Below are 72089 nucleotides of genomic sequence, written 5' to 3' on the forward strand. Positions count from 1 at the left end.
TGCTGCAGCCCCTTCAGGCTGCAGTGCCCTGGGACAGAATGGGCTTTCCCAGAGGCAGCATCCCTGCTCAGGCTGGATTTTTGGCTTTGTAATCAGCCCTAAATGGGATTTATAAATAGAAGGCTTAACTGAGATGTTTAAAGTTAAATAAAAGCAAATCAGGCCTGCAAAATATAGTCAGCATTGCCTCTGTCTTCCAAGCTGGGGTCATCTTATCTTCAGGGCATCAGGCAAGTAGCCAGAGCTACAGACTGTGCCAGGTACACGCTGGCCTTTTAAAGGATTGTTTTAAACTCATTAATGACATAATAATTCCACGAGTCAAAATGGTCCTTCCAAGTACCTAGACTTGCTAATTGCTGTCCTGTGGTCACAGAACGGGATGCTGTGGCCTTTGTAGGCAAAATCATTAAAATAGTTCTTCAAAGATAATGTGTGTGTGAGGGAAGCACTGTTTTTCTTCATGTTCTTATTGTTGAGAAAGGCCAAGCTGAGTGCTCTCTAACAGAGGCAGTATGGTTGGGATACTTCTCTGAATGGCAGAATCAGCAAGGATGACTAATTGTCTAATTCACCAGCTGCCTAATATACAATCATTCTTTACAACACAATTTTCTATAGTACTTAGATTATATTTCAATTTTCTTCTCATGAATACAGTTGTGCGTAACAAAATATTTCCCTGTAGTCAGGATCCATTATTAATTACACTGTTACGAACTTGCTTATTGATTCATTCATTATTTGCCAAGTATTTTTCATATCCTACAGAGATAGGTAGAAAAAGCCCAAGGCACTCATTAAGAGCAGGTGAAAAATGTAAGCAGGAAATCAGGGATGAGCAGTGGCTGGTGGGTATTGCTAAATGAAGCCTTTTAGAACAGAGAAGCTCACAGCTCAATAGGCTTGTATTGAAAAGCAGTCCCAATTACAGAGGCACCAGCTCAGAAATCAAGGACTTCAAAATAGAGCTTGGCTCTTTGATTTCATTTTCCAAAGCTAAAATTAGTATTTAATTGCATAACCCAAACACCGACTGTATTTTGTAGCATATATCCAGAAAAATCTTTCTTTTGACCATTAAAAATATAGAACTAGTTTGATTTGATATAAATTTACTCATTAAATGCTTTGATACAGTATTTCAACCTAAACTTCATGTCAGCAAGACCACTATATACCCCAGCCTATGTTGTTAGGAGAAGATGAGAATATTCAAATGCAGTCAGTTATAAATACTACTCTGTTCTATCATTAAGAATTTTTATGTTCTTCAGTTGGACATGTAGGGACCTTCCTATTAACACAAGAGCACAAGGAGTTCCCACTGAAAGCCAGGGCTTCCCCATTGTTACTGCCCAAACTCTACTACAAGCACAACACTGTGGGGAAGCTATACACAGACTGCCTTTACACAGCAACCTGCAACTTTGGGCTCAGGCTGCTGCCTTTCCTGAGAAGTTGGGCTTGATTCCTCCTCAGTGTGACTGAATGCAAAGGAGTTCAGACTGATACACTGACCACAAAGGTGTATCAGTGAGCTGGGAGAGGATGAGAGCTCAGCTCCGCTCAGCTCTCATCAGTTACCCCTCCCAGTAACATTAACTTCTGTAATGCCCACAGATAAACACCGGAGGAAGCAGACTCCCTGGCCCACGAAGGATAGCAAAACAGCTCTCTATCATCTGTCCCTGTGGGGTGTTGTTGCCTGTTGAGGTCCATGCTTTGTTGGGGTGGCTTTTGTGCAAGCTCACCTCTTTTGCTGCCACTGAGCCCTGCTCCTGTTTGTCCCTCTCCATGTGTCACTCCCATGGCAGGGGCAGCCTTGGCTTTTCCTGTGCTGTAAGATTCCATTTCAGTCCTACTGCTGAGGAACCCTCAGCTGCCAAGGCCAGAGAACCATTTCCAGTCTTAAGATCTATTTTCTGAATGCACTTGGTTTTCTAAAGAATGCACACTGTAAATACATGAAAACAGATATATATTTCTTCCCTTGAAGAGGTAAGATATATAGTGTTCCCTCTACATAACCTTTATTTTTGTGGTAGGTCCATTATTTGGTGCTTCTCAAAGACACCCAGGCAACACATTCAGGCAAGATGCAGTAATCTGGACCATCACAGCCAGCCATGCAGGTATAGACATACAGGGGAAGTTCTGTGCAAAATCTTTAAACTTTTTATTCTGACTCCTCTTCAGTTCATCATGGTGTTCTTAATTACTGTTATCACTTATAGCGTGAAGATGTAAACGCTTGTTTGTTCACAGCTTTATATACAACATCACAGAGAGGGCTGTTAGGTGGGTGACACAGAACAAAAAAAGAAGAGTAAAACCAGAGGAAATGTTTAGTGAATTAAAGTATGAAAAGGAAATCTATTTACACGCATTAATCTATACATCATATTCTGTACATTTTGTAAAAAATAATCACATTCATTTACATCATCTTTAATTGTTACTACACTCAACAGATTAAAAGTTATAACGACAACAAAAGAGAATTCCAAAGCAATATCCATATTAATGCTACAGGGAGGGGGGGAAAGCTGCAGGTTATGAGAAACTTACTATGGTGCTTTGGCGAATAAAGAATTTGGGGACATTTCAGCCACTGTTTTTGCTGACAGTGGAAATGGTATGAACATACTGTCATCATTGGGCAGAACCAGGTTAAATGCAGAATGGTTAAATCCTATCAAAGAATGCTTTTTTAAGTAGCTGACACACTGGTTTACTGATATGTGCTGATATACTCTTATAATATTAATGTCAGAATTTATTGTTTTGATGCTTTTCATTTGAGCAACAGAATAGTACTGTATACTACCTGCTGCTGTTTGGCTATGTCAAGGCGGTAGTACTGACGGCCCACAGCTTATTTAGGCACTCGTGGTAATGTGAAGGAACTTTTGCTTGTAGAAGTATTTCCTGTATTACATGGCTCCAGTGCACTCCAGCGTGGTATGCACTGAGTAGCTGCTACAATACATGTTAAACACAACCCTTCATGGAAACCAGCACTGCTGTTTTTCTGTAGATGAAACTATTCTAAATTTAGATGAGGCAAAGAAGGGAAACAGGAAAAAACATTTGAGGAAATGCCTTGGATTCAGAATTTTAGAGATGTTTAGTTTCTCAGGAAATTAAGATGGTTTCAAGTGTGATTCAAGAGATTTCTAGTATTCACAAGCACTTTGTTTTAGTGTATGACCCATCTATGAAAGGCAAAAAGGCAAACACCTGAAAAAACAACTGCTGAAAGCTGGACCTAGGCAAATCACTACAGGTCATAAGGCCATTGGGTTTATCATGGAGGGCAATCAACCACAGGGACATCTCACCGAATGGAGTAGGTAGGGATCATTCATTGCCTTCATATGAACGTTTATGGGAGGATAAGTTTTGTCAATCAGCTTACGTGGCTTAGAAGAGCAAAGTTAGTTACCATCTGATAGCAACACAACTGAACAGACTCTTCTGGAGAGGCCTAACTGTAGACATAGGGTGAGAAATCTTTAAGTTCTGTTCAATTCAGTTTTATTCTATTCTACTCCACTCCACCCTACCCTACCCTCAGCTCAATTTATAGTAAACACAGGAAAAAAATGTGATTCAGTTCATGTGCTGTAGATGCACACCAGAACATGGGATGAATCACCTACAACTAGCGCCTACTTCTTTATGACCAATATGGAAGGCACTTAAAATGAGTCTTTAGCTCAGAAACAGACATTAGGCTTTTAAGGGCATAAATAAGGGTAAATAAATTTTACTTGTATTTATCAAGCACCTACCTAAAATCATCATCTCTAAAGAGGAAATTTAAGTTAATTTTATATATTTAGGCTCTGATCACCATGAGCAACTAGGCAGTAAGCTGTCCATGTGTCCCTTGGCCACTAACAGCAGGTAATGTGATAAAAATCACTCAAAATGAATGGTGTTGCCTGCCTGGCTCCAAGGCAGTAAAGCACAACCACTAAGTACAGTACAAGAGAGAATCTTGTCACCGTTCTTGTTTAGTTAACCCAGCAGCACACATGACGTGCTATTGGCTTTTCAGTGGGAATATAATCCAGCAGGGTTCCTGCTCTGGAGCTTTTATGACTCGGTTTGGATCCTGATGCAACCAAAGTGAGAAAGGCAGTAAAAGAATGAAGAGAAGTAGAACTAAATCACAAGGCCCTACAGGCAGAGTATACACCTTCACTACTTCATCCACCTCCTCCCCTGATGCTACTAAGACTGAATATGAACTATGTTCAGGGATGAGAGAGTGAAATGTTTTCTTGTGTTGTCCTTTTTACTCTGAAGAGTCACCAGCAGGACCATCTGACTCCACAGTGCTGTGTAAAATCTAATGCAAGACAAAGCTATTTCAGTGCATCGTAGAGATGTGAAACACCGAACAAATGATAGATTCACCAAACTGATTTTCAGTTTTTGCACACATTTTAGTGTAATGTGGACTTTGTGTGAGAAGGCAGGTGGAAGTCAAGTTCCACGATGACGGGATGATGCTTGAAATTTGCATGAAGTTATTTGGATATGGGAATTCTCTGGAAGTAGAAAGAAGTGAGAACATTGCCCTCTGGTCTTTACAGACATGCAAATTGTTGCATAAAGCACAATGAAAGTCGGTGTCACACAACACTGGTGAGTGCTGCCCATGGGGCAGTCTTGGGGCGTTCCTGTCTTTGATCTGACAGAACTGTGTATTGCTCCAGTGTAATCCCATTACAACACATGATGTTTGACCAATAAATAGCTAAATCAAATCAGAACAAGAGGTGCACAGGCACTCTGATAACTGCCAACTGTACTCCCGCTAATATTTTCAGGAGTGTACATGAATGCCTGCCAAGACATTCCCTTGCCACTATTCTTCCCTTTCCTTGGCTGTATTACTGACCTTGGATTCTGCTGGCTTCATATGATCTATCATCTGAGGTTTCAGGGCAATTGCTGTTATCAATCAACAGTGCTCATGCTAAACTTGTCATTTAGTGTGGACATGGTTAAACAGAACATGAAAAGTAAACATCATTTCTTTCTTTTAAAACTGCAAATGTTCTGTGTGTATTTATAAGATCTTGTCAGTTCCTTGTCTTTTTTTTTCACAAAGTGGCTGCATAGGAGGCTTGGTGTAGCTGAGAATCCCTTCTATTTATGCCTTTTATGGTCATTTTTAGGCATTGTGTTTATTTTTTTGGAGTCATGGCCGCAATAGAATTTAACATCAGCTCAGATAGATACAGAATAGAATCAAACTAAGAGAATTTACATTATTCCTTAAATGGAGGTTCTAATGTTACTGCAATACCTCTTGTTTCAGCTGCCAAGTATGTAGTTCTAGAGACATAATTCAATGAAAATATTAAATAAAAATGATACTTTCAATGGGTAACACTCTCCAAGGCTGTTCATCTTATGATAGACGGCTCTAGCAATAAAACACCTCTTCACAAAACTGTTTAATAAAAGATCAACACAAATCTCTTTGATTTTAAACAGAAAAGTACGACTGGTGATTAGAACAGCACTACTGGCAAATGCTGATGTTTTAATCAGAATGATTACAACAGCCTTGGACTGCAAAGGCAATCCTATGTTCAGCACCAGAACGTAAAAAACATGCAGTTTCAAAGGGGACAACAGGATAGGAATCAAACTGTAGAAATTAACCTCTGCAATTCTTAGCTATGCAATTAAGCTAATAAGCCTTACTTCTTTTTTTTCCACTCTCTGTAAAGTTAATGATTTCCCAGATTAGCACACTAAGCTCCCAGTGTGGTTAATTATAGCCTCACATTTCTTTATTTTTCTTTTGTTTTCCATAATTAGGAAAGAATTTTCTAATCCTTAAGGAAAGTAGTATTACCTTAAGTATAAATATAGTTTAAGAAACTTTCCTGCTTCCGATCATAACCTTTTCAACAGGTACCAAAGCAACCTACATTGAATAGGATCCCACACTTCTGTTTCACAAGCAGGCTGGAGGCAAAAGGGACCTTCACAGTAAATGAGTTTTTGAATAGTTATGGCTAATACGTGGCAAGAGAACATAAAAACTAGTATGAATGTCATGGATAAAAAGAACATAAACCATCCATGGGGCAGGTATCTTTGTTATTACCTGGCTGACTGCACAAATCAATTTTCCAAGTATCAACATATAGAAAAGCAAAGCAATAAACTGTACATTATAAAAAATACCACATTAAGCTGCATATTACAAATGTATCCCACAGTTTTTGCATGTTTTGGGAACCCAGGTCATTTATATCATGGTGGTCTCTGTCTGCATGAATGACTGAGCCCTTGAATTCCGATGGAGCTGAGAAACACTTTCTGACCCATTTCGAGAAATGGAGCTGTGTAGTCTGTAGTCTCTGCCTGCTGTCTGCTTCCAGCACAAACTCCGCCATTTTCTTTTTAGCTCTCCTTGTACCTGTGTTAAAAAGAAAATGCACAAAAGAAAGGGTAGTTAAGTACTGGAATAGGTTCCCCAGGGAGGTGGTTGAGTCACCATCCCTGGATGTGTTTAAGAGCTGTTTGGATGTGGTGCTCAGATGTATGATTTAGCAGAGTGCTGTTAGAGTTAGGGTACTATGGTTAGGCTGCGGTTGGACTTGATGATCTTTGAGGTCTTTTCCAGCCTGAGTAATTCTATGATTCTATGAAAATGAAAACATTCTTCTTACTTGAGGAACTTTTCCACATTTACTGGCTACTAAATGGGGGCTTCTGGGAACAACTTCTAACCAGTTTTTACAATACTTAGGTGAAAACTGCATCTACATTGTTTGGGAAGAGAAACCCCATGGCTACCTTTAAATTCAGATTTGTATCACTTATGTTGCCACAAGTGGCTTTGAAATAGTTGCTAGCTATTAGTCACTTGTACTTAAAACATCAAATGAAATGATTAGCCTCAAATCAATCATCCTATGAATATCAAAGACCAGAACAGCAGTAGATTAGAATGTCAGTTCCCAGTGTAAGCAGGTGTCTTCTTCAGACAGATTCCTCCTGACACACACTGAATGCCCTTAACTCTCCACCCAAATACACTGATTTCTCCTGCTGCACAGAAATGTGTATATTTTATAAGCAGGAATTCAAATGTTTTCTAAAACAGCTACATGTAACATAGAGTGGAATTGCAGAGACACTTATTTATACACACACTGAAAACAACATCCTCAATATAAAAATGAGACTTACCTCACTGTTCAGAAAACAGTACAGGACTGCAACAATCAATCCCTAGAAACAGAAAATAATATTCATTACTTGGTATGCAGCACTAATCTAAGTCAATAAAACTTGAATAAAAAGTTGAAGAGTTACCTGAAAAGATCCCAAACACAACTCAAAGATTATTTTGTAATTGTTGGAACTGCGGTCAGGAAACAGAGCAAACACTGTGTAGTGAACTCCAAATAATGGAATAAGCAACAACGTGGATTTTGCAAGTCTCCTGGGTAGATGAAGCAGAAAAAGCCAGAGTTTAACGGTAAGCTCCTGCTTTACTAAGGTAAGAATCTAATGCAATTTCATTTAGATAATCCTTACATGACTTGCGTTTTATCAACAGCTAAAGGAGACATTTACTAAAAACTGTTTTCCTTTCAGGCTTGCTGTAAGATTATCCACACAGTAACCTTTACAGATTAATGTGTGCAGATTAGAGATTGCTGATCTCGTGCTCTTCCAAAATCTGGTGAAGGCTCCAGGGTCTCTCTAAATCAAAACACCCTTTTTCCATTGACGTCTGGACAGCAGTAGGGTTTAGGACCTGTCCTCTGCTGTGCTTCTTTGACACACAGCAAGTTCCCAGCCTGTCTCACAAGAGGCTATTAGGCCACTCAAGACATTTTTTTTCATGCATGAATCACCAAATCACTTAGGTTAGGCCTAACCATACTGCCCTAACAGCCCTTCACTAAATCATGTCCCTGAGCACCACCATGAAGCACTGAGAGTGGACAGGCATCCTTCCTTACTGCAAAATTTCAGACAGTTCTGTGGAAAGGTGGATGCTCTGTCCTAATTTAGTATTTTCTGGTTCATTTATTTTAAATTGGCACCTGTAAGGTTGCTCATACAATTCATACACAAAGTAGGCAAGGAAATGCAATCCAGAATAATCTCGGCTGTGAGATTTGAATCAGAATTTTCAGATTTACCTCCCAAATAATGATAATGTGAAGTAAATACCCATGAAAAAATTTTAATGTTATAAATTCCGAAATGTAATTTATCATGAGACACCACTGAAGTTAAGAATGTGAACTTTTCATTATTAAGCAGGACAGTTTTGACAAACTGCCTGTGAAACCAGCGAAATGATGAATTGCTAATTATCCCTTATCTGTCACTCGTTTCACTCTAATGACATCAGCTTTATGTATTATGGAGGACCAGTCATGCGTGATTATGGATGTCTCGTATCAGATAAAATTCAAGAAGTTTTAATGTTGAGTACCATAATTCATCAATCTCTGGGTGAACCTAACTGGATTCAAGAATGAAAGGAAGCTGCTGTGATTTCCCCCACTTTATTAGAATGGTCAAGGTATTACAAGCAGTTTTATTTTTTCTGTGTCAGTCCTCATGGCCATCCTTCACTTATCGTGTCCCAGAGGCTACATCTGTTTATGCGGAAATAATCAGTTCTGACAGCAAAATTTCTCGAGAATAGTAAAAAAGCCTCATACGTAAAAGTGATATCAGTAAGTGGTAGCAACAGGGTTTCTCTGGCAGAAGAAATTCATTTACAACTGAAGGAGATGATGATGGCAGTAAATTTCCTGGTTTCCCAAGTGAAGTGGAAAACTGATTTTATTTCAACTTAACCTTTCCTACTGCAAAAGTAAAATGAGCATCAAAAAGGATGGAACCAGGTACAGACAAATGGGACACAGGAAGAGAAGGAAAGTGATGATTTGAAATGGGTAGTGTTTGTTTTATACTGTCACTCGATTCATGTAGCAATATTTCGTCTAGCTGATACTTTCTGTTTTAGTGAAGGAAAGACACAGGAAAAATAGCCTTACACTGCACTGTATTTTAGAAAGCACATTTGCATTTTGAAATATGAGCCTTCCAAACCTTTAATTTGCTCTGTTGAAACAGTATTTCTTGAGAAGGTTAATCTGCTTGCTCTGGTTAATCTGCTAAAGAATACCCCAACCAAACTTACTCAGGCAATCAATTGGTAAAAGCAAAGAATTCACATGGGTGAGCAGTGAAGGACAAGGCTGCTGTTACAGAACTAATGCTGCAGTCAACTATGGAAAATGATGGGACAGACAGGAAGGAAATGCTTTGCTTTTACAAAATACATAAGTACCACAGGGAAACAAAGTTTTCTCTCACAAGAAAGAAAGAAACTTGAGTAGATTTCCTGCCATATATACCTGTGTATGTCAATGTGCTAGATAATACTGTGGTGACTATAATTTCATCTAGGTTGATTTAGTTCTCTCACGCATTCAATTAATTCAATAACACAAAAACAAAAAGGAACTGAGTAGGTCTATGAAGCACATTCTGTTTCCTATTAATAACTTATGGGAACAAATTCCTTCCAACTTCCTCTGAAAATATATTTTAATATTAAAACAAGAAGTGTTTCGTAAATGAAAAAAAAAAATTTAAATAGGTTGAAGCCATACATTTTGATATTTGGATAATGTTTGTGTTGAAATGAAATACCTATACATTAAAAGAAAAATACTATTTCTTGTATTTTTTTGTGTAAGCATATCCTTTCACAGAATTAAACTCAAGTTGAAGAGAAGCTTGTTGGTCTTTAGGAAACTGCCTGTTTTTTACTGAGTACAGTGTTTGAAAAAAAAATGTTACTCTCTACTTAAACATAATGTTACAACCTTTATTAAATCACACCTAAAATGTGGAGCTTTTGAATTAAACATAATTATATTGTCACAGCAACTGCTAGTAGCAGGTTTCAGCCCAGTAAATCTTACAAGGATTAGTTTAATTCTACATAGAATGCCTAAAAATATGACTCACTTGTACTGTGACTGGTCATTTCCTCCCACATCTGGTGATCTTAACTTCTGGAGTAGGATTCTTATAATACTGATGAAAAGTATAAAATTCACCTACAAAGAAAACAGATACAATGATGATTTCAGACTTCTCCATTCAAGATGCAGCACCAAGAAATGCTTATCAAATCAGAGTTATCAATCAACTCAGCAGTCAGCACTGTGTACCTCCTGCTAGAACTCATTTAGCTCTACGCAGTTAAATCTATTGTCTGTTTGTTATGTCCAGTGCACCTCTACATGGCTACTAGTCTTTGTCTGGAAAAGCCAGGTATGTTCAGACCTTGATCAGTCTATAACATCCAAGATTAACACTCAGAAGGACTGAAAATCTCACTCACGTCACTTCTTCATTGGCTTCTGGCATCTTGCATTCCCTAACTGTTCTATTCCTGGATATTCTGGTACATTAGGAAACACAGGCTTTTAATGAAGTAAACACATATTTTTCAGGCAGATTATGAGTTGAAAGTTTGACTTGGTTACTTATGTAAAATTAATAGGTATCAGGCAGTATTCTTGCTGATTAAATCTGTGGAATTAAATACCACAATACAGTGTACAGACTGAAGGATACATATTAAGTACAGATATGTGCACTGGAACCATTATTTGTGAACAAGGAGAGACCCTCAAGTTCCTTATATGTTTGCTATCCACAAAACAGGGGAAAATAGAAAAACTATCTACTCTAATTTGCACAAAAGCAGAATTACTTCTTTTTCCTGACAGACCTCACTAATTTCCACCACAAAAGAATAAACTGTCATCCTTTGGTTCCTGAGGCATGAAATCATCTGCAAAACTTTAAAAAGGTGACTCACATTCTTGACTGTCATACACATATTGCCTTTAAGTCTGTGTTTTCAATGTGTTACTTTCACTCTGTAAGAACAGTCTTGGATTAATGAAAAACATGCATTCTTGTTTGGAGTTTGAATCATTCCTTGACACTGCTGAGCTTGTAAACCCATTCAGAGGGGACTAAGTGTCCTCCGGAGATCCCTGCCAGCCTTAACCATTTTGAGATTCTACAAAAACCCTTTGAGAATGATGTCTTTCAATAGGATATAATATGTATAATGTTGAATGAATATCTAAGAACAAATAAAATGAGAATGTAATGTGATTGCAGACAAACTGTAAGACAAAGGCAACTGATGCCTCTTTACTGGAGTAATAGCAAGATGCTGCTGACCCTATCAGTCTACACACATTACCTGAGTGATCATTTAAACTGCCTTCATGTTGCTTCTTTCTGCTGTTTATTTTGCTACACTATTTGCTATATGAGATAACATGATGAACATTTTTCATCTGTTCTGTAGTTAAAAGTACAGATTCCACCGGAAAACCCCTCTTTCTCAAATGAAAGGAGTTCAATACAGTGGAAGGACGAAGAAGGCAGTTGTGGAAGCAGTTTACCAAATGCATGTCACTCCAAATTAACTGTCTGGAATAGGAATCTCTAATTAAACAACTCTGAGATGCATACAGCATACAGGACTATGGCAATCTGCCAGTTAACTTTTTCAAAGCCAAAACTGTCAGGAGGTGATAGCAGAAAAGGCTTCTAACATACTGCATTAATTGCAGCTATTCCCACTTAGAGAAGTTACTTCATAACTTGCTTTCACAAAACAATTTAGTGCTGGATAATAAGCATATAGTTAATATAACCTTCTGAACACTGAAATGTGTTTTGATGTAGCACAGAAATCAATGGAAAACAGTGAAGATTTTCAGTATAACCTGTCATCTGTGCTTTTCCTCCATGCCATCAAAAAAGACAGTCCACGACAGTCCCGCTGTACCATACCAGTAACTTAACCAGTAAAAAAACAACATGGCTGCTCCTTTGCCTTCGTCATCCTGGTCCACATGTTATATGTGTATAATAAATGTAAAATGGACTTTTACTGACTAACCAGTACTTCATTTTCTCCCAGCGCATTTCCTACTCATCTGGAATTCAAGTCTGCCAATGAACAACTGGATATCTTTTGTCTCCTCACCTAGAACTTCTATGGAGAAGTACTGCTTTATGGCACATAAAGTCTCAGCTCAGATAGATAGCTGTATAAATAGGACCTCCACAGGCTCCATAGGACCTCCATATGTTTTTCATCTTTCTGAAAACACCAAGTGGTTTGTTTTGCTTTCATCTTTCAGTATATTTTGTATACTCCAGACCATCTCCTGAGGTTGGATTCGATGATCTTTGAGGTCTTTTCCAACCTGAGTAATTCTATGATTCTATGATCTCCCATTCTCCAACTCCTTTGAGGTACCTATATCCTCTTCCCGTTGTAACTCTGCTGCACATCTATTTCTGTGTATACTAAAACATTTCTTGGAGCCCTTGCTTCATGCCATTTCACACTATGCTGCTTACTCTTTAGACACTATAGAAATGATAGGAAGTTTTCTCAAAATTAAAGTAAAGCCCAAATGTCAATTGTGGGCTAATTTGGGCTTCTGAAATTTTGTATAATCTAACAATGCCCTAACGTCAAATGTTACAACTAAAGCACGTGTATCTGAAATGAATTAATTTGCACCGTGTCTATTTTCAGAAATTGACATAAACAATAGATTATTATGCACAAATTTAATTACACAGCCATCACAATGAACAGGAATTTTATTATGCTACTCCAGTAATTCTAATGAGCTCCACATAAAGCCCCATGAAGCATACTCAAACAGTATTCTTTTGCATTAGGCTACCAATTAAGGAAAGATATACACGGCTATATTTTTTTTATGGCTGCAATAATATTAGATTCTCAGTTGCAGAGCTATCCATTTACAGGCAAAATCAAATCTGCAATTCATTGAAAAGTATAATTAGATTTTTGTTTCCCCCAGGCTCATAAGGAGGAGCAATGTTAAAGAAAGAACAAAACACAAATAAAAGCAACTGTTCATTTAATAGGAGGCAGATAAACTTTGAAGGCAACAAATCTTAATGGCCTTGGTATCTTACATTATAACATGTCTCCGATAGTGAATTTCTTCTCATTAAAACAGAATTCTTGCTCGTCTGTAACTAGCAGTAAAGAGTAATAGCTATATGCACTGCACAAGGCTGGACTGATATATAATTCATGCTTCAAAGTTTACTTACTATAATAGAAATTAAAATTGGTATTCGTATAACCCACCAAGGACCACCATGCTCATTTGTATCCCAGCAACTATAAAAAAAAGAGGGAAAATTGTGTTGACACTAATAACATCTGGCAAGCAAGATCTATGAAGTGAAGTATTTGCTATACAAAAGTCCAAGAACATTAAAATCACAAAGAATTTGGAATTTAATCTTTTTCTGCTTTTTATTTTTGTTTCCCTGCTTTCAATACAGATATTCAAATCAGCTGTAATACTAGGCACCAGACCATAACATTAGAAATTATGGAAGATGTTGACCTTTATGAAAACCAAGTTAGTTTCACTTTGTGACAGGACACTTTTCCAGCAGGCACTTAACAACAGCCTCTAGGTAGCAGGAAGATCTAACACAACTGACAAATACAGTTTAAATGACATAATTTCTCTGTGGGATATTTACGTTATGGATGGCTAGAACTGGTTTAGGAAAATATGAGACTGAACCTGAAACTTTGTCTGAAAAACTGAAAATTTAATTTTTACTGTCAGCAATTCTGATATAAGTACTTTGAGGATGAATGCTCTGAAAGAGTAATTTTAAGCAACAGCAATAACCTACAAACTTCCTCTGAGACAGTAATGATGAAGGAGAAAGGAGCTACCCTTCAGTTTACAAGCTGTAGGTCTTGCAAAGAAAACAGAATTTATTTGTGACATGGTTTTTCAGTTTAAAAGCAGTACTAAACAAAAAATATCAGCCAGATCCAAAAAAAGTGGAGTGTGATAACTGTTTGTCTCACTAGCTAGGAACGATCCCCCATTCCTTAGGGCCAGTGGAAGCAACTCCAATTTTCCTAAAAATATTTGAATCTCATCTTCCCTTTCCATGCCAAGAATCAGGCCCAGCTCTAGTTAGTCACATTGCTTCTCTTCTGGGAATATAATTTAGATATACCAAAAGAATTCTAGATTTCATTCTATTGTTTTGCTAGTTGGTAAATTCACCTTCAGCTATCTAGATAAACGGTTTTTATAGACTGTAGCAATTATCAGCCCTATTTCGTCTTACGCTTTCTGTATTTCCCTCCATCCAGTAAAGTGAATTGGTGAAAAAACTAACTAAAATTCTTATTTAAAAAGCATAGGCTGGGGGCAAAGTGGCTGGCAAGCTTCATGGAGAAAAAGGATTTGGGATCGTTAACTGACAGACAGTTGAACATAAGCTGTCAGTGTGACCAGTTGGCCAAGGCGGCTGGACTCTATCAGAAACACTGTAGTCAGCAGGAACAGGGAAGTGATCTCTCCTCTGTACTCAGCACTGGTGAGGCCACATCTTCAGTACTGTGTTCAGTTTTGGACATTTCACTACAAGAAAGGCATTCAGGCTCTGGTGCATGTCCAAAGGATGTCAACAAAGCTGGTGAGGGGTCTGGAACACAAGTCTCTTGAAAAACATCTAAGGGACTAAGATTTTTTATTCTGAAGAAAAGAAGGCTCAAGAGAGACCATTTCTCCTTCTACAACTACCTGAAAGGAGGTTGTAGAGAGGTGAAAGTCAGTCTCTTCTCCTGTGTTACTAGCAATTGGACAACAGGAAATGGCTTTAATTTGTGCCAGAAAACGTTCAGGTTGGAATAATTTCTTGTCAGATGCGGTGAAGTATTGGAACAAGCTGCCAAAGGAGGTGGTGGAGTCACTGTCCCTGGAGGTGTCAATAAAGGTGCAGATGTCACACTGAGTGACATGGTTTAGTAGTACGGTGGTGATGGGTTGATGGTTGGAATAGATGATCTTAGTTGCTTTTCCAACCTTAATGAGTCCAGGATTCTATGAAATTAGGATGTCTAGTTCTGCACAGCTGCACAGAATCCAAGGACTACCACCGCTATTTTAAGTATGATTTTGACTTTCAAATCAGATAGCTCTACATGTAGGTCTCAAAGGATAACATCAGTTATAACCTCTCTCTAACCACTCCTGCACTTTGCATTTCAAAGTAAATAGGAAGCGTAAGATGAATGCTGAACATCCATCCCTTTACTGAAATTTTGTCTCCTTCAGAAAAGCAAACTACTTTTGTATTAACACCACTGCATACAAAACATGACTAGTACTGGCACAGTTGCAGGCCTTAAGCTTTCTCTCCCCAGCATACTTACCCAGTGTCCTCTAAAATAATCCGTGTCACTGTCCATGTAATAATGAATATGGTAGGAATTCCTGAAATTGAAGCAATGGGAGCAATCATAAGAAAGTTCAGACTAGTAGCAACCATTTATTTCCCAAATATCAAGCATATAATAAACAATTTAGTAAGGGTGTGAGACCCATCAGATGAGCTAGGATATAAGCAATGTGTTACAAAGTCTGCAGAAAAGTGGTTATATTTCTCATATAGTTTTAATTCATTGCTAATACAAAAGCACAAGCCTTTTTTATGTGTCTTTCAAGCTGTCAGAGGGATCTGTAGGGACACAGATACAACTTAAGCATTTCCAATGTATTTGCAAGGACTATAATACAAAACCGAAGAGTTAAGTCATTTCATAAGGATCCAATCCCATATACTGCCTTGTTGTAACTTCCAAGCAATACCTAGTGTTTTACGATCGCTTACTACTGGAAGCTTTATCCTACTCTGTCCCTACCTCACTGCACTGTCTGTAATTTAAAGGGACAAGTCTGTTTACAAACAGATGGAAAATACTATTGGGCATTTGAAAAATGCAAATAGCAAAGCACAGCCTGTGGCTGTGCAGCTAAACTTTCTCTCTCCTCCCAAATTAGGACAGAACCACAACATCCTGTCCCTTCATCAACACCTGGGCATTGTCAGGAGTGCAGTCTGGAAGAAGTCAGAGCCAACCAAGAATATGTTACCAGTTAGGGTTGTGTAGGATGGATGAGGATAGAGGCTTTGTGATTATTCCCCCCACCCTCCCAGAATGGCTGAACCTATGCTGGAGCTGATGAGGGGAACTAAAGTTTCCAGAGTCATGCACATGCATCTATCATCCAACAGAAACTGTACAATTACATCCATTTGAGATACTGAACCTAATACACAGATGAAAATACTTTATTTTATTGGACAGCGTTTACGTTCTTACCCCATCCAATCAGCAGATAGACTGGGAAGTGTCTGTTGGGGGAGAATATTAACACAAGGAGGATGTGGAGGTAAAGTCCTTCAACTAATAGCCAGTAAAAGTTCGCCATAACACCATACTGGAAAAACACCAAAATAGCTTTGCAGCCCACCTGAAATGTGAGAACAGGGGTCAGAGTTGTTGCAGGAAAGATGCTGTTTTATTCTGCTATTATATATTATGAATCTCTCTCCAGAAGAAGCAGTTTACATATGCTACCCCCAGATTCAGTAGATTTTTTTTTTTTTGCCTCTATCATAATCATAGCAAATAAACTCAGAAATTTTTAAAATGCCATAATACAAATACTGCAAAAGAAGGTGGTTATCAATAAATGCATAAATTTTCAGTACTTAATGAATGGCTATTAGATTGAGTGATTGTCTACTAGGTCGCTAATAAATAAGTTAAAATTTCATCTGTCTTCCTAACACAGTAAAAGTTAATAATGAAATTGCTTTATGAGTTTTTAAAGGCTAAGCTCGAAATGGAGTGAAAATTATAAATTTATACGCTGAATCTTCTAAGCAGACATGGAAGAAAAAGCTGAATGGACTTATAAAAAATGTTTTCCCTTTAGAAAATGTTATTGTTTCTTAATTAACAAGACACATAAAATGAAGTCCCAGTATACTCATAGTCTGTGTGCTAATCTTCAGCATTCATTTTCAGAGGTCTGCACTGCTGATGTTTCACGGTGTTGGCTGCTACCACTTTAGCCCTTCTCAGCAGGAATCAAGGATGTGTGAATTGAACATCCAAATACTCCTGCTGAGACTGAGCTGAGAAATGGGATGAATGCAACAGACTAAACAAAATGGACTAAACAAAGCTTACAGCTTCTATCTACTTCCGTCCCCCCCCCCCCACTTCTTTAAATACTCTTTATACATCCACTGCTTTTGTTAAAATTCCAAGTATATCAAATCCCTAGTCAGGTAATACACTTATTCATTGGTTGATACCTCTGTCTACACAAGTGTCTGTTATGTGAAATACCCTAAGTTAACCTAGACTCCAGCAGCTGGTCCAGAACTTTTTAGTATCAATCAGCCCCACATGATTTCCTGGATAACTCAATGCATTCTAATTAACACTACCTGCCTGACACATTCAGAAATCTAAATAGAAGCACAAAGTTGAATTAATTTCACTTAACTCTAGATGCATAAGAGTAAGGTTTCTGATGTAAGACAGACACCATTTGATACTTCAGCTCATGAAGAGACATAGGCATGTCCAGAGAAAGCCTTGGATCAGAGATAAGCATCTCATTGAGGAAGCCCTGAGAAGCCCTGAGAAACAGCTTAATTTAGTCATCTTGTTTGGTAGAATTAATCTGACCTCTGGACTTTATATCCATGGAAAGGATATCCACTGCAGAGCAGGAATGGGTCAGAACATTTAACATGGAGAATGTTAAATATTTCAAAATGCAAGCAAAAAATTTGCTTTGATGTTTATGGCTGCTCACAACCAAATTGGCAGTAAATGTCTAAATATTTTCTCTCCTTGCAATTCCAATCCATATTTACCACACACACTCCATGCAATTATGTTCTTATGTACCAGAAACCTACAAGAAAATATTTTCCCTCCCTGCTGCAGCTAATCCTGTACTGGACATCTTTTCAGATACTGAAGGGTGAAGGCATCTATCAATAAAGAGTAAGCCAAAATTATAGATCACAGAATGATAGAAAAACCTGATTTGGAAGGGATTCCCAAGGATCACTGATTCCAGCTCCTGCCTCCACACAGGAACCACACAAAATTCAAACCACATGTCTAAGAGCATTCTCCAAATGCCCCCTGAAGTATGTATCAGTGTTATTCAGATCCAGTTAACTCTGTCCCACCCAGACTTAGCGCACTTGCCAATAATTCAGGTAATAATGCGTCTGTGATATTCAGAAGATTAGACAATAAAAACAACTCCTGCAAGTATCTACATCCCTGACTCATTTCATTCCTGGACCTCTGAAAGAGCTGCTGGAACACTTCCAGAGAAGGTACCTTTTACCTTTCTCAGCTGATGGCACTCCTGTTTGCCTTAAAACCTCCCTGGATTAATTCAGTGGCTTTATTTAGCTATAGGAGGCTGTGTTTTATTTTGGCAGATGACCTGCTGTCTGTCTGTACGTGGACAAACAAAGCAACAACAACTTCTCTTTCTTCTGCTTCTTTTACTTCTGTCTACTTCTAACAGATCACTTGGCCAGTCATTGTATTCTCTATAGACCTGCTTACACTGTCAGCTTGGTATTCCTAAATATTTACAAGCATCAGGAGGACAATTTAGTGACACAAGAGTATTATGACAGAGAGTAAATGAGGTTTATTACCCATGAGGTTTGGTCCTCTGGACAGTGAGCTGTGTTGGAGCTGGAATAGAGAATATCATCCTTGACTAAAACAGAGATTGCTCTTAGAATGAAGGAGAGGAACAGGTTCAGATGGATGTAGTTCCGAGTACAGTGAAGTTTTCTAAGGAGAGATTTAAAAACAGTCATTTTAGATTTCAAGACAGAATGCCTCTTGCACACTTCTACTAATCTCTGGTTGTTTCTTAGTCACAGGAACATTAAGTAAGAGCCTACTCTTTCCTCCTCCATCATATTGTCAGTGCTTCCTCATGTTCCTTTAACATCACCTCAATATCGTAATCATTACATGCAGTCCAAGATATATAAATAAATGATCTCTAAATCATTTTCAGCACTGCAGACGAAAAGATCCCAATGGTTTTTCCCCACTTTAACATAAGTTGACAGTAAACACCAATCATCAATTCATTCTCTTTTTGTGGTTTTGTTTGTTTGTTTTATTATTAATCTGTATTTAGTATTAATCTGCATAAATTGCAAATACGCTCATCAATTTTTTCCTGGTTTTATACTTAATTTCTTTAATTCCTGCATTTCTCTATAATAATGGCTTTTTTTCTTACAATGTATGTCAATGCCAGAACAATTCAAAATGCATGCAAAGCATTAAATTGCCGATCCTTTCTGTCCAGTGGGACGTAAAAATTATCTTCTTTAGTCATGTTTAGCATTCTTCAGCAGCCATGTGAAAGACTCACAAACAAATGACAAATTAAATATTCCAATTAACTGAATAAGTGTTCAGGAGAAGTTAGTTTTAATTTGAATGCTTTTCAGTTAAGACACATTTTTTCCAAGATAATCCCATATAACAGAAATTTGTTTTAGCAAATCCCCAGAAACCAAGCAAGTGAGAGGTGATTTTTTTTGGTCAAAATCAGAACTGTGAACTGTATCTGGATAATAGCCAGAAGCCGGGACATTTTAGCAAGCTGAGCAATGAAAGAATGAAGATGAAATAGGATGTTACAGCTAGACCTGTGGTATGCAATGCCAGCTTCTAAGTGGCCTTCATGTTTTTATTTTTGAAGAACATTTCTACAGAACACCAAATAAGATGTTCTGAAATGACTAACACGAGCACAGTTAGAGAAAGCATTGGGAAATAAATGACAAATCCATCTCGCTAGCCTGCAGTTTGGCAAAGGACATAATACCAGGCTGAACTTAGAGCAGTTGTTAAAAAAAACACTGATTACTGTGGCTGTACTTGTCCTTCGCTGAAAATGGTTCCGAGAAAGGCTGAAATACTACTACTAACATTTTGGACAGCAACAGACTTTTCTATGGAACTCAATACATGTGAAATACATACAAGATGGCAGTGGAAGAAAATATTTTTCATGACTAACTTAGATTACTACCTTTCATCCCCTTCAGTATATGAAATTATAACGTTACATCTCCAAAAGGCTGTCAAATCAATCTTTCAGAGGGGGTGGTCAAACAATCTTTTTTATTTAGGGCTAGGTACAATGATTCAGAGGAACAGAAATGGTGTTTTTTAACAGCAAAACAAAAGCTGCTGTCCTATTCAGTGTGACTCATGATAGAAAACTATATTGAATCTTGACAGACAGATGATACACATAAAAACACATCTTATTAAAAAAAAAAGATTCAGATTCATCTTTTTCTTCTTGGTAAGATACACATATTACAGCCAATTAGAGAATCTGACCTTTTTTTGGTTTTGCTATACAGGAGTTACCTTGAAGGAAGTATTCTAAGAGCTGCATAGTAAGTAAATTGAATCTAAGTGTTATACAAAAAGATGCTGTTCTACAATTCATTTTCACTCTGAGTTGAGAAAAAAACCCAAACATGATTTAAAATATCTGAAAAATATTATTTCTTTCAAATCAGTTTTCATTTTTCTAAAACTTTGTGATATGCTAAAAGTCAGACATTTAAAATGAGAAAAACACTGTAAGTAGGGTAAAGGTACTTCTTACTAAATCAGAATTATTACTTTTAATGTTTAAACATTACACTCTATTCTGAGATGAGAAGATCATCTAGAGATAAAATCCTTTTGTTTTGTAATGCTTCCAAACCTGTCCTTTGCATATATTAACAATGAGAGCCTACCCAATGGTTTTATAAAATCAAGTAAGGTGGGAATCATTTTTGGAACTGCACAGAACTGGAACTGCATGGAAACTTTCATGAAAAATCACCTTCTACTCATCCAATGGTTCTGCCTTTTTTGTGCTGATATTTTAAACTGGAAAGGCTTGAGGCTGTATCTGTTCTGACTGATATAACATACAATGACTTAAACAACAGTACCTGAAAAAGAATTTCCACTTCTTTTTCATGTCCATGTTTTCTTTCATAAAGTAATACTGAGTATATTCACGATTGAATGCAGTATAATTTGGAGCATACCAGTCCAGCAAGGCACAGTTTTCATAATGTCTGGCTTTAGAAATACCCAAGTTTAAGTCCTAATCCTGCTGGATGAAGTCAGAGTTTTCACAACTCTACTGCTTTAGTGACTTCAGTGATTTTTAACTACCTCCTCAACTACCCAATCTCCTTTAGTCAGTATGATTTAAAAAGTTGTTTAATGTCCTTTTAAAATACAACAAAGACAGTTTACTGATTACATGCAAACACGAATGTATTTCAGGGGTGAGTGAACTACCTTCACAAATACTATATTGAAATTGCCTATAAAGAACCACTGTCCCTTTCAGGGCAAAGTATACTTGGCTGCCCAATTGTCTGGGGTTAAGACCAGCATCCTACTTATTTTCGAGGACAATTTGATGCATTGATTTTTAAAATGAAATAAAAAGTACTTTATAGATTCATTCCTAAATGATTATTCTTTACATAGATTGCAATGTCTATACATTTATAACGTGCTTTGAATTTCTTTTTAATGACTGGTGCTGGCAAAAATCCTGTTAGTATTACTTTACTGTCAGCTGTTTGAGAACAATGTAAAAATGATACTTCTCTTTTTTTTTTAAAGCTGGGCAACAAGTAGTAAGGCAATGAGTAAAACTGTTTTATTATTGTGCATATTTACTAGTGAAAAATACATACCTGAAAAGGCAAAGAATTATACTTCCTGTTGTGAGAGCAATCAGAGATACGCTGTGACCAAGGGTATAAATTGCCTTCACTCTTACATAGAAGTTGACCTGCACAAAAACATACATATGCTGAAACCACTTACTGATTATTTGAATTGACTGAAGTGATATAATTTCCATTAAATAGCTCTCAAGACTAAATAAATAGCATTATTTTTCATGCTTTGCTCTATAGAATGCGTTAAGAATGTGTTACACCTTTATTCCAACGTATTTTTGCAATGCAGTGTATCGAACCAATAGACATCAGTAGAAAATTCAGCCTAAGTAATTCAGTCACACAGACTGCAGTTTTAACTGATTATTCCATGTCAATGAGGTAAAAAAAAATGTATCTGGTTAAAAACTTTGACAACTGAAATGGAAGAATGAGATGCAGTTTGAAAGAATCGATTATCACTGAAAGAGGCAATCTCTCAGTCCTTCTGCTCTAGCACACTTAGTTATGCATTTATACATGAACTTAATTTTAAGGACATTTGAGTCCCATTCATTTTAAGGGCATGTTTATATTCCATTCATTTCCTAATCTGTATGTTCAAATACTTGTCACCCAAACAGCCCTTTCCCATTCCTTATTTTGTAAACTTAGTTGCTGAAACTTGGAAAGGAATTATATCAGTAGAGGAGAAGCAGACTGAAGTGTGCAGTCTGATTATCAACTACAGTTATATGTAAATTTGTTGGCTATGTATTACATTAAAACCCATTCTGAATGACGACGATAATGCTAACTGCTCTCATAATTAAACTGCTTGTTCATTTGTGCCTACAGCAAAGTGATTACATGGACATTATCTTCCATGAAGCTAGATAAAATACTAAAATTATAGAATTTTCCGCTATGTGAAATAGAAGTTTTTAACAGTGATATGGAATACATTAAATAAAGAAGAATTTCTATACGTACTGCACATATTTATAGCACTCAGATCTTATAACTGCATTTGTAAAAGCAGCAAAAAAGCAATACCTTTAAGTAAACTGTTAGAAAAGGGAAAAGTAACTCACTTAAAACACTGCACTTCTATTCAATCTGCCCTGCCCTGCAAAATCACTGTAAAAGGATGCTCCAATAAATATCAATTTGGCAGCCTCGTGACCTATCATCAGCATTAAAGGAGGTGAAGAATTTTATTCCCTGACCTTGTGCACCTCAAGTGTTGCAAAAACACACTGCAAAGCCTGGAAACAATGCGCAGCACTTCCACAATATGTTGCTCTACTTGTTATCATCTTGTTGGCATTTGCAGGCCCCATTAAAATGCTTTTCTGCAGAACATACAAACAGAAATCTGGAGGGTCTCTAAATCAAAACTTCTTAACATCCACTGTGTAAATACTGTAAATCTGAAGGAGATAAATGTCACTTGCAAAAGAAGTTGCAATGACAGCAAATCTGCGTTGTTTAAATAATGAGTGGAAGTTTTCATGTTCAGTTTCTCAGAAAAAAAATGATCAGCAGAGATGCCCTTTAAATAGCAACACTGATGCTCAACTAAACAGAAGTCATCACAGTGCACAAGAGCAGCAATGACGACTCTGCTAGTAATGATAAAAACCATACGCATAAAACCCGGTAAGTGTAGGGGGACAACACAGGGAATATATTACAATACTCTCATCTTCTTGTCTTGGGAAGCACAAAGTAACTTAACAAAATCCTGCTATGTTAAAGCAACCATCATCCCTTTGTAACTTGTATTTGTTGGTACTCTTCAAAGGGTAATCACATAAACCAGGACTTCTGATGCAAAGTGTGTCCTTTACAACCCCTGGTAGAAATGATGTCTTCCCTCTCACTTGGGTTTCTCATTGTGCTAGAAAACCTTAAAAAGCTGTATGGCCCCTTTATGCTGCAAAATGGCACAAGTGTTTTATGAGATGGTTATCCAGTCCCCAAAGACAGTCTTCTGCCAAGCAGCAGAAATAACTCCAAGACGTGTGTAAGTCTGGCACATATAAGCTCATGCATTTGCTGTTAAACAGATGACCACATTGATCAAACTGTAGGCATCTAGAAGTACCACAGTCTCTGCACTCCAGACAGTTCCCTCTGTCTAGGTGAATCACCTCCTTTCTGCATCCAAAAATTCTCATGCTGACATTTTTATTAGGCTTTGAAATACTTTTTCTCAGAATCCTGTAAACAACTGCACACATATGATACATGGGAAGTATTAGAAAGCTGACAGTAATAGAAATATTGCTATTTTGGAGTAAGAATCCATAAAGATATTTGAATTACTGAAATACATTTGCTTACACTAAAGACACTAGCAATATTGTTTATGTAGTTCGGTTGCTAGTGACTACTTATCCCACATTTACACGGCAGATCAGAATCCAGTAGCTACAAGAAGTAATTCCAGCGTGCACATTTCCTTTCTACAATGCAGTAGCTCTTCCTCAATGTTTGGCACTTTTAAGAACTCGTTAATCTGTTATTTGGCTTTTACCTGACACTGAACTTAGCTTCACAAAAACGAATCATAATGTCCTTTATCATTACTTCTGCCAAAGGTTTCCCACATTGTCTGCAGGGAGTGGATTTCAAATTCCATGAGTATGTGCCTTTATTCTTCTGAGTGACTAATCCAAGATGTGTAACACACACAAATGCAATCATTGCTACATGACTATCACATATATCAAAATAAATTCAGGTAAACTATATTAGTACCTTCAAGTTTAATGTTTTAAATCAATCAGTCAAAAGTGTGCTTTTTACTGATCAGTACAGAATACCTCAATTAATATCAGTTAATATCCTCTCCTTTCCAATACATAACAGAAAACCAAACGAAGAATAATAACATTCTAGCTACAAAATACATAAGCAGTAAGAAACTTGCTATTAAATCACTTTCTTTGTTGGCCAGACTATCTAAAGTGCAGCTACAAACTCATTACACTGCAGTGAGCGTGCCAAATTTAGCACCAGCTCATTTCGGATCAGTACATGAGATAAGAACAGCTTTGTTGGCAATCATGGATGATAATTTACCAAGTGAGACCGGATGAAGATATTGTCTCATCTGCCACCATCCCATGTTTAGTATTTGACTTTATCAACATGCTTACCCAGCTTTTCTGACTCTCATGGCAACATATCAGCTCCCCTTCTGCATCCTGAGATACTGATTGCAGGAAAAAGAACTGCAGTCAAAAGAGTCATTCAGTTCATCCCTAGCTAGAAATCACTTTCTGGTCAACACAATGGCATTGACATAATTAACAAATTATAACTATTACCCTAAATGCAGAGAACTACTCCTATTTGAGAAGCCCCATGGCACCAAAGACAACTGCATGGCAGATACGCCATAGGATCTCTTTGCTGTAATGGCAGTGATGCCAAGTTATGCTAGATATCTATGTTTATGCAATCATATCAGTGCCATTTGCGCATACTAGTGATTAGTCATATACATCTCAAACATATATCTTTCTTCAGGAATTTTGGCTTGCAAGCTGAATTTCACCTTTCCAGTTTTTAAAACATGTGGTAAGTAAGTTTATGTAAATGACTTGAGGAATTCAATGTGGTTAACTGTGCTGGTGTGGAGAAGATCTTAAGACCCAAGAAATTTGTTCTAGCTCCAGCTCTGACATTCTGAACTCACGTCCAATCAGGTAAGAAAACCTACTCTGTAATGTGAAAGTTTTCACATTTGACTTCTATTCTGAATGGAGAAGAAGAAATCTCTTATTTTTTTATCACTTCTGATGCAATTACTTGCAATTCAACAAGTCCATTGCTTATAAAACAGTACAGTCATCATCTAATTCTCATCAATGTATTTTTAGGATGTTCCTATTCCTTTAAAAGGTCCAAATACACCAGATCTACAGAAAGACTGTATCTTCTCCTTAATTTTTGTCTTGACATGGAAGTATTTGTTTAGGAAATACGTAAATTGTTTGGTGCCAAGTATATAACATGTATAACTATGTTTAGACTGCACTGCCTTTGCTCATTTTTTCCCTATCTTTGCCCATCTTCATTTCAGAATGACTTGCTCTGGTCTTACATTTTTCCCCTCATTCCTACCCTCGACACAGAACAAGCTGCATTTACATAAATAAAGAACAGAGAATCAACTGATTTACAGACTCTAATGACCCACGGTCACTGTACTCATTAGATGGCATGCACCAATAAGATCATAAGAATGATTCTGGACCAGAATTCATTATTGGGAAATTGCAGCCAGCCAGTGTTCCCACAGCAAAAATTCAACTCTGCTTATATGTTCTGCATTGCTTCATACCAAGAACAACTTGAACTCAATATATATTTTCCTTTCTCTTCTTGAAATCACAAGGGATTCCATTACACAGAGTAACAACTTTGAAATTTATCTGCTTGATGAAATTCAACTGCCATTTTATTTATTTATTTGTTTATTTTTAATGGAATATATTTTTGCAGAGCTGTATAAAGTTGATGTTAGGACAAGTAATTTTACTTTCCTGTAAATGTTTTTAATGTCCAGGAATACAGAGTTCCTGTTTTCTTCCTCAGAATAAGTCAGAAGCAAGTGCAGGACGCAAGACAGTACAGTAAAGCAAGAGATGCACTAAGCCTTTGAATTTTGCAAGGTTGAGTACATCCAAGAAAGTAACAAAAGCAGCAGCATCATTCACCTTGTCCTATAAGAAAAATCTGAAATAATTTATAAGGATAATGAATTAAAAAGACCTAGTTTATCTTCATTAAATACAAAGGAAATCAAGAAAGTCCAGAGCAGACGAAGATTGTGGGAGTCAACAGCTGGGCAATATTCCTGTCTCAGGTTTTTCTCCACTGACTTTGTTAGCTTTCCATCAGGCAATAAAAGCATTACACATCCTTGGGTTTTACTTCCATTAGGATTTTTTTTTTCTTCCAAACTTGTTTTAAAGGCCAGCGTTTTAAGCATAGCACTTTTTTCTTGCTTTTGTTTGGAATTTTTTCAACTGAGGTCCAACTCCCACAGGATTTCAGATACCACAGTTCTGTTTTATCAGTAATAATACCATGAAGAAAACAACTCCAATGCATTTTTTAAAAAAAATAAATTTCAAATAGCTACTAGTGATTAGGAGAAATGAATAAGGCTTCCTTTAGCTTAATGCATGTAATAATGGTATATAATCCTTCTAAAAGGTAGGAAGCTCAACAGAATTAGTCATTCTCTCTCTCTCAAGGGAATCAATGGAAGAGAAGAGGCTCTTCTATGCTATGATTCATGGGCTTCATTGTGCTTGTGATGATTCAGAGAAATTAGGATAAGATGATTTGCAGCCATGCTCCAAAGACTACATCTCCTTTGATACTACAGAAGGCAAGGGTTGTCTGCATATATGCAGGTGAGTACATTGCACAGTATAGTCAGATAAAGTTTGTCTGAATTTTGATTGTTAAGTCACATAAAAATGTGTTGCTTTGCTTGCTATTAAAAAATCTGTTTGGCGGTATGTCCATGTGTTACCAGCTGTCATATTATTGATTACTAATCACAGCACTGTCATGATGCCAGCATATAACAGAATGAGCATGTATCTCAAAGTTGCTAACTATTAATGAAACAAAAATGCCACTGTTTGGTACAAAGAAATTGCATAGAATGAGGGAGGAAGCATTTCTGAATGGAAACTGAATGAATCACAGAATATCTTGAATTGGAAAGAACCTTTAAATATCAGCTAGCCCAACACCCTTGCAATGAACAGAGGCTTCTACAACTAGATTAGGGTGCTAAGAGCCTGGACCAAATGAGGTCTCACCAGCACAGAGTAGAGGGGCAAGATCACCACTCCTGCCCTGCTGGCTACTCTTCTTTTGATGCAGCCCAGGATACAGTTGGCTTTCTAGGCTGTGATGGCACATTGGTGGCCCATGTCTATTTATTTGTAATGTTTTAAGGCAAATATTCAAATAGCAACCAATAACCAAGTCAACTGGTGGTTACATACTACAAACATCAGTGGGTTATGACTTGCACACTGTTTTGTAGGCTTTAAAGACCTAGTTCTATTTATGGCTAATTCCAATGGGTTTTTAATGATATGAAAACACTACACACATGAAAAAGAAATCTGATTACCACAAGTTTGTGTAATTAGTGTTATACTCAATAGACTTTTTCATAAGATCTATTCTTATGTACAGTTTTGTTTCTTAGAACAGTCACCTTTTTCTACTACCATTTTCTCTATGGATAGTTTCATGTTTCTTCTACTGAGTTTAGGAGAGTGAAGTCTTTTGTTCACTCACAGAGCAGGAAGGGCAGAGAAGCTTCCTAGGAAAGGTGACAGTTACCCAGGGGATCTTTCAACCTCAGTCTTGGTTTGGAAGGACCTCTAGGGGTAGCAGGGTAATCCTGTGCTCAAGAACAGACTGAACTGATTCTTTGTCCAAAGGAGTATCACTCTACTGACCTGTTATTATCCTCAGTGTAAAAGAAAAATAAACACCACTTTATTTATTTAACCAAAACATACAACTGATTACTTTTAAAGTATGATCATCACAGATGACTATTTTGTTTATTCTATTATATTTCTGGAATGCTACGTGTAAGCTTTGTATTGACAGGTGTGAGTTTTTACAATTATATTAAAATATAAGCTGTTAAATTTTTAAAACACATGTTTCAGAATACATTCTGTGGTGTCTAAATACTGATATGAAAGAACATATCAGAAAACTTTAAACTGCACCACAAATATAAAGCTGTTTGTGCCTAGCAACTTGGCAGTTTGTGCTCTCAGCAACAAGGCTGAGAGCATTAGAAATACTGAAACCAGCAAATGTAGATGGAAATGTAATACATGTAATGCATGTAATACATGCAATCCCAGCTCCTTCTTTCTACAACATTAACTTCAACAACATGGCAGCTATTTCTAAAGTCTTCTAAAAACTTGCTTACAGGAGCATAAATACAAACTGGAATAAATACACTGAGTATATGATGTGGACAATCCAGTTATTTCTTAAGAGACATTTCTTCCTATTTTTGGATGGCACAGCACAGAACTGGATTTACAAAAATGTATATCTGATAAATCATGTATTCCTTGGTATTTTCTAATCTTTAAATAACAGATTAATGTTAACCCTTTTCCAACATGGTTCTCTTTCAGTTCGCCTTAACCTGTGGACAATCTATATGTAATAGAAGAAATTCCCACTGTGGTCCCAGAAGAGAGTACATTAGCTTATTCTCATGCCCCATCCTTCTCACTTGAGCATGACAGGAGTTTTGTATTCACTTTCAGAAATACTGGTCTGTAATCACATATTGTGAAAAAGTAATGAGAAATGTAGAATGTAACATAAAAATAGCATGACTCACAGGCACACAAAAAAGCACTGTCAGACAGCAACTGTGCATTACATTTTCTTGAAAGGGACACATTCAATTTAAGCTCAGGACAAACAATCCATTAGTCCAAGGCAATGGTCCACTTCACAGATACTAGTAACGCACCTGTTTTCTACAGGCAACTATGAACATTCATAACAGCGTCTGTCTGAGTCAGTCCAGACTTTGCTGCTTTGACTCCAGCTGTTTTGGGATGTATAGCCAGAGTAGCATACTCAGGGTGTTATCTGTGACTGAAGCCTAAGAATGGATGCTTCAAGAAACTTGCCAAAAGGAGGATAATTCTTTCACAGATGGTGCTTCCACTTAGGCATGTGCTGCAATAATTTCATCATGTGTAATAGCACTTAGAATTATCCTCTCCATGAATCTGTCTTTGTATTACTCAAGTGGTTGAATCATATAGCCTGTGATATAATAAATACCAGGTCAATTCAAGCTAAGATTAGATAATATTGTATTAGCTGACCTGTAGCGGTCTCTCTCTCTCTTTTTTTTTTAAATAAAGTGGCCACATTTCAGTCCTTTACATTCATGAGGCAGCTTGACTTGCGTTATTAATGCTGATAAAGAGCATAATACCCTCTGAGGACATCCTGGACTCGTGTATCTAACAAAAAGGTCAGAATTGTTCACATGAAAGAAAAGGTTGCAGAGAAGTTTGTGTTGGGTTAACACACCTTAATTTGTTTTTTCCTGTATGGTCAAATCGAGTTATCCATTTTGCCACTGTGTTGCCACAATCTCAACCAAAATATACAAGAAAAAAGAAGATGCTTATTTGAATGAAGAAGATGAATCTAAAAGTTGAATTTTCTCATAGAAAAGGGATGGGAAGTATGTAATAAAGGTTTAAATACACAATTTGATGTGATGAAAACATAATTGTTTGTTCAGAGTCATAGTCATGAAAGTGGCTACCTATAAATGCAGACCCATTAGAGACAATATATGTAGGCCTATAATGGAAACTAATTCAGTAGGGAAGATTCAGGCATTGATCAGTAACAAAGACAGTTTCTACCTCCTCTGCAAACAGTTTTTCAGAGAAAGAATATGGAAAAATATTTAAGACTTACCATAGGAAAAGTATTTTGTCACTTTTCCTAAAATATTATTTCTGCATTTACTGTAACTCTGAAAGTAACCCCATACAATGCCTGAAATTGTCACTTGTAATTTTTATGTCCAAAATATTTTGTTATTTGAAGAGCCACTAGTTCATTTTTAACTCTTTCTGTTGAAAATCTGGGTCACATACCATTGAAATATACTGATTAATACCAAGGAAATGCTTTTTGCTTAAAGATGCCACCACAAGATAAGATTTGGATTCAAGAAATCATCTCATTTCTGTGTAACAGTCGGCATTTAAATGCCTCCTGAAATCTCAATAGAGTGATATTTTCATCTTCTATAATTTCTCCCATGAAGAGATGCATTTAAACACTTCCTTTCCTATTTTCAGATTTTATTCTGTTAATCCAACCCTTTCTTAATTACAAAGAAAAACAACAAGAACAAAAAATAAAGCCCCAAACCAAACAAACTGCATGCTCTTATTAAATTTAAGTATTTTCACGGGATCAGTTTGTCATCCGATATGTCTGCACTCTTGTGTTGGCTTTTTTTTCTTTTTAACTTGTCAGTTTTAAGGCTAGAAAAGAATCATTGTAATGACTCACTGAATTAACCAGTTATGACCTCTAGGCAAAGAATATTGTCTGAGCAATGGCAGTGATACATGAAAAAAGAGGACAGTGGCTGTTAGGCCATATTGCTTGAAACGCAATCAGTGCTTGCACTTCTACTTTCCCTCCCTGCAACATGCTATGCATTTATGTTGTATACTGTGTATGGTAGATACCTAGAATATTCTCTCAGTTGTTCTTCTGTTAATCATTTTCTCCTACATTCCCTCCACATCTCTTCAGAGTTTTATCTTCCCTGGTTTCTTATTCATTCTTTATCATGCTTATTCAAATGTCACTATTACTACCCACTTCCAGTCTCTCTAGCTTCATTCCTGTAAGTGCAGTCGACTTGCATTTCAAATTGCTCCTTTAAATTAGTAATAATGACTTCAAACAAGATCTGCTTTTCTATTTATACTACTACTTCTGCTAATTAAGTACATATCACTCCTTGAAATTTTGTCATTTGCTCATTTGATTTTTTTTAAGTGTTGACCTATTTTGACTCCTTGTGACAAAGTCCAGGTTGATGACAGTGTTTTAAAAGGCTGCTTTAGCAGTAACGTGGGATTGTTCCCAAGCAGTGAGATTGTACCAATGTTTTGAAACATGTCTGCAGAAAGGATAGGAAGGTAATATATTCTAAAAAACTCTTCATTGCTCTTGCTCAACTACAGACAAGGCTTTAAAATACAGAGAGAAATGGCAAGAACCATGTCTTAGCTAGAAAGCTTGCACATCTCAGCAAATCAGCTGGCATAGGCCTGCCAGAGCTGTTCCATATACATATTACAATTCAGGAAAACCCAAACAGTTAAGAATGTTTATCCATGAGCTTACTTCATGCACTCACAATAACAAAACTACTGACACTGCGATCTCAAAATCATTTTTCATAAACAACATCTTGCACTGCTAGAATCAGCAGAAACACTGGTAGAAAATAGGCAAAACACCACGGAAAGAGTATTTCTCTAAATAAGAAAGAACAAGAAATAGTTTCTACAAACTGAACAAATTCATTTTTCCATCTGTACTGTGTTTATGATGTCTTGATAGCTTTTTGAATCATATCTAATTGTTAATCCAATTTTATGTCTAATATAAATCTGCAGTAATTCCAGTGACCTATGTTAATTCTATTTTACTCATGATAACTTATCAGCAATCAAATGGAGCATATAATAACAGATTTATTACATTATTAGGATTTATAATAACAGAAACATTTGGAAATAATACCATGCAAAACAAGTGCACAGGCTCAGTCAGTATTAGAAACGTGGATGCATTATTGCACTTAACAACTGATCATAGCCTTACATTTCAAACAATTACAAGATTGTACATTTCTGTTTTTGTCTCATATGACATTTGCAATCTAAGCACATGACAAGCACTGCTTCCAAAAATGTCTACAGTTTGTTACTAATTCTGACAGAATAAAATAGGATTATTTAGAAGCACATTATGTCTCATAGCTATTTTGAACATCAGCATTTAAATGAGTAGAAAGAACATTCTCCCTACCTTATAATCGTCCTCATAGTCATTATATCCACATGTACTTAAGATGTCAGGAAAAATATCTGACCATCCATTACTGGTACAATTTTTGCTAATATTTCCTGTAAAGCAAAATTTGAGAGTTTAAATCAGGATTCAAAAGGCTGCTCAACAATGAATGTTTAGCCAATCTAATTATGTTATCCTCTGGAAATATGCTGTTAATATACCCTATTTCCTAACTCTCCTGTTAAAGAAACTCATCTGTTTCCTCTCATATGCTCTTCATTAACTTTACTTTGGCTTGTACTACTGCTCCGAGTAGCCTTTACACTAAAGAAATATTCCAAGTTGTGCCAGTAGGCTATTCCTGTTACATCTGTGAAAGCCTGAAATATTTTCTTGTACTGGCTGATGTAATCTAGAAAGAGGCTTTCAGTTCACTTTATGAAGAGGATAACTTGTAGATAAGCTAATCTGACAGAAAAGTAATTTAAGTGAGAGTTATTCTAACCTGTTATTTGACTTTTTCCAAGAAGGTGATACTAAATGATCTCCTGAAGAGTTATTAAAGCTCATAGATATGACGGTGGTGAATTACTGCTGCAGCAAACATCAGTAGAGTTTGCAATGCATTTTAAAGGTTGAACTCTGTAAAAGGTTGAAGAATAATGACATCAAAACATCTTATCCTTTGAACCAGTCACTGATGTTCTTACGGAAGGTACAGAAAATGAGCAAGTATGGCTGGAAAGGAATTCTGAACAGTTTCAGAAAAGATTTTTTTTTTACTGGAAATGAGAAAAGAAGTTGACTTCTTTCCCATGTGAAGTTATAATGAGATTTGAGGGCAACCTATAATACTACTCCATAATCTAATTAATATGAACTTATATTCATCCAATATGGAACAGCTTCAGAAATAGAAATCTGAATAGTCTGATGTATTAGAATAAACAAAAGTCATTAGAATTATAATCTGCTCTTAGAATGTTAAATTATGAGCAACTGCCCTTCATCTTTCTTACAGCAATTTAAAGATTCATGATGCTTGTATTTCTAACAACATATTGTTATGGTTTGGAGTTTATTACTGGTCTTAAACTAACTTGAAGATGCCTGTTTTCCATCACCCAGGGGTAAATTAATGTGTCACAGACCATCTTAGATCAAGAATAACTAAACATGTTTGTATACATTCCAAACTGAAACTTTTCTGATTTTTATCTTGTTCCTCAGTTACTTCTTTGTATAATGCCTTCAGCTGAAAATTGTACATATGCTACAAAGGGTTGACTGACAAACCACAAAACCTCTCTAGCTTATAACCAGACCTCAACATCAAACCACAGCATCTTCCTGAACTACAGGACCACTTCAGCAGTTTGGCACAGACACAATATTTTTTAAGGAAAACATAACCTATTAATACATTCTAAAGTGCCTTCACTTTATAAGTATATCAAGATCATCTGATTAGGCAGAGCAGACAAATATGTTAAAAGAAGCATGAATTGTGTCACAGATAGGTTTGCAATAAAAATGGTTCTATGTAGTCAAGATGCTAAATTTTCTTCTATTCTATGGAAAGTTAGACAGTGTTCCATAGAAAGTGTTGGGTATTTCTACACCATGCTTCCATGCAACTAATATTTCAGATTTTTCTGATTTGAAAGATGTAACTTAATTTGACCTGTGTTTTAATATTAAACATCACTGAATAACTGCATGACATCCATACTTACATTGCTACGTATTACAGAAGCATTATAGCATAATACAACTGTTTTTAAAATAAAAAGTCATTTAATATGAAGTAGAGAATTAATTATGTGGAATGCTTACACTATAATCTTGATCATTGCAGAATAAATTAACATCCAGTTCTAAAGCTTTAAAGATGAGATCACAGAATCACAGAATTGTAGGGGCTGCGCTTCTGGATATCATCTAGTACAAACCCCTCCGATAAAGCAAGTTCCTTATAGTAGGTCACACAGACTGGTTCTGAATATCACCAGAAAGGAGATTCCACAGCCTCTATTATCTGCCTGTTCCAGTGCTCTGTAACCCCCAAAGTAAATATTACTGTAGAAAACTTCGAATTCCTTTTAACACCCCCCAAAAATAAAAATATACATCACACTAACATGGCTAAATAAAGTTAGATTTCTCATTATAAGACATTTTGATAATTTCCTGCCAAAAAGAATCACTTAAATTTGAAATGTGCTGTGTATGAATTAAATAAATGATATATTGTTGAACAAAAATTATAATCATGCTGGAATACTTGAGGTCTCACTTGAACCAGCCCTGGAAATGCTCATTTTAGTTATCTGTTTTTCACTGTAAAAAGACTTAATTGTCAGCTTTAAGAACAAAGATATTTTAGTCAGTTATTTTCCAGTTATTCTTTATGTAGAAAGTTCTATTTTTATAAAGGTCTCCATAGAGATCTCACAGTCAGAATTGCTATATCAGGTTTTGCATCTTTCACCACTTTTTCATGACAAAGATTTCTCACCTGAACAACAGGGATAAGAATCTTCCTGCTGCATTTTGAGATACATACGTGAAAAGCTTTGTATGCACCATCTATTTTAAAACCCCACTGAAAAGGTAAAGAGCAAAATTAAACTGCAGTAACATATATCAACAGGATGGTGCAAAAGATGGTAGAGTTAGAATAGGGCTGTTTAGTCTGGGAAAGAGGAGGCTGAGGGGAGACCTTATTGCTCTCTTCCAGTATATGAAAGGTGATTAGAGTGCGAGTGGGGTTGGTCTCCTCTCACTGGTGACAGGTGACAGGATGCGAGGAAATGGCTTCAAGTTACACAAGGGCAAGTTTAGGTAGGATATCAGGAAAAACTTCTTTACAGAAAGGGTAGTTAAGCACTGGAATAGGCTCCCCAGGGAGGTGGTTGAGTCACCATCCCTGAATGTGCTTAAAAACTGATTGGATGTGGTGCTCAGGGACATGATTTATCAGTGGGTTGTTAGAGTTAGGGTAGTATGGTTAGGTTGCAATTGGATTTGTACTTCGTCTTTTCCAACCTGAGCAATTCTGTGATTCTCTGAATAGGTCTTAGAAATCTTAGACACTAAGGAGTTCATTTCAAGTTCCATTAAAAAACAGCAAAAAAGGTTCATAATAATTCCCTTAAATTTTAATAGCAATAATTTTTTGCTATTATGTGTTAATGTTGGCTTGTAACTCTTGTGAAGGCAAGGCAGAGTGCCTCTCCTAAGCACAGAAGGAAGAACCTGTAAGTAATCTGATGGCAGCTGCTAAAGATGTCAGTCCAGTTTAGCTGCATTAATTATTAATACAGACAAACCCAGAAGAGTAAGCAATGTCTACAGCTTTAATGAGCTGCGCTGTATCAGAACTTATGTATGGTTAGTACTTAAATCAAAGAATAGCAGATGGACCACAAAGACAATTATTTGGTCCTTCCATGATGTATCTGTTGAAGCTCTGTTGAAAATCTGGTATTTCAGCTCCTAAAAAAAATTAAAACCTTAAGCTCCAAATCAACATTTTTAATGCATTGTTTTATCAAATGCTAAAAAGAAATATACACTTTAAAATGAAATACCTGGTTTTCCAGAAAAAAGGCTAAATATTTTTGGGCAAGGGACAGTGACAGTCTCTCCAATCCTTGCAGGACGCCAACAGGTGATGTTATCCCAAACTCCAACACATCCTGAAACAAAAACAGTAAGAGACATGAAAGCTCAGCGTGGTTTTTACCACCCACTATCTTTACCTTATTAATGAGTATCAACAACTCAGTGGAAGCTTTGGGTGAGCACTTCAAGACAGATTAAACTCTAAAGAAAGATACAGAGATTACATTTTCTTTGAAAATATTTGGGGAATCACAAGAGTCTAATGATTAATCAGCTTCTTTTAAGTCAGTCAATATACTTGTTTGCAAAACATCTCATCAAAACCATATCATGCTAAGGAATGATAAAGAATGTAATAAGTAACTTCTGCATATTAACATAATCTAGAAGCAATTCCAAAATCTTGAGAATTTCTTAAATCACAATTAAACAAAACTTTTAATGTGCAGTAACTGGCAAACTGAACATCACAAAGAAATATTTAAGTAATTCATTGGACTAAGCAACGTTAATATGATGGAAGTATGACTGGAGAATTCTTCTAACAATAGGAATGTGCTTAACAAAATCTTTTCTCCTGAAGTAATAGAGATTCAAACAAAGAATGTTTCTCTATGCTGATTTCAGAAGGGGGTCATAAAACTTCATAGGAACATGTGATGGTAATACTAGTAACAACTTGTTACTGGTAAATAGCATTTATTAAGGCTTTGCCCATGCTGATGTCTGCATAAATGATCTCCAGAGGAATCACTTGCTCATGGAGACCAAGTCTTTCTTCATTCCTTTTAGAACCATACAGCTTCAAATGAATTCAGAAAGATGATGTCAAAAGCAAGAGGTTAATGAGGAATATTTCACAAAGTTTACTGTGTGGGTAGGTTACATGTAGTGCCTTATCCTCCACTGCCTTTTATTCTGCATCAACATTTCTATGCCAAAAGGTATGCAACAAATTTATTATGTTCTCCATATTACATAACTTCCCATATTCGCTTCATTTAATAGGGTGCATAAGACAACATAAAGCAAGGACCTGGTCAAGAAACCCAAATAAATTTCCATCATAGGCTAGACCCTCTCCTACATCCCGCCATATCACCACCAACTACTTTATTTGTAATAAGGAACCTACTTTTTTTTTTTCTTTTCTTTTCTGTTTTATAATGCTTGCCATAGCAAGTCCCTTTATGCACTACATCACTTAGTCTCTAATGGCAGCTGATGGGCAGGGAAAAAAAGGGCAAAGAAATTATTTCCTGATTATTCCATCTCCCATCTTCTGTACTATCTTATAGATAATTTACCCACTGCTACAAATTGTTTGTGGGCATCTTTACAACATGTTTCTTTTCTTGTGCTGCAAGGTGGCACTGAGTATCCAGGATGTCCTCCAGAAGTACATCCACTGTACTTGGGGCACATCTGACCTGTAAGTATTCTTTATTGGCCTTTAAGACTTCAAGCACCTCATCTCCACAGAATGCACTGCTCACTTTATAAATTCATATTTTTGAAATTTTTGAATATTTGAGCAGACTCCCAATAATGTTCACCCTCAAAACATTCCTCTATTCCCAAGGGAGTCTGAAGTTGCTAATTGCAACTGAAGTTGCAGAATCTAGACAGTAGGTACTTGCATACTAATCAACCCCACTCTCGTTTGCTTAATGCTGATAAAGCTTGGCTTGTCAAGTTTTCCAATTACTCTGAAGGGGACTATTTACTTTGGTTCATTTAATAACTCTTGACTCATAGATCAATATATCTGACTTCCTTCAGCTTTACCTTATGGTAAGGGAGACTGAGTTAGGACTAGGACCTATGAAAGTTGCACTCTTAACAGCTGTACTCCAGAATCAGCTGGAGAAGCTCCTGTTGACAACTCTTTCAGATTTCTGGTTCTTATCTTTCGAATGAGTGTTTTAAGTGACTGATGTAGAGTGTAAGGGTTCCTTGATCTTCATAATCACTCCTTTTTCTTGATAATCCCACAGAGTTTGTTTCTTCCAGCATATCTACCCCTGCAGCTGGTTCACAAATTTCTTTAAGAACTGGCTTGTGAGTTTTTTCTAACCTCTGTTTTACCTGTTTAGTTTATACTCCCTCTGGCATTTGTGGCTTTTTTTAGCATTAGCAATGCTACCTCTGAGACCATGCTGACTTGTCCTTTTATACATAATTCAAAAAATAAGGTTTATATCTGAGCAAGTCATCTGCATAACCTTTGAAGTCAACGGAACTTAAACATGTTTGGGTGCTTCCTGAGTTGCAGTACTGCATTAAAATTAAGCCTTACTCCTGTAATCTAACACTGCGGCTTATGCAAAACAAAAGAATGCAAACACCAGCCAAATCAGGTCATGCTTCCTTTCCAATTGATTTAAAGCCAGAAACAACATCAACAACATCACATACAAGTGATTGGAGAGACAAAGAAACTGTTTTCTTCATCTGCCACCTCTCATAACTATAGTGGCAAAATGAAACTCTTTTGGCTTGGATGGATGTACTGCTGGAGCCAGCATGAACAAGCTCTGGAGTACACAATAATAATGAGCAACTTGTGTGACTTCAGACCTTTTTATTTCACCCCAATTTTCAGTAACAATGAGAGCTGAGATGAGACATCAAGGCATTCATGCACGCCCATTAGAACTGACTACTCACAGATTTTCTCTTCTGTTTAATGAATGCTCTGGAAGATGGCAGATTTGCTACTGTAATCTGCGACCAGCTCAGAAGCCTTTATCAATTTGCACCATGCTACTATATTGACTAGGCAAAGCTTTTGCTAAAAAGGCAGCTGAACAATGTGGACCTTGGAGTGCCACTAGTAACACACACACACAAAAAACAAACAACCCAACAACCAAATCACTGAACTCCTAAACTCTTATTCAAGCTTCCCTTAACATAAAATCTCATGTAGAAAACAGTGGTCCAAGTACTGTTCCCACCACGCTCTATCAGCACAATTTGCAACACATGTTAAAGACAGCTTGGTAGGAAGTAAAACAGTATGCAAAATTTTTGATGTTCAAAACATTACAAGTCACAAACAACTTGCACGGAATATGTTTGTTTTTTTAACCTCGGATCTTTCTCAGTATTTTAGGACTTGAGGGGCATTTACTGTAGAGAAAAGAATAGGGGTTTTTTTGTACTCCTTTAATCAATCAAACAGATGAAATAACACAAAAGACGCATTTCTACAGAAGAACACTTTCAAATGCATCAACAATCATCAGAGAGAAGTTTGAGTGTCTGTCATTAGACTTCCAAAAGAATGAAGCCTCAATTTATGTATACTTACAAGTGTATTTATTATTGTACAGGACATCTGAGAAAACTGCTAAAATGTTCTAGAAGCATTTATATTCACTGAATGACTACAGTGTGATTCTGAAAACTGGTCTACAGCTGAAAGCTGAAATGTGCCTGTTACTGCACACTGCATTGCTAGAGGCTTCTAGAAGTATAACTGTTAAACAATACTCACTTTCCTGGGCCCTCAGATCACACCTTTTCCCATTTCCCATTCCAATTACTACATACTTTTAACAATATTGTAGTCATATATCATTTTCTTACCAAAATGTTTTGTTATGGCCTTGTTGAACAAGTCCATAACATTTTAAATAAAATTTAAGATACTCTAATGTTTATTTCATATCGTCCCTAAAATTTACTATCTTTACATTTAATTTAAAAAAAACTTGTAAGAATTTTAACTACATTAAAGCATTTTTAAGTTCACTTCTTTATGCTCATCCATGGATTTAGTTTGTGTTTGTATCTAGCTTTAATAAATTTCAAGCCTTGAATGTTTTTGTACTTCCACATAAATATGCACATATAAACATATAAAACCAGCCCAGGTCTTGCTTTGCCTTGGCACCATAACTTATCTGAGTATATCTTTACTGTTATTCTCTTCATTTCCTTCCTTATCTATAAATAAAACTAGCACAGGCAAAAAAGAAGGTTCTTTCCTATATCCATGATGTCCAGTAAAACTCTCTTGCACCCTAAATGTAACAAACTCTTTTCAACCTCTTCATTTCAATCATTTACTTCCCTGGTGAGACACTATCAGAATATCCAAGGAAATAATCAGCCTTCCCAGAAAAACTTTTCTCAATGACTAACTCATCAGCTTGGGTACAGTGTCACTACTCTAATACTCTTTGTTCTTATTCCTCCAGATGATACTGCTGATTGTATTCTTACCTAGTAGAAAAGAGATAATTTACTTGATCTGAACGTTTGGTCTTTAATGCTTGTGATATATCTCCAGATACCTCATACTGAAAGGAAACTCAAAAGACTAGAGCCTAAATTTTGTTTACCTGGCACTTGGTCTCTGAGCAATAAGCTTGCTTATGAACATGTGCTTCTTCACCTCTTACAGTGTAACACTGGCTTTCCACTTGAAAATGCTGCATATATATCTAAAACATATATATATATGTACAATACACATATAATAACCACTAGGTGGCACTTTGCATTTGGATTTAAAAACTGCTGATTCAAAGAGAGGTTTAACATTTTTTTTAAGCTAAGTGTTCATGATAACATGAAACAAAGCGAATGTCCTCTGAAAATCTGCCATCAAGTTGTCAGCTGGTCTACGGTTTGTTTTTCAAGCAGGGAAACATTTTGATTTTTGTACTTAACTTGACAAAGCAGAAGAAATCTCACCTCTTATGGGCAATGTTTTCCAGACTGTAGGTCTGAACGCCATAGCATATAATTTAGGCTACATGAGAATTTATGAACATATACGGAATTAAATTCTTTCCACATGTTAAGATGAGTAAAAGAAAGAAAGGAAAAGGAGGGGGTCAAGAAACAATGAGCTAGCAAATTGGAAGCAAAAAAGAACACAGCACAACAGCTTAAAGAGGTAGCAGGAAGAAGACAGCAGAAAAAGCCTTACTGTTTGAAGGTACTTTGCTAAATTGATCTTCCGTGTGTTTCTTTTGCCCACAACCTGAATTCACGATAGTGTCCCTGTGCAGCCTCAGCTGGGGATGTCCCCATGTGCGGATGCACATCTTCAGCTTCCCCACAGCCATGCCCATGCCTGCTTCCACCTGGGCCCTGACTCACTGCTGTGACCCTACCTGGCCATTCTATTGCTGTCTAACTCCAGTTCCCTGCACTAGGCTTGCTCATTACTCCCACACATTGCTTGATGCCCCCAAGGATGTCCCTGATGCCTGCAGCCTGCTCTGCTCCATGACTGCAGGTGGATCAGGCCCAAAAGGTGGCAGAAACGTGCTCCTTTGTATGTGAGAAGACAGGCTACAATACTGTCCAGAAGCACCTCCAATATGCTTGTCTTCAACTAAAATACTCTTGTGAAACGGTGCACAGTGTATATAAGCTCTGATTAGTCAGAAACACAGAGGAAATGGAAATGTAAACTTTTAGAATTACTGATCAACAGAAAGGAGTCACACAGAGCTGGCAGAGTTTTGGAAGTTCACACACACTAAACCAGATTGAACTAATAAGAATAAACAACATCAAAACAATAGATTTTAACCTCCTATTGACCCAAGATGTTTGCCATTTACAGATTTTTAAAAGCCAGTCCTATTACTAGGAGTGTTAAAAATTGTGTTCTTGAGGCTTCTTGGAGGATTACTCAAGTTTTCACATAATGAAACATTTAGGAAGTACATCATCTCCTTTCTGAAGAACAGAACCTATACGTTGATTTTATTTTTTAAAGAAATTCACATATTCTTAGGGTAATGAAATGAAATATTTAAGTTTTTCCATTCAAACAAAGTAAATCTCACTTTCCATAACTTATAATGTTCTTCGGAGACAACAACACGTTTTTGTGTAAGCAGACAGCATTCCCATCTCACTACATGAAAACAGTTCTTTAATATACTGGGAAAATAATTATCATGTAGTCAATTATAGTATAGAATAGTCAAAGCTGTTAATACCATTAAATATCAATCTTGCTTTCATAGAAAATTCACCAGAAAATATTAAAAGTACAGTATTGGAGCTATACATTTATGTACATTATTCTCATCTATGAGCTATTTGTTGTATTAACTGGTAATTTTTTAGAGCTTTGGTATTCAGGGTTGCTTCTTCATGGTATTTTGATGTCATGGCTAAAGACATCTCTACCAGGACTTAAATTCAAAACTATATAGGCAGATGTTTCTTTAAGAATCTTCCAAAGAACAAAATTAATTCCCTTACAGCTGTATATTATATCCATTGCTCACTTTCTACTTACCTTTTAGGGGCACAAAAATTTATTGCACATTTATTGCACATCAGTTAGTTTTCAGTAGGAAACTACACTTCCCATACCTTCTTTCATTCAAAGTGCTTTCTCACCTATGGTCTAGTTCCTCATAAGAATAGCCATCTGTTTTCTGCTCTGAAATTATTAAGTACAACTTCCACTATGGTAACATCAGTGACAGAGTTTTATGTGCTTCCATTAACAATGACAGTTCAACTAATTAAAACCTCAAGTAACCAAACATTCAAAGCAGACCCCTCAGCTCCTTAAATATTCTGAGAAAATTGTGTGAACCAAAAAGCAGCATGATTGTACTGCAGCAAGAAAGACAGCATCTCAGACCTGAAAAAGCCAGAGTGGTCCTTAACAACCAAATGGTGCTGTGTGAAAGAAATTACATGGTCCAATTATCGTTAAATTCTATCCTTAATGCTACCTCCGATAACTCTAAGCAATGCTGTAGTCTAACAGAATCATAACCCTAACTAGTGAGCTGACATTCCTGCCTATGGCAACAGGTTTGGATCCTGAGGATCTTTAAGGTCCATTCCCACCAAAGCCAGTTTAGGATTCTACTGAACATACCTTACAGAGAAAACAGCTGCAAAAACAAACTGACAGAAGAACCTGTTAAGACTGTGAGGATTAAGTTGGAACATTGAGGAGGTTCCTATTCACCCAGAAAGACCTCATCCAACTTTGTGTAAGCCTCCAACATAAACAAGAGAAGAGAGTGATCTTCAGGCTGGCATAGTTACGCTTATAGTCAGTCCTTCATTTGTGCAATATAGAGCTATACAGGTGTGTATGTGTGAGTTTGGAGTGCAAGACAGGCAACTTCTTTACTGGAGAAATAGCGTTAATATCAGAGGCAGGATAGACAAACTAGCTTTTGATCCATTAGAATATTTACCCTACCATTCTGAAGGGCTTTTAGAGAAATTTGGTGTTGGAATCTCCGTGTGAAATTCTACTGGCTGCGTAATTCCGGTGATTAGATTAGGGTTAAACTCCTTTTCCCAAAGCCATTTCTCTTTCCACCTGTATTCTTTCCTCAGTGTTAAGATGTCGTATCTAAAAATATACACGTTGTCTGGCAGACAGGTCTCACAAAAATGCATTTTGGAAAGCAAGATCCAAGAAGACTCATTTAACTATGTACCCATTCAGTCCAAAATGAATTAAAAAAGAATCTGTCTTTTTGTTGTGGAACCCTGCTACAAAGTCTACTGATTTAGTTTTAACATTTTGATTGTAAGGCTTCATCTTTCATTTGAAGGAACAGAAATGAAGCAATTGTTCTGTAAGGTAAAATTCTAAATAAGGAGGAAAGACCAAAAATTTGCAATCAGCAAGTTTTTATGTGTGTGCAATTTATATAATAGGAGCTTTCTATTTCATTGTGGAAACACAAACCATGGGTAGAAGGTAAAAGATGAAATAGCGTTTTCTCATACAGACCGCAAGGTCCGTAACTTATAAGCAATTTAGAATGGAAATCGTTTGCCCTCCGAAAATAAGAAGACAAAAAACCTCACCCCACCTCTCAGGCTTCCAGCTTAGGTGCATCTATACCTTAGGTGTCCAGTTTTAGGAATAAACAAATGAGGATGGCAACTAACGCTGTCTTTATTGAATAAACAACTAGATTTGCTAGAGATCACCATGCAGGCAAAGGCTCTGATGCAGATCTTTGGAGAGTGACTTTTTTTCCCCTACATGGAGTGCAATGCTCTCCACTAACAGAAGGGAGGCTAATGCCTGAAATTCCCCCAAAGGGTACAAAGTAGAAAGTTATGTGCTTTTAATATATCCTTAACGCTGTTCAAAGGATATTTACCGAGCATTTCTACAGTGTTTCCATGCAAAACCCATTGTTGTTTTATTAAACCTTGAAGTAAGCAAGGTCTTTGTGGACTTCATGGCCAATGATTTTAGTTACTCTATAAAAATTAGTGAAATTCTATAGCATGTGATGAGGCAGATGACTATAGCATCATTTATGACATAAAGAAAATACCCATTATCATTAAATCTTTCTTCTTTCCTCTATGTATCCCTACCACACATCTGAGAATAGATAGTATACATACAGTATTCCTTATGTAATTACCACCCAGAGCAAAGAAAAAACTGCTTGCCCCATAAAGCCCAGACCCTCCAAAATTCATTAGTGGCATATGCTGGTCAAATTCTGGAGCATGTTACACACAAAAGTGAAGACCAAATAGTTGCTCCAAAAATTAAAGAGAAAAAAATAATAATTGATAATTTGATAATTGGGCCCCAAGCCTCCCAGTGAACCTTCATTTCCAAATCCCAGTCTGGACCATGAGTTTCACTGCAACTTTTGTAAGGCACGTAGCATTTACTGAAGTCAGAAAAGTGTGATAAGGATTGCATAACCACCTTTCTCAATCAGGAAAAACTGAAGTGGGTTTTGTGGATTTATTGTAATGAATTACGTTTCAAGTGCAATACAAGTTTTAGGCGCAGAGCTGGGGCTTGGACTAGTTCCAGCTTGCCAATTTTCATTAGTAACTTCTTTATCAGCAGTCAGAGTATCACCGCGACAATCTTCATGTCTCTGTTTTAATACTCCTTCCATCTCTGTATGAATACAGAGTTTATTAGGAGAAGAAGGACACCATGAGAATTAATATTTTAGGAAATACAAATGGATACTTTTGACATTGACTCTTCTGGACAAGTTCTTAGTAAAGGTATCTGTAACACAAAGCACAGGATATGTTCTACCAAATGAAACATACAGTTTCTATGGGTTCATTACAAAGGGGCTTCACTCCAATCTCCTCTGAAGTGAAATATTCCATTTGTTTAAGCCAGGCATTCAATTAAATGTATAAATCCTTCCACTGCTGTGTTATCTCTACCTGCAGGGCTGAATCAACAGAATCAGACATGGTCTTCTAAGATACAAAGTTCTTACACAGCAGTTTGCTGTCAGGAAGCCCCCGTCTCCCCAACTCTGGCAGAAATATTGCCTAGTATCTGGATCACAAAAATGGATCTTCAAGTAAGCTTGATTTTCAAAGCCTTATAATAGCTAGTAATGTGTTTATTAATTCATCATTTAATTCATTAAGCAGGCTAATAATTATTTATCCAACTTCATACTCACATTATTTGTGTAACAGCCATCTCTCTCATCACTCATACAAATAAAAAGTAAATGATCCATTTTCATAATTGTTTTAATTACTGATCTGGATTAATCAGAAATAGCTTGTTCTGAAACACAAACTACTGATGATCCTTTTAATTATTTTATTGTATATAAATTGGTATTAGAATATATTCTGAGGAATTTAATCTTTCAAATCAAGAAGAGGAGTGGAGAAGGGATCCTGATTTGAGACTGGTGTTTATGCTCATAGGGCACTGCTGATGGCATATCCTTGAGGTACCACCTTCAGACAGAATCCAAAACAGATTATGGAAAAACAAATATACTGCGTATCATCTAACAGAACCAAGGAAAAACTACTGCACTACAAGAGCTGTGATCTTCCAAGGAGCCCAGTTATTCTGGGATGATTTGTACCTGGACTACAAGAGAAAAAGGCAGCACATCAATGAGGCATTTCAACTAATTTGAAGCTATATACTTCCAACCACCTGAAAAGCGTTTGACAAGAGAAATTTAATGATGTGTCATTACTTTGTAAAAATCAAGATCTTCTTTTGGACTTAAAAACATGCAGTTGCTCTTGGATCTAAGATCTCCTGCACCTTGCTGAAAACCCACCCTTCCCTTCAATATTTTGCATGTTATCAGAGGAACGTTGGGCAAGTAATGCACACAAATAAAGCATTCCAAGAAGAACTCTACCCTTTTCATCGGTAGAGGTATAAAAACTGCTTACTGCTCATGTGTTCTGTCATACTGTTTACAAAAGATATCTAATTATAAAACACTGATACTTTTGCTAGTTTAAAAAATAAAACAAGCAAATGAAAACAACACAAAAATTCAATACCAAGTTCCAACATTTCTAAAAAGCCCAAACTTTTAACGAAGTTCTTCTTCTCCCTTTAGATAAAATGAGAATATAACATATAAAATAGAAGATAAATTACTCCTTTCCATTTCAAGTTACCATTGGTTATATCTGCAGAGAAAGTACAAACACTAGAGGAACACAGTAAATCCATTTTCTGAATGGAACACTACTGTCCAATTTTTCCTTTGCATAACTATGGTCTTTTTAGGCTGAATGTTTTCTTTTGCCTGTAATACCTTCTACCTGGTAAACCCACTGATTCTGACATAGAATTTTACGTTCAACTAGTTCTGGAGAGAGACATACGGATCCAAGGCTTTTAGCTTTTCTTCAGACTTGTCCTTCCCTGTCACCACCACCACGCAGCTCCACGGACTATGAAAAATATTATCTGCAGTGCAACCAGCATCAGCCTAAAGCACAAGCACATACTTTCTCCCATATAGCATGCCAGCCAGTGCATGCCTAGCCTGGCACAGTACTCACCACGTGCTTGCTCCAGCTGTAATTTTAAGGCCAAAGCTGCTTGTGTTCCAGACTACTTAGAAATTACATGCACAATACAGAGAAATGTGGCAACTGCAACAGAGCGAGCAAAGAAGGTAAAGAGAGAAAAATGTGATACTCTAGTTTTCTGTAAGTTACAGTTCATCTTTTCTTACCTTTGTAGTCCACTGGTTTTGCATGCTTTAAAAGTTCCATGCACTTTGATTCCTCCTTGTGAATCTCCAGCTGAAATCTGCACTCTGGATGGACGCCATTCACCTGTGCCAAATTAACAAAGAGGCCACGGGCTTGAAACACAAATCAAAACGCTTTATGAAGGATGCAACTACCAACAGTGGAAGCCACAACTTGAACTGATGCTATTTTTACCCAAGTACGTGCTGGGCATTTTACACACCCAATCAGTGCCCATTTGGGCTTCTCGCATATGGGTTTTTAAGAACAAAATATTAAAGTAATGCACCAGAGCACTGAATGACTCCTTCATGTAGCATTCTGAGGCCAACTGTCATTTACACAACGATACTTAACTATCTAGTGAATTCACCAATGCTGTTGCTTCCCTTCCTCCAGAAGAGCAATTAGTTAAACCAAAGCAGGAAAACAAACATATTTGCTGCCTTTTATTATTATTATATATTTATTTTAAGGCATGTGCTCTTCTATTAAGTCAGGAAGCTGAAAGTTTAATATGAGTGACCGAACATGTCAACCTGTATTATCTTTGACATAATAAATTTTGCTTTTCTTCCTTTTTCCACCATATATACTTTGTCTCCTGAAGGTCTCGGAGCACGTTTGTTTGATTCAAGCAAGTGCTACATGGGAAAAAAGCCCTCCTTTTAATATCCTATTTTAGAAACTGTATTCCCTTCACTCACTTATGGCTCTGCCTCTCTGGTTATTTATGATGATGGGAAGAGATGGGGATGGAGATGGGAGACAGAAACAAAACACTGGAAACTGTGCTGATATCAGCTGGATTCTCAGAGATCATAATGAAATAAAACATCAGTATGTGTATTACAGACATCCCCACAGTAAAAAGGAGAACTATCTTTCCTCCTTTTCCTAGGAGTCAATAGCAGAGTCCGGTAATAGTCTATGATTCGTCAGACACAACTTTTCATAATGGCAGTAATTAATTAATATGTGATTGTAGATCCAAGAACCTTGGACCCAGAGTTAGGACTGAGAACCTGTTGTCTTGAAGGCTCCTGGTCACCAGGTGCACAGCTGTTTAAAATGCAGCATGGTGGCCATAAGCATAGCAGGGGCTGCCACAAAACTCACACAAATGTTTCCTCTCCTCCGAATTAATCATTTCACCACCTGCAACATCAAAACCTGACCTCCATATTATACCGTATTATGACTATTTTTATTCTATACTTTCAAGCAGATTTCTTCTGTCGAGTTTGTCCAGATCCTTAAATTAGGATCACTCATCAAGAAGTGTCATAATTAGCAATCCTGAGGAGGGTGGGTTCCACTGCACAGAAACGTTAAGTAATTTAATCAAATCAGCTACTGAGATGAAGAAAACTTGCAAATCAGTGACTTCGACCTCTGGCACTTGTAGAGTAAGCACAGGCTTCTCTGCTATCAGCGATCTATAGTGAAGATTACTTTGAGAACATAAATTTGGTTGAGCTCGAAGGCAATGCAACATCACTTTTCAAACACAGACTGTGTGCCAACCCGTTACTACACTACACCAGCAGAGCCCAGCTGCCTCCAGACGTACCTCTCCAGGTTCAAGCCCGACAGTGCCCTGGTACACACCCAGCACCTCAGAAGGAACGCCGAGGGCACTCGCTTAGGGCCGGTCAGATACGTGCATCGCTCTGCTTTCCCAAGCTCAGGTTATTTGTAAGCCGGGATTAGACAGATCAATGCTTAAAAATGCAGATGTGAACGGAAGGCACCTTAAAGATATCATATTCGGGTTGATTTTTACAGCAGCGCCCATGAGAACCCCACGGTCCCTGCAGGGCAGAGATGCGCTTTCTGCCCCATCCCCGTCCGGGGCCGCCCGCGGCTCTCCGCACAATTCCCGCACACCTTCTCACCAACTTACCCGCCCCAGGTTCCAGCTGAGAGAAAGGAGAAGGAGGATCGGCAGGTTCTTCATGCCAGCCGGGTACCGGCGGGTTGCGCTGCCCCGCGCCGCTCCGCGGGCCCCCTCGGAAGGCGGCGAGCAGCAGCCGGGTCCCGCAGCCGCACCATAGGGTCCACGGGACGCCCAGCCGAGCCCCTGCCCCTCGGGCTGCCGCCGCCCTGCGGCTGTACGCGGCTCCCGCACCTGCCCCGCCGGCCGAGCGCTCCGGCTGGCAGCTCCCGACCCGACTGAGCCCTGCCCGCCGCCTCGCTGCCTTCAGCTCCTCCTCCGCACTCCGGTTCGCTTTCCTCCCGCTTTACTCTTCAGCCCCTGTCGGTTTTTTCTCCTCCTCCCTCTTCCCACCGCTCCCTCTCCCCCCAGAAGTGAGAGCCGCTGTCCTTCGACGGGACGTCCCCCCAGCGCCCTTCAGGTGCTCCCTTGGGCTCCAGACAGCGTTGCCACTCTTTGCCAGCCTATTGCTGCCAGAGGAGCCCCCTCTGCTCGTCCAGACCAGTCCTCCCAGGCGTACGGAGTGCCGGCAGCGGCACAAACCCACGTACCGGTGTGGGATGTGCCAAGAAGAGAGCGGGGCAGGGCAGACTTACCGCCTCACAAGACATAGAAAATATTGAATTTAGTGAGATTCGTGTGAGCCCATGCGTGCTGCAGCAGGAAAAGCAGAGTTCACGAGCTGGCTTTGAGCTGAGAATGAGAATAAATTAGATTTGTTTTTCTGCTGTCTTTGTATGTGCTGTAATTTCAGTGATGTATATTAAGAGGTAGTGAGTAAAACTCCTGCACAGCCTTTTGCCACCCAAAGTAATCAGCTCTAAGCAGAACCAAGGACAATTCTGAGAGAAACCCGAAGAGAATATTCATATTTTTAAAATCCATTTGCAAAAATGTTCTTTGTATTTTAATAAGAAAGATCTGATTATACTCTCTGTGATGCCATTAGGAAGAAACACTACGTGCTGTACTGAGCAGTGTTATGACCTGCGTGCTGAGAGGGAAATATTAATGTAGATATAAAGACTTTTTGTGGGACAGCGTATCATCAAGTAATGAAGGTATTTTCACTATAATAGAAAGTTGTACCCCTTTTGGGTTGAATTTGATCTGCACATGACAAGTGGACTGAAAAGTCAGATTGCATCCACTCCTAAAACAGCTGCTTTGGAGGGGAACCTCCCTGTGCTAATACCTCTCAGCCTTTGGGGCAGACTCACAAACCTCTTGGAAAAGAGGAAATGTGCATTGAAACTGGATGATCTTTGAGGTCACTTTCAACCCAAGCCATTCTGTGATTCCTGAGACTCATGTCTGAGGTTCCTCTTTGGTTTCCAGGTTGCAGACACGCGCTGACTAGGGGCGCTTTCTTCAGAGCTATAACGTGTTCCAAAATAGTAATCTCAATACCTTTCCCCCCCTCTATTACAGGAATTTGATGTCTTACCATTATTTCAGGTCTTGGGTAAATCCTTACTTCTTTAGAAGCTACTGCACTTCGTGATGAATGACTCCCTGCTAAGAAAGCCGTCATGAGATACAGTTTCTGAGTGAAATTTAAAGATCTCAAAGCTCTTTGAGTACTCCAGCAATAAACCTGACAGCAGACCCTTATGGAGAGGACCTGTCGAGCAGATTGTCCACCAGCAGGACTGCCACAGGAGCTGACACAAAAGATACCAGACACCAAAATGAAGAGTTTGATTCTTTCAGCAAATGATTCAATAGTCTGCTGCAGTTGAAAGTCCTGGGGAAAACAATTAACAAATTACTGTTAACATTTTATGTAGAAACATACTTGGAAACTTGTCATCGTTATTCCTTTTGTGGAATGACAGAGACATGTATCTTGGGTATAAGGCAACCGACATGTTTTGGAACTAGCAGAGAAGTTTTGAAACTCAGTTATATTGGTTATATCCCAAACATGGGTTCTGTCACTGTTCCCAGTGACTCTTTGACATGAAAGAGACAACAGATGAAAGAGAGAAACATCAAATACTGATATTCTCATTTAGATATGGCTAAGTATTTTTGTTTTGTTTTGTTTTTTTGCCTGAAGAGGACAAAAAGTATTCACAGATGAAGTCTGGAAAATGTAATTCAAGTTATTTTTGCTTAAACGTAGCACAGTTCAGTGCACTGTTAGAGCAGCTGTGGAGGAAAAAATGAATCAAAAAATGAACTAAAACAGCTGTATGTATGGAGACACATAGACTGATACTGTTGGGCAGTCAAGAGTGGATAGTGTTAGGAAGGAAACAGAAAAGAATATAGATGTAGGCAGTCAGTGTAAACTTGTCATTTCCAGGAATGTTCTGGCAAATTTGTAGGAAAGATTAGAGAGATTTTGTGGAGGTCATGGAGGTACCTCTTGGCATAGACTGCACGTACATATGGGAAGGGGATGAAGGCCAAGAAAGAGAGAGAAGTTTCTACCATCAAAGGAGATGGTAGAAAAGTTTGGTTGAATTGGATATTGCTTTGAATCAAGGCCCTGGTGTTATAGAAAGGACAATAATGTGGGAATGGACATTTTAGCAGCAGATTCTGGTCCCATCGATGGATGTCAAGGTCCTGCAAGCTCTCTGCTCCCATAACACTTGGAAAAGACGTAAAGTTTTCTCACATTCCAGATGTTGGAAGACTCTGCCTAAAAAGGAAGAGTTGTAGTAGTTACTGTACCAATAACAACCAATATCTGCTCTGCCTGGCCAGCTGTCTCTTCAGAAACCTCTGCTCCATGGTGGAGGTTGGTCAGATTTTTGCCAGCAAATGGAGAAGCTGACAGCTTTCCATACTGAAATGATTACATTGATCCTCTTTGAGCTGAAGCCTTATTTGTTCTGTTTGTGGAGTTCAAGATGTTTTGAAAATGTCTATCTACAAATCACGCTCTGGTCTTTGCTGTCACTGCTTGAAAGTTTTTCTTTTCTTCAATCATCTAAAAAACACTGTTTACAGAATTTGTACCATACTGTTGCCCAAAATACCCAAACAGCATGATGAAACGGGATTTTCCTCAAAACATATACAAGCTGGATCACACGACTCTTTCAGGACTGGTGATCTTAAGTTATTGTACATTTTTCCAGATCTACTTTCTAGAACTCAGAGAGATCTTTGTCTTAGTGTAAAACAGTCCTAGGTCAAAGTGCAAAAGGAGTGCTCTTCACACTAAGTCTTCATGAGCTGTTCTTAAATCCCCCAGAGTGTGCTATACTGTTGTCTTGTATTTCATTAGGCTTTGTTTTCTGCAGTGCATGTATTAAAGGGAAGATTTTGTCAGCAATGGAAATAGTATTTAGAGAGGGTTTCCATGAAAAAGAAAAGATTTGCTTGTGCCTTTCAGGTACTGCTGTTTGGAGCTTTTATGGTTTCGAAAAAAAAAATCGTATCAGTAATTTTTTGTGCTATTATTGAGCCTGTTTCAGTGAACAGATAGAAGCACTATGGAGAAATTGCCTTATCTTTTTATGGACTTCTATGCCTGAGTGGAGCCAACAATTTCTGTCCTGCTCATGTCTTTTCTGTCCTGCTCATTCAAACCTTGCCCAGGCTTCAAGGGACTGGTGGCCCTGTGAAGAGGTGTCATCTTGCTGCTACTGTGCAACAGGTGACCATCTGTACCAAATGCAGTAGTTGCTGTCAGAGGTGAATATGATAGGCAGGTTTTCTGAATGAACAAAAGGATCTTTATGTGTCTCATCTACCACTCCATCAGATGTTCACACTTGAAAAGTCCTTCTAACTATTCTGAACATTTGCAGTCGTTGCTGGTCATTATCTATCTACATTACCCTGGGCTTGTTTCAAAAGCAAAGAAGCAGTGCTGTACAGAAGGGAAGGTTTTCTTAGGAAAGGCTGTGCTTAAGCATCATCAGCAGTGCCCTGCTATCTCTAGACATGAATAGTAATTCATACTGTAGCTTCAGGCTGTAGCTGAGATCATGCCTGTTAGTGGTAATGCTTGAACTACTCCATAAACTTCATTTTGCTATGTTGATTTCAGGACTCACTTCAAATGGTCTTGGTTAAGGAGGTGTCTGTAACAATGAAGTCTTCAGTCTGAATGTGGCACAGGGAAGCTGTTCATGGAAGACTTAGTGCATAGTCTATAATACTTAGTGTAAATTATACAATTTCATACTCTCTCCCTAAAATCTGTAAGACTCTCAAGTCTTATTTGATTTCAGAAGAGTATTTTCAGTGCAAGAAAACTTTTCATTTTTGTGACCAGGCTATTCTGCTTCTCCTATCTCCATTGTAAGCAGATTCCTTCATTAATATCTATTCAACATGCTAAATTAGTGGGTATTGTGTTGCATTAACATGGCTAGAGGAGGTAGAATCTGGTATTTACATTAATTGAAATTAAATGTAAAGTAAATACTTTGGGTAGTGGACATGTGGGAAAATACTTGGCTGACGCCACATCATATATGATTTACTACAGAGTTATAGGTTGCAACTGGTGATTTTGGAGTTTTACTGAACATAAAGAAATATTTTCATTTCTGAAATTTATAAGTAACTTTTATTCTACTACAACAAAGGACAAATTGTCCTTGTTGGTTTAGAGTTATTGAAATGGTTAGTTATTATTACTTTATTTTATTTTATTTTATTTTATTTTATTTTATTTTATTTTATTTTATTTTATTTTATTTTATTTTATTTTATTTTTTGGAGGGATACAGTTTAAAGCAAATGATCAATAGCAGGAACTTTTGTGTTTACAAGTCAGCATTTGATGTATATGAGTATTAATGTGAAATGGCTGTGGTAAATAAGTGTGATCTTCAGACATACAGGAGAGATGCTTACTGTAGAATTAGAAATGTAATGAGGCTAGGTGACACAAGGGACTGGTCAGATCTCATTGGGAGTGTTGTATATAGTATTAGCAATCCACAGTCAAGAAAGATGAACAGGTGCAGAGGAAAGAGATGGAGACTTGAAGATTTTAGAGTAAGTTAGGTTCGATAACTTGCTAAAATACAAATCTGAGGTAAAATATGCTACCAGGGAAGGAGCTAAAAGAAATTTGGCAGAATTATTGGATTACTGACTCTATCTACAATCCGAGATCTATTACAATCTGTAAATGTAGCAACTGATATCCAAGTAACTTTTCAGGGTGCATGTCTTAACAGTGACAGCAAATAAATTGCTTTGCAGGGTAGAACTTGACCAGGCAGTGAGAAGGATTTGGTGCACAAAGTAGACCATGCTTTTCTTTTTCCAATTCCCTGTGCTGTTTTCTAGTCCCTCTCTAAGCCTTTCCATCAAAATTGCCGTTCTGTAGAAAACTGACTGTAGTGAATATTTAGTTAGAGTAAGTTGCTATCTCCATTAACAAAAAAAATCAGTGTCATATGATAACAACAGCAGCCTAATTGTCCAGCGTAGTATGATTTGAATGACACTCCAATCAGAGATGGATTACTGATGGCTGTATGAGGAACTTTCCCACGTAGGAGAAAGAAGTGCATGTTGACAAATCAAACCCCTGCAATCCACAGGAATGTTTCACAGCCAAAATCAATACCACCCTCTTTGGTTCCCCAAGTTAAACAGTAAACATCTGAAAAGCAGGAGGAGGCAGGGCAGTTATGACATGGGCTGCCAGTGTTATTGGGTGAGGAAATATGGGCATTCAGGTAAGCAGGGACGTGTCTGTAAAATGAAATGTTAGGAGCAGATGTGCGCTCTGTTCTCTGTAGTTTACATGTCTTTTTCCATTCAGGATCCAGAAAGCTTTTGTGAAAAACAAAGGCCTACTTGAGCAGAATTTGTTTCCAAATAAATTTGATAGACAAAAAACAAGGTTAGGGTAGGAAGAAGTAGCTATGAACCTTGTGGCATAGTAGTGCCAGGTTTGCTGCAGACATTGTTTCCATGTATTCTTTAGTCTGACCTGGATCAAGGCTGCTACTGTGACTGAGCAGGAGTGGGACTGAACAATGGTTGATACTGTGCTATTCTCAATCCCTCAATGGCGGTGACAGCCTCTTCTCTGTTTGGTTATCCATTTTCATGAAAATGGGAGAAAATTTACATCTTTGATACTTTCTGTCAGGTTGAGATAGGCTAACTGTTTTTAAGCTGTTAGAAACGGACAGAAAATGACAGCCATCCATGCCTGAGTTTATAAGAGCACTAGTTCAACAAAACAGAAGCAGGTTCCAGGACTTCCTGCCACCCAGCTGATGGTATGGTCTTCTCCAGGCCATTTTTGTGGTTATATATTAAGGCAACATCAGGAGGTCAGTCAGAGGATGCCTTTGTGTGAAGGACTGATTGTGTCTAGGCTTATGTAGACTTGGACACATGGATTTTTCATTTCCTGGATAAGTGCATTAATTTCTGTACACAAAATATGGGTGTGACTAACTATGGCTTTGAGTATATGTAATAAATGTTTCTAGGCCTTAGTCTTACATCTTTATTTTTAAAAATATATGTATATGGGTTGGATCTTGCCCCATATTCCTTGAATCTTTCTTTAACACGTGCTAACCAAGGCCTGAAAATCTAACTTCAAAATTTCTTGCTCTGACTCTGCGGAGGTGTTGAGCATCTTTGCATTGAGTAGCTGCAGTGGATAATGAGAATGCTCAGACTTGAGTCATTGGGTTCTCAGGAGAAACCGGTTCTTGTCCCATTCCCTTTAGCCCTTCATTTGTGGCCCAGCCCTGTTCTCCTTGAGATCAGTTGCGGCAGTCCCATGGACTTCAGGTGGAAGCACAATCAAACACTTGGCTGTAGAACCATGTAAATAGTGCTCAAATCTTAAAGTTCTATAAATCATATTGCTCTTTTTGAGGTGAACAGAAAGCTGACTGGGTTATGATCAAAACAGAAATGATGGCAGAAGTCATACCCTCTTCTATGTATCTTATGACAGCTATAGTGTGGGGTACCTTATATGCTGAGGAAAGACAAGCACGAACTAAATATGCAAGCAATTAAATAACAATCTCCAGAACTGAAACACTAGTTAAATTTTTCCCTTGTCAGAATGCTTTTTTTGGTTAGAAGCTTAGAAATTAATCCTAAGATATGCCATTTCCCTGCTGTAATATATACTGGTTTTTTTTTTTTTGTTTTTTTAATGGAATTGTGCAGAATGATTAGTGAGAGGCAAATGTCAAAATACCAGACAGAAACTGACTCACTGGTCTCAGGACTTAATATTAAGGTCAGGCTATGGGAATACAATGCACAGTCTTTATTGCCTTGCACCTTTTGTAGTGATTTACTTTGGAACAGAATGACTGGAGTGGATGTAATGAGCTATTTTTCTAAATTTGGTATTTAACACATTTCTTACACAGTTGTTTGAGATGACGGGGCACAAGGCAGTTGAAACAAGAACCAAAACCAAAGGAACAAGTTCAGAACATCCTAGACTATGATTGTGATAAATTGGGGATATACTATTTTTTTAATTATTATTTTGTATTAGGCCAGAATGTGATGCTGAAGAACATGCAAAGCATTCCCTTCCTAATCATTCTACATTTGTCCTCTTTGTTTTCCTTTAAATGCATTTGCATATGCCACATGGCAACAAAACCTTTAATGTTAATATATAAAACAGCTTTCATCCCTCCATCCCAGAGCTCTGATCACATGGACTTCCCTGAAGTAAATAAGCTTCAAATTACATTATACTTAAACTAACTGCATCTACTCAGTAGAAGTATTTCAATTCACAGCAACAGAAGATGACATGAAAGGTTGTAAGATCAAATGCTGACATCACCTTTCATGCAATGCTGAACTTACATGTGGATGTTATTATTCTGTTACTGAAGCAGCCCCTAACTCAAATCCTAAAAGTCTTTGGTGCAGTTCGGTTTCTTAAATGCTATTCATCACCCACTGCCACTGATATGAATTTTGGTTGTAATATGATGATGAATTACAGGGCTCAGATTCAAAGTATCATCAGTTCATGCTCTTATTGTTTACTGTTGTTTTGTCTTCTGACCTTTCTGCAATTCTGACTATCCACAGTATACACAGGACCCTAGATATCATGTAGCAGTCATTTTAGTCTTGTTTTCTCAGCCCACTTGCCAAGCCATGTTGCTAACTTAGCAGGGGATTTCAAAATACCTGGATTTTGGAAAAAAAATCTGGATTTTAAAATACATAGTAGCTATGACTTTAACTACAGTAGGCACAGCCACTTTATTACTACTTCGTTTTGAGTGTATTGCTCATAGAGCTGACTTACCTAACTGAACTGGAAACTTTTCTATTGTTTCTGAAGAAAAAACCGAAAAGTAAAGAAAGAAAAAGTGTTTCTGAAAACGAATAGTACATTCTGCTTTTTTGTAGTTACTCTGAATGTGAAGGGCTTGCCATTCTGCCAAGGTCTGAGTGCATTGATTATGTTAATGCTGTTGGGACAAAGCAGACATGACGCTGCAGAAAGGATGCACAAGGGAATAATCAAATTCAAGGAGTGTGCACAGAGTTGGAGAAAAAGGTGATTGGCCATGGAATGATAAGATGCAATAAATTTTCATGGAATTATAAAGTACAGACAGAATTTTAGGATGATCTTCAACAATCTTGCAGTTTCTGTGGAATGTAATGTCCTTGAGCCTTATGGGTTAAAGGATCTGTGCTGCCTTTAGGAACATCTTAGATATTGGTGTATTTGAATTGTGATAGGAGCTACATAAATTAAAAAAAGCCTGGGGGGTTTAATAGTAAAACGGAGAACCTTCCAAAGAAAGAACCAAGCCCAAATGAGGAAAACCAGAAAGATCATAAACTTCTGAGGATTGCACATGAACAAGCAGAGTAGGACCAGAGGTGGACTTCAATGATAAAGAGTAAAACCTTTTCCAAACATTTCAGAAGCAGCAAGCCTGCCAGAGCATCAGTACAACAAACAGAGGATCAAGATACATCAACAATTTAAAAAAGATAACCCATAGGAAATAAAAAACAACAAGTTTTTTACAGCTATGATCTCACCAAAGGAATCTAGAGAGCTCCCCTTGGCAGATCCGTCCTTGTAAACAGAACTTTTATTCTAGACAAAAGTATGGGCTTATAGAATTTTAACGTTGAAAGAGGATCATCAAGAAAACAAGTAACAGCAGGATCAATGGAAGAGATCTTTTAAAAAGAAAAGACTTTTTATCAGGATTTGTTTAGATTTAAATACAAATATGAATTCAGGGAACTCCTATTTGAGGAAAATCTTGACCACATTCATCCAGACCTTAGCTTTTGTTTCTGAATCGTTGAAGAGAGAACATCTGAGGTTTTTATCTGAGTAAAAAGAAGAAAAAGTTAGTAAAAGCATTAGTAAAAGATCATCTATTTTGACTAGTTTCTATTATATCTAGTTTTTATATATATTTTTTTACATTTCTTTTACTTTTCCCCACAGAATTTTGAATATAAATGCCCACATAGAAAATATACTGTCTCCCAGAAACTGGAATTCCATTGCAATTCACATTTCCATTTGTTCTGTGAGTGGAGTCTTGAGATGCGTTTCTCCCATGATGTACTGCAATGTTTCTGAGAAAAGTTCAGCCCACAGTGCATCTTGAAAGTTATAATTCAAACCGCTAGCACAACTCATAGAAAAGAATGAAAGAAAAACATACCTGAAATGCATTTCCTTGATAACTTTTTGTTGACCTTTCAAAATCGAACTGTACATGCAGTCTCAAATTCCTTTGTCAGCAGAAGTATTTTCTGACCTGTGCTAATAGCCATCTACTAAATAGCTCTTTAAGGAATGGGGTTGATATCCTGAAATAAAGGCCGGTGTTCATCTAATAGGATGTTTTTGTTGGTGGTAGTGGTACTTTTTTCTAAAATAAACATGGAACTGAATTGAGACTTGGTGAAGGAACCACACTTAGACTTTTAGTCACCTATTTTGGAGGTCAGGCAGTAGAAATATTCCATTTATTAAAACATAACCTGATTTTTAGTTGTTACCGCGATACCATTAATACATTTAAAGTGCTCACAGAAGTTCTTGGGAAGAAGACAGGAGACAAAGAGCATGTCTGCTCTGTAATTTAAATAAAAGAAAACAGAATTTCAGAATTGCTGAGCTCTCACCAGCTCCTTCAGTGTGGTGCTTCCTCCACTGTCACTTTGAAACATATGGAAGAATTACATCTTGGAAGAATAACTAGTGATTGCCAAATTGTGTCAAACTTTTGCTGGAAGATCCAGCAGCCCAAATAGTAATACTGAATTACTGTGTGACCATATCACCAAGAGATCTGCAGTGACAGCCCCAGTCCTGGGCACCATGCTATTAGGCACTGCTAAGACGCACACCTGCAAGAACTGTTGGCAAAAAGAAATGAAGTGGCTTTTCCAAGAACATGTGGCATGGATGCACTCTCTGTATATAACTGTGAACAGGCTTTTGAGCTGTATTTTTGCTGCTCAGTTACCTGAGATGGCTGTGGATGAGGTGTGCTTAATCTGTCTGTGTGGCTGCCAGGCAATCCCATCCCATACCTCAGTACTGTAATACCCGACTCTTTCCTTAATCAGCCTATTAGCACTGTGCAATGATTTTCAACTACAATTTTAAAACATTACTTAAGCCTGTAAATAAATCTATTTGAATCAATGGCATCTTGTTGATTTAGGAATTTTTATTTATTTTATTTTATTTTATTTTATTTTATTTTATTTTATTTTATTTTATTTTATTTTATTTTATTTTATTTTATTTTATTTTTTGTGGTAAAAGCATAAATCAACAAACTGTTGCTTTGGTTTGTTGTTCTCTGAGTCCTTGATCCAAGTTCTGCTGGATCTCAGCAAAAGCAAAGATGGGAATCGCATGCTCTGAGCATTGGAGCAAAAATATCTGAGGAATCTGGTTTTTTATTTCACATCTTTGAATACTAAACAAGGTCTGAGTGATATCAGGTTCTGAAAGGCTGGAAAAATCCCTTGAATTTGAGATGCATGAAAGTATTTGCTGTTAGTTTTATGTGTAGGAGTCACTTTCGTGGTGACAGAAAAAGTCCAACATTCAAAAATGAAATTCTAAAAATAGAGAAATAGAGGGAAAAGGAGAGAGAAGGGAGAAAATGAAGGTGGAAGAAAGTGAAGGAAGAGAGTGAAGGAGGAAGGAAAGAAAGAAAGGGAAAGAAGGAAGGAAAGGAAAGAGAGAAAAGAAGGAAAAGAAAGGAAGGAAAAAAGAAGGAGGGAAGAAAGCATGGAAGAAAGTAAAGAAGGAACCAAAGGTACACTGCAGCCATAAAGGCAAGCATTCAAACTGTTCAAAATGGAAGGTGTGAGGTTGTAACAATTTTTTTAGCAATCTGGTGTGTGCATTACAATTCAGATCTTCATTATGTAATTATATTTTTCCTACTATCTCTGCTTCATTCTGTGCATAGAAATATATTTCCTCTTATTTTCATTCAATATGTGACCTCAGATTATATAATTTGTGCTGTCCAAACCCTCCTCAAAGCAGAGATTCGTCAATTTTCTCAACAGCTGTTCTGAGCTGTGTTCAGTTTCAGTGTTTGGATACTTCACAAATGTAATGGATTAATTTTCATAGGATCCAGCTGAGGTGGGAGGAATTATTATTAGCACTTTGTAGAGGCCTTACAATGCGTGCCTGACTGAAATGATGGGATTCTAATTGCTTCAGGCTTCTTATAGTACTTTCTAGCAAACCATGTACTGCAATTTTAAGATACTTTGATGAGAGGGCTTTAGACAGTCCCAATGAAATCAACATGGAATTTGATGTGATCAACCAACCCTCTGTATCAGAAGGAGATAAGCCAGTCTATTCTTCAGCCTTTGTGATACTGCTTATTTTCACTTCTACCTCCAAGGGCCTGACTGCACCTTGAACTGCTTGGATGCCTGTTCCTTCAGCCTCAGATCTTTTAAAAGACTGCAAGGAAAGAACTCCTCTCACATACAGTACACAATGGCCCATGGTCATCATCTTGTTGGAAAACACACAACAGCACTTTGCATGGCTTACTGGTGCTAGCAGTCAGGCAATCCTTGACGTGTTTTTACGCAAGTGGGAGGTGTATCTGGGAGACAAGCCTTTATTAACACGGACAGAAGTATTCTGATCTCATTGTCCAAGCATGACGGTAGAAAGAGAAGAAGCACTCACAACAGTATTAAATATCAGTTGTTGCTTTGGTGCTACCTAGAAGCTATTTTCTTGTGTTACTTGAGACCAAGTTCTAGCTTAAGCATCCCTTTACTTGTTGCTCAGCCTTAAGTTCAAACCAGCTGTGTGCTTCCTCCCATAGAAGTGAACTGGGTAGAAAAAGACAAGGCAAGCAAATCTCAGGTAGAAAAGTAGCAAATAAATTACAGTATACCTACACCTCCAGGGTACAGCATTCTTACAGGCAACCTCACTGATAAGGCTATTGCAAAAACAGCAGCCCTTGGTTGCTCTTATCATTCTACTTACATAACTCTGCCTTCAGATTTGACATAAGGAAGCTTTGGGAAGGCCAAAATGTTCCTGTGATAAATATAACAAATGGTCGGCAAGTGATTTGTAGGTCTTGACTCATCTGAATGTAAGCAGTCAAATTGAGAAGAAACAAGTATAAGCTTTGTGTAACAAGAGGGTCTTTACCTCCCTAGTATTATGAGCTTGGGAAGTCCCAAGACACAACTATCTGTGATAGTAACGATTTAAAAAGATTAAGGAAAGACTATTTAGTGGACAGGGGGGTGAAAAAATGATGAGGCTGGGATATATATGAACAATGACTGAGTTGAAATGCATAATTATAAGGAACAAAATAGTGAGGAAATAGCCATCATGGTTATCAAACCATTATGCCTGAGTGTGGAGGATCCTGGCTGTGAGGTGGTTTTGCCTTCTTGGGAGCTTCAGTCTCAACTGGCCCTATAGCCAGAAAAGGGCTGATGAAGCTATGGGGGAATGCAGGCATACATGCTGCTGCTCCTCTGTGTGGGATTAGTGAACTCTGCTGGGGCTCTTTGGTAATCCAGCAATGAGTCAGTATGAGGTTCTTCAGTGAGATTTAGATCTCCTGGATCTCACCATTACCATTATGTGCGTAACACCTACTCACATCTTGTACTTATTATCTTTAGAAGGCTTGAATTTTCAACCATTACACTAAGATTAATTTTAGATGTCATTTCAAGTTGTGAAAAAGGTAAAATAACACCAGCAGATGTACCACAGGGACATATCCTCTTAATAACTTAATAATTTAATTGAAGTGTTTGCCATGGATTTTAGCATGTGCTTCTGGCATAAATTCAGGATTCAAGATTCTGGTTTTTGCTAAATATTCATTGTATTTATATTATATCCTGAACACTTTTTCTCAATTTCTTCTGTTTCCACCTCCATACAGACTCTCTCTCTCTCTCTCTCCCTCATGCCATGACTTTGTCTTCCACATAGTTGGCGTATTAAAAGAACAGAGTAACTTTCGTCATGCTTTCAGCACCACTAAGAGAAATTGCAGTTGGAAGGAAAGAACGGCTGAAGCTGTGCAGGCAGGGATTGCAGTGTACAGGGTACAAATAAAACCCCAGGAGGATCACCTAGCTATGAAATAGCAGCGGCTTTCTCCTGCTGACTGATTTATCAGAACTTTGCAGCATGTCCAAAGTTTGGAAGATTTATTTGGGATTGGAGCCAGGACAAGCCTCCAAACCACAGAAGTTCTTCAGCTTTTCAGTGGAAGGGTTGTTTTAATGTCAGATTGTGAAAAGCAAAATGTTACCGGGAACCTCAAATGGAGTTTTAAATGGAAAATGCTAGTCAGCTCTGGTCGGTTGTGACTGCATTAATCTCTGCTGGAATAGTTAGAGAGCTGGTTTTGTTTTTTCTTTTACTAATGCCACTTTAGCCTTATTATAGGGCTTTTAACAAGCAAACTGGTTCATTTTCACTTTTTATTAAAAACCTAGTAATTGCAGATCATGGAAAGTGCTGGCACTGTCCTTACAGCACCATAAAACAATGCTGAGTTAGCTTTATCTGCTCTCCACGTACTTCTGCTTCATTTGCAACCGGTGAGTTGCAGAGAACTGGAAGCAGTAGGCACTTTGTTGAAGAAGAATAAAGTAAAAAGTCACTGCGGTCTGGATATCAAGAGCTTTATGGTTGTGGGTAAATTTATTTTGTATGTGGTTGTGCAAGATCAGTGACTTCTGAAGATTGTGATGGTGAACCCAGGTTAGACGGCAGCTATGAAAAGGAGCAAAATAGGGTTTTCCGCATTGAATTTGGAAAACCAAGATCCTCTAAGGTCTACAAGAAAGGAAGGGTTTTTATAATTCAGGAGTCTTGCACAAGGAGCAATCCTTGTCACTCTGTTTTAATTTGATCTCTAGCTGGTAGTTTATGGGATTCAGATCATCATCAGCAAACGTGTGCTGTGGCAATTCACACAGAGTCTGAGAATTACACAATATTTTTAGATGGTAAAAATTTCTGTGCTGAATATTTCTATTCTTTTGTAACAAAGAATAGCCATTTTTCCAAATGTACTTAGAGCTTCACAGAGAACATTCCAGTAGTGAGCTGAATTTTGAATTAATTCTGTAAAATGTTTAAATTATGCACAATTATTTGATTCTTTTCAAATTGTATATTTTAAAACTTGTTTCATAGTCCTATTTAATTCATATAGCCTCCCCTTTTCATTCTTTTTGATGTAATTCAATTCCATGAGAGTTTTTCATAAAGATCATTGAGCTGTTTCCAGAAGATTAATTGTTAATTGTACTGCAAACTGTCTGCTTTGTTCTAGCATTAGAAATCCTCTTCTTTATCTTTTCTACCTCTACATTGAGCCTAAGTACGTATCTATGCATGATGGATGGTTTTGATAATTTGTTTTAAACTGGTGGAATATTTATAAAGACAAACAGAAGAAAAAAAATCGTGCAGCTAATAAGAATTGATGCTATTTATGAGCACAGTGGGGTGTACATTTTTCTGGCTCCAGGATTTCAATTGCTTTCTCTCATCGCCTGTCCCAGTCCTGATCCTCACAGTGTGAGTGCAGTCAGGGATGGAAGAGGAAGAGGATGTGGAGGAGCAGGATCACATGCACACAGTGTCAATCACAAGTGGATGCTTCTTGTGAGAGCCAGCACCCTGACTGCTTTATACTCCCATGTGGCAAGCCAAGACTTCAGCCTCTATCATTGGCTTGGTAACATGAAAAAGAGGAGCTGAAGTAGTGGAGTCAACTTTTAAATGAACTGATGGCTTCTATGAAAGAATACAAATCATTTTAAAACCTTTTCTGGAGTTCAAAAATAGGCCAAGCTCTTTGTACTGACACAGCTGGTGTGTTTTCTTTCCTCCCCCAAGTGAAGGTTTATATGAAGACATCTGTTAGCTGGACCCAAGTTTTTGCTCATGCACCCTGCCTGAAATAAAAAAAAAAAAAAAAGAGGTGTGTGAAGAAGACAAGCTGGCAAAATGGGAATTAAGTAGATTTCCTGATGTAATATGAGAAGGTCTTTTTTATAAGGCTAATTTTCATAACCTCAAGCTGTAGTAAACCTTTAAGCAAAGAACTGATTTGCTGGGTTGCTGACTGTTGGAAGTTGTTGGTTGCTACTTTGGTGCTTGCACATTGTCTTGGCTGACATTAGTAAAGACAGGAAAAAATCTTCTTCAGGTACTGTGAAGAATTAATGTTTAATATACCAAGAAACTTCTGCAAAATTTCATGATGGAAATCAATGCAGCTGAATGTTACCGTCATGTGTCAAACTTTTCCTGATATGAATTCACAGCTAGAAGATGATTGTGTAACTACTTATCTGCAGCCCACTCATCATATTTTGTCTGCAACATGAAATGATGAAGAATGCAGTGACAGTAGAAAAACAGGAAGAATTATGCTCCACTCTAGCTACTTGTCAGCACTGGATTATTTCTTCCACATTCATTAAGAAGTGTGCTTGTACAAGGCGCTTGTAATTGCAGATTTTATTCAGAGAAAAATCGATAATAAAAATTAGTTCTTATTATATACATCATTAAGAGTTATTAACCTTATCTTCTATTCAAATAGGAGGAAAAGTTGAGGGTGTGAAGTAGCCTCTGGCCTGAGTTTCCAATGTTCTGATCCAGATAATGCTCATCAGTGTGCTTATTCCTTTGCTGTTAAAATATATGCAAAAGGATTTGTCATACAAATTAGCAAATTAGCAGCGTTTGTATTATATTCACATTGCAACAGCTCCAGTCAGAACAAGATCATTTTATCACACTAACTGTACAAACAAATGCTTCTGACCTGCAGGGCTTACAGTCTAAATAAACAAATAAAATAAATGTAGAGACTGGAGAAGAGGACAGGAGGGAAACAATGATAAGAACACTTAGTCGCATAGACCATGTACATGCATAATTGCAGCTCTATTTATAAGCTAGAACTAAACATGAGATATTAATGAGGTTAGTAATCCCTGCTGGCCAGCTGCCTAGCCATTAAAGTAAGGACAATTTGTCTGGAAGGGGAATATTCCTACACCCTGCTGTGTTGCTGAGAAGGATTGTATAAATGCCAAGGGGTTTATTCAGTTTCTTAATGCTGCCGGCCTTACCTTCTTGAGTCAGCTATGCAAAGACAGAAGTACTGCCTCTTATGGCTATATATTCCCTTCCATCCCCTTTAATACTGCAGTGAAGTTGGGCTTGACGATCTCTTGATGTTCCTTCCAACTCCTGCAATTCTGTGTGAAAGAAGTCCTTTCCCATACCATTTTCTACAAGACCACTTGACATGGCAGGGTAAAAGTACACTTGTAACACCAGAGTGGCCTCCTTTTTAATGACAGGGCTTTTTGTTTTAGTGGCAACAGGATCTCTCATGATATGCATTTAAATTACAGTGTAATAAACGTGTTTCAGTAATAAAAAACTAGATCAAGATCTACAGATCTCCTCCCTTCCTCTCTGCTTCATGAAACTTAATCCTGAATTAACAGACTGTAACTGCTTCTTGTAGTGTTGGGATTTGTTGTTGACATGATGCTCTGTAGGATTTTCTCCTCTGATATCCTTGGGGTGATGGTGCTTCTTCCCCCGGGGAGCAGCAGGCAGTGGCTCTAGGGCTGGGGGTGCTGATAGACACATGGGGGTCATTCATGGGAAGAATGCTCATGTATATGCCTGACTAAATGCTTTCCTGACAGGTAGTTCTGCCTCTGGATAGCAAGACTGGCCTCTGTCCTTGTTGGTCTTGGTCTCCTGAGAGACAGAACTCTCCTCTGCTTTTGTTCACATGAGCTGGGACCTGAATACAGGGAGAAACCAGTAGTTAACAGCAACAGTTATGAGGAGGGAATTTCAGCTCCCATCTTTCCATCCACCTTTCCCTCATTCCTCTCAGTAGTTTGGAAATTGTATGAGGTAGGAAAAAATAAGACAAACCTCTCATTACTCTTTGCTGATGAGATGCTACTGCCCCGTGGCCTGCTGTACATGCAAAGATCAGCTCAGAGCAGTGGACGCTGCTTGTGCCATGGAGGAAAGCTGCTGATAGGTTGGCAGTGAATTTGGAGGTAGGAAGATGCGCAGCAATTGTAATCTCCCTGCAGTTCCCATGGGAAGGGACAGCCCATCTCCTGGACATTCAGTGCTCAGCTCGAGGATACTGTCACCAGTTGGAGAAAGCCATAAAATGTGAGCCACTGGGAGCACCCCCAGGGAGGCATGAATTTGTGCTTGTGCTGTTTTTGTACTTTTAACTTGGCATCTGCTGCTGGTTGGATACCAGGCTAGACAAGTCTTTGGTCTGCATGGAGCTGTTCATGCATTTTTATGGTCTTGTCTACTGTCATGCTAATTTCCTATGCTCAGGAAGGCATCTATGATCAGATAACTGGCCTCATCATTTGCCTTACCATCCAGCCCACTCATTCATGCTCCTCTCTTTCAACTTCAAGATTTTAGGCAATTTAAAAACATATTTTCCTTTTTTGTTTTCACACTGCCCTGGGTCTCCTGGGAGTAGAATAGGAATAACTGAAATACTATGAGAAAGCCTTTTCTCAGGCTATTTACAGCTTATTGAGAAGCAGAAAGGACTAAAAAAAACTCATAGAAAAAAACCATCAAAACAACAGTTCTCACAAGACTGTCCAACCTCATTTAGTAGATAAAAGGGATTTGAACTATTCAGACTTTTGTGTTGTTCTCAGGCCTGACCTTTTTCAACAGTTTTTGGGTTACTGTTCACAGTCTTTATTTTATGTCATTGTTAGGAGACCTTTTATTTTCTTGCATAGTTGTCTGTATGGAAGTAAATTTTATTGGCCATTCTGAACACACAGTTTTATTTACAGTCAATGAAGGTAAATACTTAACTTGTGTTCATCTTATGCTCTTCTAGGGCCATCAAAGATGACACACTGGATTTGTGCTCATGATTTAGGCACCTTCCTGAGATTTAGAGTTTTGAATATTCCTGTGAGTCTCAATATAACAAAAGTCTTTCTCCAAAAGTGGATAAGTCACTTTGGGAAGTCTCCATAGTGTGGTTCCATCAAATGAGTAAAAACGGCTCTGTGGGCCATAAGAAAAACTATCTATGAAGATAAAGACAGTCTTTTACTGTAAAAATGCAAGACGAAAGACCTTTCTAGCCTGGTATTCAATCAGTAGAGGATGTCAAGTTGAGAAGACTGCTCTTTTTTACATTTCATACCTTTCTTGGAAGCTGAAAGGAAATTGGTACTGAGGATCCAGTGCAGATAAATGCTTTAGCTCCTGCATTTTCCCTGGAAGGAAATACCTGCAAGACATCTACATTTCTTGAAGTGCAACATTGGTCAATTCAGTGAAATCAGTTCAGTGAAAAAACTCCCATTGCATTTGGCTGGATCCATTTTTCTCTCAGGTATTTTTCCCCTGGAGTGTCTGTAAAGAACAATTTTATATTTATAGACTTTGAAGCACTGACATAATTCTGAGCAGAATCCAGCCTCCTTCCACCTCTTTCTTCACCCTAACCAGACAATCAACCCTAGATTCTTGAATCCTATATAGAAGTGAGCTTTTACTCCTAAGTTTTGAGCAGGGCAGTTGCTGCCTAGGCAGCAGTGTTGTAGTACCATTGACTGAGTTTACTCTGGTGTGGCAGAACTTGACCTATGCTAATTACTCACACTGAGAATCGGCCTGCAGTGCAGTCATAGCCATCACCTTCAGTTGCATATATACAACTGATTATCAAGAAGAATGGAATGGACCACAAGCAATATAGGAGCAGTCTGTAGCTCTGCAAATCTCTTATTAGTCCTTTATGGAATGAAAGAATGTTAGGGACAGAGTTTTTAAAAACTAGGCCCTGTGTAATTCATCACGACTCTGTCCAGGCTCTAAAGAAAAACATTTAGAAAGCCAAAACGTAAGGACAGAACGGTAAACAGCTTGATGGACAGCAGTGTATGATTTCATACAGCCAAAATTCATGATGAAACAAAATCTTCTCCTTTTAGGTTACAACTCAGAACTTGCCTATTTGCAGCTAGCGCTGTCAGTGCCCATTAGCCAACTGTGTTCCCAGCAAGTCAAATACAAGCAGCTTAGCACTGCTCACTCAGCATCAGACTTGGGGATCTGCTCTCTTCACACATTGTTTGCTCCTTTGTCTAATGGCATGGTAGCATGATTTTCTGAGCAAAATTATCACAAACTCCTCAAAGTGTCCCTTTGCATAGTATGCTATGTTGAGCAAATATTAATTAGACTGGAAGAAAATCAAGGGGCCTTGGCAGCAACAGAAAGAGAAGACAGTCTAACAACATCTGACCACAATGAAGTCTGCATTTACAAAAATCTGTCGTGATATATACAGCTAGAACAGAGTTGGAGACTGGAGAGCAGAGATGGGCAGATTCAAGGGAAATTCACTGAGAAATAACAACAAATTCCCACTGACTTTTGTTTGTTTGTTTGTTTGTTTGCTTTTGTTTTAACTTCTGAGTCACTAAGAATTGCCCTGAGAAATTAGAAGCAGTTCATTGAGGCTACAGGCAGGATTTTCCAAAGGGAAGGTGATGACTGAGTGCAGCATTGGAGAGAATGAGGACAGGCAAGGAACCACAGCCCATGTGGAAATGAGGAGGAAATACAAAGCCAGTGTGGGTAATGTTGAGAGGGTGTTAAAATATGGCAGTGAGAATAAGAGAGTCATAGAAAGGTTAGGCTGCATTTACACATGTTGAGACTAAGACAACTCCCATGCTCCCTCTCTAAAGACAAGACGTAATTCTGTTTGACTGTACATCGTCCCAAGAGAAATCCTTGTCCTAATGATATCTATTCTGCTCTATTTATAGTACTTTTCAATCAGAAATAGCTAGGACTAGAGGGAATCATTTAAGGAAAGCAGCTTGCTTATGAAAATATTTTTTCTTGTTTCTGTATAACTTGTATGTGCAACCATATACTTACATGTGCATATCCATATCTCACAAGCAATTTTTTTTTTTTTTTTTCCTGAAGAGGCTCAGTAAAGCAAACTCTAATAATACTTTCTCACAGCTTTGCTTACTAACAGTGTTCAGAACAAAGAGCCCAGTTCGAAGTCCATTGAAGTTGGTGGACAAATGCCCACTGACTTCACTGAGAGTTGAACCAGGTCCCAAGTCTCTCCCTATTTAGAAGCAGGAAAATAGACTACAGTTTATCAGTATATACAGGGCTAGCTAGGCCTGAAAGTAAGCGTGCAGAAAAGCCCCACATACCCCCAGCTGTACCTTACAAATGAATCTTCTGTATTTGTCAGCTCACGGATCACTGAGTTCTTCAAAGTCAGTCAATCAAATAATGCTTCTGGTCATTGGATTTTCTGTCCTTACAAGGTTTGGCAGCTCTCAGAGTTGTTGTCCACAAGATGTAACCACCCCTTTGGTCGTGCCAAAATACAAATTTGGTCTTCTGCAAAAATGAAAATGAATCTTCTATGGAAATGAGTAGAGGAGGCGAAAGTAAGAACATATTCTGAAGAAAATATTTTTAATCTTCTCTTCTACGAAATAGATATTCCTCAGTCCTTGAATAAAAAGAAGCATCAGTGGTTTAGCCTTGGGATTAACACGGATTTCCTCCTACAGAACAGTTTTACTTTTAAAGTTTAAAATGAATGACCAATGGAACCTTCTGCATGACTGGGGAAGTACTGACCATGCTGATTCTGTTGCTCTTCCTGAGAATTAATTACTCTGGCTGCCTTTATACATTCTTCATTTTTCTAGACTTATTCAATTTTTTACTGCAAAAATATTTTGAAATAGCCCACTAGACATTTATTTTGTTCTGTTTTTAATCAAAATTATGGCCTTTAGGTGAAAATAGACACAAGTATGAATAATAGGCTAGATCCTGTCATTCTTCTATTAAGAGATCTGAATTCTTGAGGCATTTTAGAATAACAGTTTTTCCACTGAATTTGGTATGAAGTGTATTGATTTCAGGCTGAAGAGATGGGCCATCAGGGAGCAAAGATGATATCTTTAAAGCCAAATTCAGAACTTTGATACTTTTGCACTAGAGTAATCCATTCCAAATCTGTTATTTTATGCAGTGATATGTTAATAAAGTGTTGGAGACATTCAAGGTCAGGCTGGATCGGACTATGAGCACCCTGTGGACTCTGAGAACCCTGACTGAGATGTAAGCATCCCTGTTCATTGCAGGAGAGTAGGACTGCATAATTTTTAAAAGTCCCTTCCAAATCAAACAATTATATGGTTCTATGAAGACAAAATAGAAGAAAAACCAACAAACCAATAATTCATGTTGGTAGTAATCTGTTTTGTTTCCATTTTACTTTTTAATCAGACTCATAACGGAGTTTAATTTTCTTGCCTTTAGTATATTTTTATGGCATTTTAATTGTTTTGGAGAAATTAGTAGTTACTTCATATCTTCATGCTGAACATGAGATGAGTATTATACGCTAATTGTAATGAGCGAACATCAATAAGGTATGTGTGACTACACATATTATAAATGAAATCAGAGTATTGTATGAAATCTGGAAGACAGTCTAAGAAATAACATTTTGAATAGCATATTAAGGAACACGGTGACTAACACATTCATTTAACTAACGAATCTCCATGCAAATAATGTTTTTGTCTACTGTCTCCCATGTAGTCTGGAAAGTGTAAATTAACCAATTTCCGTGCCTAAGTGTGATGAATCATATTTAAAGACATCAACTGTACTCTGGTGAGCAATATTATTGAACTGCAGCGAAGCCTAACATAGCCAGAGCCTGAAGAGCTTGGGGTTGTAGTCACACCTATAGTCACCATGCTTGAGAAACGAGGCAATGGCAGTGAAGAAAGCTCCTCACCAGCTCCAGAATTTTGAAAAACTGGTCCAGCATCTTCCAATTTGGTGTCCACAGGAGCTCATTTTAAATGGAGACAGGAATACTAGATTTTCATTGGTGGTTACGTCTACTCCTTCCTTGGTGTAAGAGATGCTCTTTTCATTGCAAAGCTAAAAGAACAAGGCCCAGCTTTGTGTTAGGAAGTTACTGTAGATGGAAATGGAGGCTTTCAAGCAATCTGTGACCAGAAGATCAGAGACAAAACAGTAGACTCACTTCTAGTGTAAGGAATTACTTAAAGGGGGCAGGGGAGAAACAATATTTCTCCATTCAAATATCTGCTTTTATAATATCCCATAAACCACAAAACAGAAGTGTTTGTTACAGACTGCAATACAAATACAGGAATTAATTCATTTCAGAGTAAATCTCTTCAGAGTCCCAGTCTGGAAACTAAAGATCACTGACCTCAAACTATGCAGTAACTACCTAGAAATACAAACATTCTTCTTCATAATAAAGTCTTCAGAGTGAGAGTGGTGGAAACCAATCAGCTCCTGCTGAACTCATTCATAATTGTCCATTAATCAAACTCCATTTGCTAATTGCAAAAATCATTGGCCTGGTTGACAAGATGATATTGGAAGCTTATTTTAGCTGCTACCCATTAGCATTTCTTAAATATAAAGTAACATTAGGGACCTTTGTTTTCATAGGCTTTTTTGGGAAGGTTT

General features: G+C 37.7%; 1 protein-coding gene across 1 annotated transcript; it reads right to left on the reverse strand.

Moving 5' to 3' along the window:
• Positions 1-2155: 2155 nt before the first annotated feature.
• VIPR2 (vasoactive intestinal peptide receptor 2) lies at positions 2156-49520 on the reverse strand. Its single transcript, XM_015853314.2, has 13 exons — positions 48956-49520; positions 47031-47133; positions 36021-36128; positions 32443-32540; positions 21793-21890; positions 18694-18835; positions 16310-16460; positions 15359-15419; positions 13216-13285; positions 10048-10139; positions 7357-7486; positions 7231-7272; positions 2156-6454 (listed from the first exon to the last, which is right to left on the reverse strand). Exons 1-13 carry the CDS (start codon positions 49007-49009, stop codon positions 6284-6286), a joined length of 1320 nt encoding a protein of 439 aa, XP_015708800.1. The 5' UTR covers positions 49010-49520; the 3' UTR covers positions 2156-6283.
• Positions 49521-72089: the final 22569 nt, after the last annotated feature.

The sequence above is a fragment of the Coturnix japonica genome, chromosome 2, assembly GCF_001577835.2.
Source record: "Coturnix japonica isolate 7356 chromosome 2, Coturnix japonica 2.1, whole genome shotgun sequence".
Lineage (NCBI taxonomy): Eukaryota > Metazoa > Chordata > Aves > Galliformes > Phasianidae > Coturnix > Coturnix japonica.

Excerpts from the sequence above, each read along its gene's own strand:
- VIPR2 (XM_015853314.2), bottom strand. The coding sequence starts at position 49,009 with ATGAAGAACCTGCCGATCCTCCTTCTCCTTTCTCTCAGCTGGAACCTG. Across the intron at positions 36,129-47,030 it reads AAAACCAGTGGACTACAAAG|GATGTGTTGGAGTTTGGGAT; the intron begins GTAAGAAAAGAT and ends TTTTTGTTTCAG. Across the intron at positions 10,140-13,215 it reads CAATTTTAATTTCTATTATA|GTGAATTTTATACTTTTCAT; the intron begins GTAAGTAAACTT and ends TTTTCTTTGTAG.